General features: G+C 39.5%; 1 protein-coding gene across 1 annotated transcript; it reads right to left on the bottom strand.

Moving 5' to 3' along the window:
- Nucleotides 1–33,232: 33,232 nt before the first annotated feature.
- On the bottom strand, nt 33,233–33,847 carry LOC110882508. Its single transcript, XM_022130507.1, has one exon. The coding sequence runs from the start codon at nt 33,845–33,847 to the stop codon at nt 33,233–33,235; it is 615 nt and encodes a 204-aa protein (XP_021986199.1).
- Between the last annotated feature and the right edge of the window lie 38,242 nt (nt 33,848–72,089).

Below are 72,089 nucleotides of genomic sequence, written 5' to 3'. Positions count from 1 at the left end.
GTTCAGAGCTTATGACACGTGTTTATACTTTATTGGACAAAAATTTTCAAGGTGTTACATCCTCACCCCCTTAAAAGAAATCTCGTCCTCGAGATTTAAGGAAACAGATGAGGGTATTTCTCTTTCATTGAGGATTCTAGCTCCCATGTGTATTCAGGACCTCTGCGGGCGTCCCACTTCACCTTGACAATAGGCACAAGCTTTCTCCGAAGCTTCTTTACCTGTCGATCCTCGATCGACACAGGTTTTTCCACAAATTTTAAACTCTCGTCTATGTGCACATCTGTGTGTGGTATGACTAGCGACTCATCGGCCAGACATTTCTTCAGATTGCAGACGTGGAATACATTATGAATACCATCGAGCTCTTCAGGTAAGTTTAACTTGTAAGCCACTGATCCTACACATTCGATGATCTCGAATGGTCCTATATACCTTGGGCTCAACTTACCTTTCTTGCCAAATCGCATCACCCCTTTCCAAGGTGATACTTTGAGCAAAACCTTATCGCCTACCTCAAACTTGAGAGGTTTTCGCCTTTCATCCGCATAGCTCTTTTGCCTGTCTCGAGCAGCTTTCAGGTGGTCGCGAATTTGGACAATCTTGTCCGTTGTCTCGAAGACTAAGTCAGGACCTGACAATTGCGTATCTCCTACTTCTGCCCAGCAAATGGGCGTTCTGCACTTTCTACCATATAGTGCCTCAAAAGGCGCAGCCTTAATGCTAGTATGGTAGCTATTATTGTAGGAGAACTCAACCAACGGTAGATGCCTGTCCCAACTACCTCCTAGATCAATCACACATGCACGCAGCATGTCTTCCAACGTCTGAATGGTACGCTCACTCTGCCCATCCGTCTGAGGATGGTAGGCCGTACTGAAATTTAATTGAGTGCCCAGTGACTGTTGGAAACTCTTCCAGAAATGAGATGTGTATCTAGTATCTCGATCTGAGATAATAGATACTGGTACGCCATGCAAGGCCACAATCTTATCTACGTACAATTGGGCTAGCATGTCAGAGCTGAAGGTCTCTCTAATGGGCAGGAAATGTGCTGACTTGGTCAGCCTATCAACTATGACCCATATAGTATCATTTCCCTTCGGCGTCTTAGGCAATTTGGTGATGAAGTCCATTGTCACCATTTCCCATTTCCAGGTGGGAATCTCAGGCTGTTGCAACAAACCTGACAGTTTCTGATGTTCAGCTTTGACTTTAGCACACGTCAAGCATTTAGCTACATAAGCAGCTATAGACTTCTTCAAGCCTATCCACCAATAATTTGCCTTTAAATCCTGGTACATCTTATCAGCTCCAGGATGGACGGAATACTTGGAACTGTGGGCTTCCTTGAGGATAACATCTCGAAGTCCTCCATATACAGGAACCCATATTCGTCCGTTCAATCTCAACATTCCGTTCTTATCGTAGGACAACTGTTCTTCAGTTACTCCTAATTTTCCTCAGGATAGTTAGCTTCCAACACAGCTTCCTTCTGTGCAGCTAACAACCTTTCATTCAAACTGCTTTTAATTTCAATGCTCTTGGCATTGATCCTTATCGGCTTCACTCTTTCCTTCCTGCTTAAAGCATCTGCGACTACATTGGCCTTGCCTGGATGGTATCTTATTTCACAATCATAATCGTTCAAGGTTTCCATCCATCGTCGCTGCCTCATGTTCAAATCCTTCTGATTGAACAAGTGTTGAAGGCTCTTGTGGTCGGAATAGATCACACACTTCGTCCCATACAGATAATGCCTCCAAAGCTTTAGTGCAAATACAACGGCACCCAACTCCAAGTCATGGGTGGTGTAATTCTTTTCGTGCACCTTTAATTGACGTGAAGCGTAGGCTATGACCTTCCCTTTTTGCATTAACACACAACCCATTCCGGTGTGTGATGCATCACAATACACCACAAATTCCTCAATGCCTTCAGGTAGAGTCAGCACCGGTGCGTTACTCAACTTCTGCTTCAAGATATCAAAGGAGTCTTGCTGCTTAGGCCCCCAATTAAACTTAATGTTCTTTCGTGTTAACGACGTTAAGGGTGCATCAATCCTGGAGAAGTTTTCAATAAAACGCCTGTAGTATCCAGCCAAACCTAGGAAGCTACGAATCTCTGAAGGTGTCTTCGGCTCTTGCCAGTTCATAATAGCTTCTATCTTTGCAGGATCCACTTGAATTCCACGTTCGCTCACAACATGACCAAGAAACTGGACTTCGCGAAACCAAAACTCACACTTTGAAAACTTGGAATAGAGCTTCTCTTGATGAAGTAGCTTAAGAATGCACCGAAGATGCTTCTCATGGTCAGCTTGGTTCTTCGAGTAGATGAGGATGTCGTCGATGAAGACGATGACAAATTTATCCAGATAAGGCTTGCATACGTGATTCATGAGATCCATGAATGCGGCAGGTGCGTTAGTGAGCCCAAAAGGCATCACTAGGAACTCGTAATGACCATAACGAGTCCTAAACGCGGTCTTATGTACATCCTCCTCCTTGACTTTCAACTGGTGATAACCAGACCTGAGATCTATCTTGGAAAAGTAACTCGCTCCCTGTAGCTGGTCGAATAGATCATCGATTCTAGGCAAAGGATATCTGTTCTTGATAGTAACCTTGTTTAGCTCACGGTAATCAATGCACAGACGCATTGATCCATCCTTCTTTTTAACAAACAGAATTGGCGCTCCCCATGGAGATGAACTAGGTCTAATGAAACCTTTAGCTAGTAAATCATCTAGCTGTGTCCTTAATTCCTTCATCTCCGTTGGTGCTAATCTATATGGTGCTCTGGCTACTGGAGCAGCTCCGGGGATGATGTCAATCCTAAATTCCACCTGCCTATCTGGTGGCAACCCAGGTAGTTCCTCCGGAAAAACCTCAGGATAGTCAGAAATAACCGGTATGTCTTCGATCCTGGGCTTCTTCTCGTCAATGGTTATTTGTGCCATATAAATGATACAACCCCTATTCGTACATCCGGATGCCTTAAGTATGGCCACTTGCTCTGGCAATCCGTGTTGAGTATCTCCCTGGATAGTGAGTGGCTCACCAGATGGGGTCTTGATTACTACCTGCTTCTTGTTGCACATTATCTGAGCTTGGTTGCGTGATAACCAATCCATTCCTATTACTATATCAAAGCCGGCTAGCTTAAAGGGTAACAAGGACAAAGGAAAAGAGTGGTTCCTAATGGATAGGACACATCCATCTAATACAGTCGAAACTGTTTCTATTGATCCATCAGCTAATTCCACTTCATATTTCATACTTAGAATTTTAACAGGTAATTTCAACAGTTCACAGAACTTATTATCTACAAAGGACCTATCCGCCCCAGAGTCAAACAATACTCTTGCGTAGACATCGTTAATGAGAAAAGTACCTGTTATGACATTATCATCCTGTATAGCTTCCTTTGCATCCATGCGGAAGACCCTTGCATTAGTCTTCTTTCCCTCTTCTGCTTTCTTGGCAAGCTTCGGGCAGTTGGGCCTAATATGTCCCTTCTCATTACAATTGTAGCAGGTGGCATCCTTAAGTTTCTTGCAATCTAATGCCTTATGATCCGGGGACTTGCAAATCCCGCATAGTTTCTGCTGAGATTGGGATCTAGACTCCTGCCTGCATTTCCCAAAATGGTGCTTCCTACAAACTTTGCACCTGGGCTTTTCACCTGTCTGATGATCTCCCTTCTTGGATCCCGACCCTTTCTTGTGGTCGTCATTGCCCTTACGCTTCTTTTCTGAGCGTCGCGAACCATCATCTTCGCGCTTTCGCTTCTCGGCGTCTGCGGTTCTTAGTGATCTCTATCTAACTGCGTCCTTTGTAAGGGACAGAGATATGTCAGCCACTGATCGAAAAGTAGTGGGCCGAGAGGCCTTGACGCTTGCTTTAATTTCTGGGGCCAGACCCCCAATGAAACGGGCTATCCTCTTCGGTTCAGGTGTTACAAGGTAGGGAACTAGCCTAGACAAGGAATTGAAGGTTGTGAGGTAAGCCTGGCAGTCCAGGTTCTTCATCACCAGAGACAGAAAATCAGATTCTATTCCTTCGACCTCGTGCTGGGGACAGTAATTCTCCTTGATTAGGGCAACAAATTGTTCCCAAGACATGTTGTATAGCGGTATCTTCCCGGTGGCTTGAATCAGCGACTTCCACCATTGAAGTGCATCACCTTTGAAGGATTGTGTCACAAACTTCACAATATCCCTTTCAGCACAGCCACTTATATCCACTATTGTCTCCATCTCATCAAGCCAAATCATACAGTCCACTGCCCCCTTCTCCCCAGTAAAATCCCGGGGTTTACAAGACACAAAGTATTTATACGTGCAACCCTTGGCACGTGGGGCATCGTAAAGCACAATCTTCTTGGAATGATTATCATTTTCATTTGAAGAGTGTCTATCATCCTCCTTCTTGGATTCCTCCTTCTTGGATTCCTCCTTTTTGGACTTGGGATGGACAGAACGTGGCTTGCTGTGAGACTCCGAATGAGCCTTAGATTTATTATGCGGTGTAGACAGGGTTCTACTATGGGTCCCGCTGTACTCACTGTACTGTCTTTCTAATGCTTTAGTGACCGCATCATCTACCAGTGCTTTCAATTCCGCACCAGTTAACTGTATCTTTGTGTTATCGTGGTTTTCCACCGGACGGCTATTTACCTCGTCCGACCTAGCCATGTAGCTTCACTACTACATATAAACAATAATGGGAAAGGTTTTATTTAACAGCTAATACAGTATTTTATGTATTTTATTAACCATGGTTTTAAATAGCCATTGCAGGTTAATTTATTAATCAAATTTTAATTCAGGATTTGTATCATAATCCTATATTATAGTTAAGAATTAACATATACCTTAGTCACAAGGACAGTGTTAGTTTATAACTCGAATTCTTACAGAATCAAGGTATTAGGGTCTGAATCACAGTTCATTACCCTATTCTAGACAGTGAGTTGCAGACTCAAACTGTCTCTTGGTCCCTAGGACATTAATTACTACCCGTAGGTACTTCATTCCCAAGGAATGGTCATTTACTTACAGGGAATTTCAAATTAACCCAATTTTCAATGATGGCCTATGTGACTTTTACTGTGTCACATTTTGCCCATTATGTTAACATACTTACAGATGTTAACAGAATTTGGAATCTTATAGACAGGTTCTACCATTTTGGCCATGTCTGCAACGACACGTGGCTAGGTTTTACCCCTTAGATTCTCTTTATAACGCAGATCAATCCTAAGTTGAGACGTTAATTATGGACCTGAATCTAATTATGGAGATACCATCTTGGCCTTGTCTTAAAATGACATGTGGCTAGGTCTTGTCCCTTTTTAGATTTTGCCATTTTAAATTAATGGTAGGTCTTCTTTAATTTAGGAAATGTTATTTTCATTTTTACCTTTTTATTTTAAGTTTATTCATATACTTATTTATAGCAATAAAATCATAAAAATTTAAATGCAACATTTCACTAAATAAAGGTTCAACAGTACAGTACTTGCCCTAAACGGGACTTCTACAAACAACATGCCCACGCAGGGGCGAAATACAACAAACAATAAATTCACTAACAAACAACAAACAAACCCACGCAGGGGTCAACTGAAAGACATGCCCACGCAGGGGCAGAATACAAAAGACAAGCTCGCGCAGGAGCTGAATACAGAAACAACAAGTCCACGCAGGGACTGATTACAACTAAGCAACAAACAACAAGGTCTTTAGTGACCCCTCCTCTTGGACTTCCCTTTTAGCAAGTCTGATAGACCCTTGAAGAAGCCTTGCCGCTCTCTGCGGTCTTCTCGAACTTCACGTTCGACCTGGTTCAACCTATCAAGAACCTCCTGCTGACGCTCCGGCGGGATGAGCTGTGGCTGCGGTGGCTGGTACATAGGTGGAGGTGGTGGATGCTGGTACCCATAAGTCGGGTAACCAGTGGTCCATGGTCCTCCATATGGTCCTTCAGGGTGAAGAGCGTTGTAGTCCTGAGCTACTTGATATGGATCGACCTCCGCATAGCCGAAGTTGTAATGAGTATGCGATGGCTGCTCAAAGGGGTTATATGCTGCTGAATAAGCAGGAATTGGGTTGTCAAAACCCAACGGAGGCACCTCAGGCACTGAGTTAACATCTGGAATGGGGTTTGATGGAACCCCCATTTGTGGTTCTTCTTCCTCCTCCTGCAGTGGCGGATAATGGCTGCCACTTGATGGTTGGGGAGTGCTGATGCGGACACCCCCTCGCACGGACATCCGTGCATTAGACCTCCTCCGCCTCGGTGGCTCCGGAGGCGGCTGCTGTTTCACTGGTGGTGGTGGTGGCGGAGTAACTGCCATGAAACGAGAATCCTGAGAAGGATCCTGTTGCTGTTGTTGCTGCTGTTGCTGCTGCTGGTATGGAGAGGAGTGGTGTGAGGGAGTAAAATACCAGTCGATGTTCCGGAACCTTTCTTCGTAGCTGTCTGGACCGCGATAAGGCGATCCGTGAAAAGATGATCCGTCAGAGATCTCTATCGGGTGATTGGGTGTTCCTGTAGCGGGCTCCATTGGATCGGTATCCTTGTCCATGTCATCAGCGTGGTCACCTGAGAAGTGATCCTCAGGTCCTAGTGGGTTAGGACCCACGAGTTCTGGAAAGATATTAGCCGGGTTGAACCGGCTCTGGAAGGTTGGGGTTGGGTCACCAAAGGAATGGTGAGAGTTGGATCTCTGCAGAGGTATGAAAGAGGGTGGTTGCTCGTTGGGCTCGTTTTCCGATTGGGGCCTAAAGGAGTGCTGGTAAGAAGGTGAAGAGCTGAGGGAAACTGACCGTCTCCTGGGTTCAACATAGAGCCTCCACGGCTCTTGTGGACTAGTGCTCATGGTGATGGATGGGGTACGCCGGTGCGAAGGCCCGACTTCGTGGTCGTGACCCGTGACTGGTCCTTTGCCTCGTCCGTGAAGAAATCTTGGTGGCATTTTGACCTGCATACAAGTTTTAGATAACAACAATATATAATAAAATAAAGACCCAAATAAAACAAAACAGAGTTTGTCCTATGTCCTTTGTCTAGACTCGGAACTCGAAGAATGTGCAATTCGTGTACTGAGACTAAACACAAAAGGCTAGTGTTTAATTCGCTCAGTGTTGGCTCTGATACCAACCTGTCACACCCCTATTTTCCACGTGTCACCGGTGGGCCCGGTGGGGGATTGCCGTGACGTAGTTGATATCATCATAGTCAAACAACACAAATTATAATGCACAGCGGAAGCAAAGAAAGATTTATTTCAACTTAAAATTATTGTAATATCCAAGTATCACAAAATGTCGAAATAAAATCCACAGGCAGAATCAAATAAACAGGAAACTTCATTTCAAGAGACTTCATGCATCCTAAGCTTGCGAGACTTCTATGGATGCTTAAGGAGTGACCAGCCTATTACGCGTAGTACCTGCACTTAGTCTTGTTTGGAAAATACGTCAGTTTACACTGGTAAATACAATTTAACTGACTCATTTTGAAAACGTTTAAAATTGATTTAAATGCACGTGGCATAAAACTTTTTATAACTTGGGACAATTATTTGCTTAATAATCTTGTAAAAGAATTACATGTTCATTCTGCGTTCAGTAGCCCGGGTTCGTTCCGGGTTAAGGATTAATAGACACACCACTTAATATAATTCCGCCGCGAGACTTCTCTTGTACCGACGATTATACATGTTATACAACGCTACGGGTGTACGCCTACACCCGAGTGCTAAGGTCGTGGCCATTCTTTGAATGATGCCAAGGATATCCGGGACATGGTCATTAAGCCCCCAAAGGCGTTAAACAAACAAAACATCATTTTCAAACGGGTTCATTTGACTGCACATAACCAAGACCGGTTATGGTCAATTTCCCGACCAAGCGGTATTTTATATACCGTACCCCAAGCCCGTATAGGGAAAATAAGTTAAACGTATTTACCTGAGCAAGTATAAACCAAATATAACGAGTGCAAGTAGCTTTTACTGGGCTCCTAGATCTGGAAATTAAGGTTTTAATAACCTATTAGAATCCTAACGGGTCTTAAGCTTAGACCGGTTAGTTTTATATAAAGATTACGGTTTTAAACGCACAATAAGGCGAAGACCGTTTTAGAATGGGGTTTTGACCCATCAAGCTTGCACACTTGTTTTATATGGGTAACATAATCACATTCTGAATTTTGAGACTGAAAAGATATGGTTTGACCCGTTTCGGCTAAAATGGCCAAACTAGTCACTTAAGCCGATCCGAACGCGTAAAAAGCGTAACGAGTAACCATAAGAGTCAAATACAAGTTTCTGAAGTCAATATGCTCAAAATATGTTGTGATATCAGAATAATACCTTCCATTATGCCCCAAATGATTTTAAACCAAAACCATGCCTCATAAGGGCGTTTTGGTCATTTTATAAGGTGAAAAAGGGTTAAAATAATAACCTGAGTTACAGGTCTGATTAAATTAGTAAATATACTTAATTTACTAAGTTATAACAGTAGGGTATCAAATTTATGTGAAATTTATTATCTTTAACCTTACTATGCACCATAGGGGCATTTTGGAAATTTCACATGTGCCTAAAAGGTCAATTCTGGAATTCTGAGTTCAAAACATTTGCCTACTGTTTAAAATATAAAAATTTACTAAACATATCAGTAGGTATCAACCTTTGTGCTTAATAAGGTTCTAGTGCACACTTATGTGTTAAAAATGCCTAAAAAGGCGATTTGGAGCCATTTCCGGGTTTTCTGTAAAAAGCTGATATTTTTAATATTCCAGAAGGCTCAAAATAGTTTATTTATCATAACAAATCAATATAAATTGGTTTGAGGTCAAAAGGATTTGTAAAACTCAATTTATGGCTAAAAAGGGCAAAACCGGCATAAACCGAATTAATCTTAGAACACTAAGTTATGCTCAGCCTAAAAATAAATAAAAATTTTCAAAAATCCCAAAATATTATCTTATAACAGTAGGTATAAAGTTTGGTATAAAAATTTGGGTTTTGATGGGCTATACATAATTTACGCTAATTAATTATCAAAGAAGCCCTTAATTACGCTATTGAGCATAACTCTTAATCTAGACCTCAATCTGACTTCAAATTTTGGGTGCAAGTTTATAAATCAGTAGCTAAGGTGCTTACCCTTTTATATTTTCAAAAATCCCATTTTAAGGTCAAATGGGTATAATGGTCAACATATAAAGCGATTAACGGAAACATGCATGTGAATAGGATATCTAATGAACCAAGTTGTATAATCTCAGAGAGTTATACTAACATGTAAATAGGTTCAAAAGAAGCTCTAAGGCAATCCTAATCTTGGCTTAAACGGGTCAGAACTGAAAGTCAAAGCAGAAGTCAAACTTTGCGACTTTCGGTTCCAAACCGAGCCTAAACTGAAAATTGTCGAGTTGAACATGTTGGAACATGTTCTTACATTAATTACCAAGTTATTTTAATGATTAAACAGGTTGCATGGATCCTACATTGCTAATTATGTATTAATTCGCAATTAACCTTTCTGTTGACTTTTTATAATAAGCTTTGACACGACAATTAACATAGTTAGAGTGAGAAACTGGAAATACCCTTTTAAGGGTTTGTTACCCATATAATTACCTACTTAAAGGTACTTTTAATTCGTGATTTGACAGAGCACATTTTAATTAATCAGGAAGTCAAACCTTAATTACGACGGTTTGACTTTTAGCTAATTAACTAAGCTAAAACGAATTAGGAAGGGTTAAGGGCACTTACTAGAGTCCTAATTATGCTTAGGGACCACTAAGAGGCTTGCTTGCTGTCCAGAGAGCTCCAGGAAAAGAGTTGTGAACTTCTTGGAAGTGGGTGTTCAAATGGTTACAACATGAGGCCTTTATATAGCCTCTTTGATCTTACAAGATGATGCCACAAGACCCTATGCATGCTCCCTGATCATCACAACTGTCCCTAGTGCATGAAAAACAATTTGCACAGCCCCTGGTATCATTTCAAAGGCCACAAAGTCGGTTAAACAGGCTGGACAGACACCTGCAGGTGTTTTCTGTCGCTGGCACCCTGACGCGGCCCGCCTGAGGATATAGGGAATTCTAACGCGGGCCGCCTGACCTGTCTGATCAGTCAACAAATTTTCAAAGTTTGCACTTTTGGTCCCTGGTCCTTTGTAACGTGGTTTTGAGCTTCTAAATTGCCATTTCAGCCTCCAAACTTGATTTTTAAGGGCCTTGGGACATTTACTAACTTGGTTAAGTCCTTGACTAACCTTGTAACCACTCATAAGGCCATAGAATTCAATGTTGACGCTTTTAACCCCTCGAACACGAATTTGATCATAACTTTCTCATACGATAACGAAACTTTATGAAATTTTAACCACATATTCTAGTGAGTATATTTTATCATTACAAAGCTTCGGGTCTGCCAAAAGGTCACTCAGAGGTATACTTTGCACATGTTGACACTTTTAGCCCCTGTAGTTTGTAATTTCTCACTTTCCTTTATGTTTCGCTTCGTATGATCCATGATTTATTCGTTGGAAGGTATAAACATTATGTAGGGCTATTTTAGAATATATTTATCCATTGTTGACACTTTGGACCCTTATATTCACATAGTTTCCCTGTTTGTCAACTTTAGTCCCTTCAAAGTATTCTTTCTCACGTTCAGAGCTTATAACACGTGTTTATACTTTATTGGACACAAATTTTCAAGGTGTTACAGAATGACTACCCGTACTTTCATCACTACTAGACTACTTATCACCGTCCTCGATTTGGGAAGGACGCCGGTGCTAAAACCTACGTACCATTGTCCTCGGATTGGGAAGGACACCAGTGTTAGAACCTACGTAAAGCCTACGTACTACTGTCCTCGGTTTGGGAAGGACACCAGCGCTAAACCTACATACTCGCTACGTACTACCGTCCTCGGATAGGGAAGGGCATTTACGTAAAACCTACGTAAACTCATACTTGCCACTGTCCTCGGGTTGGGAAGGACACCTATAGTTACAACTAGTCTAGTACATACAACATGGGAAGCCCCCACTCACTATTGTAAAGGTTTGGGAAAACAAGGGTACTGGGTAATGCATGGTTATGAAACGAACTTACGATTCCTGAAACGAATTCTTTAACTGATCAATCACTGTGAACTCGCTCAACTTTTTTGTTGACTCGTTGTTACATGCCTTGCAGGTCGTTAGGTACTCATGGAGCTTGCACAGGGAGGCGCGGTCGTTGTGGAACATGGACAGTGATGCCATGCTAAAAACATTATGACATTTTAGAACTTGCTACCTATGTTTGGGTTTTCACATTTATGCTTCCGCTAAACACTTAACTATGTTTTGTTTGAAACACCTTTCGTATTGATGGGTTGAACTATATTTATTATTTACATTGTTCAATATGATTGGTGGCTTGATCCTGGTCAGTCACGCCTCCAAGCGGTGATACTCCGCGTGTGGATTTTGGGGGTGTGACACTAATGATCGACCAAACGGGTCATGTTCGAAAGTCGAAGCGGGTGTTTAGTCCGCTTGACTTACGACTCTACACAAGCACTAATCTAAAAAGTGACGAGCTAAACATGCTAAAACATGTTTAGTTAAGTTAGAAAACAGGTTTGGTATCAAAACAAACGGTTTTGATACCTAGAAGTAGTTTGGTTACAAAATACGCAAGAATACACATTTTGGCCGAAACTACGACTCGTCACTGAGCCTAGATAACGTGGTAATCAGTAGGTATAGTCACTAGGGACTATAACCATCGTGATTACGCTCACGTTATGAAGTTCAAACGAACTTCGCATTGACCATAAACTGGTTAATGTAGAAAGTCAAAGCAGTTTGACTTTTAAGCTAAAAACAAAAGAAAAGAACGAATGAATACTTACAAAGGGTCCCCGCAAGCAAATCTTGATCCAAGTAGCTCCGGTATGAAGCAAAGGCTTTAACTTAGAGCATCTTAGATCAGATTTGAATGAGGAAGAAGTGAAACTATGGTGGGTATTTATAGGAAAACAAGAACCGTTAGGATCGTTTCTTGAAAACTGAGCTTAAATCTAGACCGTACACATATGCCCATGGTTTTCTAAAACCATGGGAGCCCGTAATATGAGTCCATGGTATTATAAAAACCATTAAACATCAGCCCATAGTTTGCAAAACCATGGGCTAAAACCATCAAAACTTTAAAATTAGACTAGGTTCATTGAATCTGGTCAGAAATTTCAAAAATGGTCCATGCACTTGTAAAACTTGATTTTTGGCACTTTTAAGCCCTGTTAACCCCATTTCAAGGCTCTAAAATGATGTTAAAGTATAGGGAACTCACAACATGCTCAAAAATATCTCGGATGTCGGTTCGTTTGGTCGTATGATCGCGTTATTCGCTTAATTACGACGGAAGTCGTAACGAACGCAAAAACGATCCAAATTAAGCGACGAATGAAATTTTATCATGTCAAACACTAAAATAAAATATTTTAATGCTTACATAAATTTTTGGATGTCCGGATATATTCAGAACGTAAGATATGCGCGAAAATGCAAACTTATGCACTTTTTGACGCTTTTAGTCCCTATTGATCAATAAAGTTTATTTTAGCATACCGAACCCCTCAAAGCCTATTTCTAAGCTATGTAAAAGGATATTTTGTCACAGCCCCCGATCCCTATCTCCCGGGAACGGGCGGCCGTGAGCCAGTTTCGGTGGTATCACATTTATTTATCCAAATTGGCAGCGGAAATTTTCATCAGGATCGTAGTTAGGAAATATTTTAATCAGAGTAAACCACCATGTTTTATGACATTAAACATATGGGTAAAAACCCAAGTTTTCAATACACACGTTTCATAGGAATACATCCTATTTATTTAATAAAAACATCCATTTTATTCTTAGGTAACTTTATTGCCACTTTTCCAAGCCTTCAGTGCTGTCCAGCTGGCTTCTATTTGGCTTTCACATATTGTTACCTGAAACGCGTTTTAAAAACATTTTGTCAGTGGGAAATACTGGTGAGTGAATCCCAGTTTAATCAAGTTTAATTAAAAACCAATTTGAAGTATTGAGGGCACATCCGCAATTACATTTGTATCCAAGACATCACAATTAACATCAGTGGTACGGTCATACTCAACATATGGGATGTTACCACGCCAGTAACCAATTTTGTATACAAAACCCCAACATACCCACTATAATTGTATTCTTCACAAATACTCAATAACTGTCATTTGCATGGAAAGGTATTTAAGGTTTTGTAAAAACAGTTAATAAAAAGGAGATTACTCACATTGCTGTTTTAGGTTTTTCGTAAGGGTTTCCTGGAGATAATCTATAAATTACACAAATGCACGTGTGTTAGTATAATAACCCATTTTAACATTAGTAATACCCTCCCCGAGACGGCATTCCAACGACTACGTCGGGCAGAACCACGACAGCCGTTACGGAACCCTAGATCAATCGGGCAGCGTATCTAATACGTCTCCAGGGGTTATAATACTTACATCGTAGCAGAACCTCGCTATTTTAGGGGGTATAATGCCCGGGTATAGTGTATACTACTTCAGAAATTTAGAAAGAAAGAAAGTTGTGAGCGACGAAAACCGAAAGCCCGTTGCCTTCTTATATAGGGCTGTAATTGGACTTCCTCGCGGCCCGCGTGAAGTTTGGGCCGGGTCTACGCGGCCCGCGTCAATGCTAGTCAACGGACTAGCTTGTCCGGCTCATCTACTAGACTCGCCACGATGATGACACGTGGCCGCACCGGGTCACGCCACAAATTGGGTCGCTCGCGGCCCGCATCAACTAAACTGAATAGGTACGCGGCCCGCTTGGGCTTATGGTTTGGCGATATCTGGTTCTCCTACTTGCGCGGCCCGCATGGACTTGAGGTGAGGCCCTACGCGGCCCGCCTCAAATTAAATATTATTGTTTTTTATTTATTTTATATAGTATAATCTATTTTGGGGCTCGGTTTTCACATACGGGGTGCATATAAAGACACATCGAGATATTTTAAAATATATTAAGGCGTCGGAAATATTATGAGGATGTCTGTTTTACCGAGGGTTGTTATATTCTCCCCACCTTGTTTTAGAGCTCGTCCTCGAGATCTACTGGAACAAGTGTGGATATTTCTTTTTCATTTCCGATTCAAGTTCCCATGTGTACTCGGGTCCTCTTTTGGAATTCCATTTTACTTTGACCAGAACTAGTCTTTTATGTTTGAGATTCTTAACTTTCCTATCTTCAATTTGTAGAGGCTTCTCCATAAACTTGAGTTGCTCATTAACCTCTATATCCTTAAGAGGTACTACGAGTGATTCATTAGCTAAACACTTTTTAAGATTGGATACATGAAACACATCATGTATTCCTGCCATTTCCTCTGGCAGTTGTAGCTGATAAGCTACAGGTCCTATTCTTTTAAGAATTTTGAAAGGTCCAATATACCTGGGACTTAGCTTTCCTCTCTTGATGAATATTACCACTCCTTTCCAGGGAGAGACTTTCAATAACACTTTATCTCCCACTTGGAATTCTAATGGTTTGCGTCTGTTATCAGCATAGCTCTTTTGGCGATCACGTGCTGTTTTCAGTCGTTCCTTGACTTGAATGATTTTATCAGTTGTTTCTTGTACTATCTCAGGTCCAGATAATTGTTTTTCCCCAATTTCTGCCCAACAGACTGGGGTTCTGCACTTTCGTCCATAAAGTGCTTCGAATGGTGCAGCATTGATACTTGTGTGATAACTGTTATTATAAGAAAATTCTATTAAAGGTAAGTGTTCGTCCCAGTTACCTCCAAAATCAATTACACAAGCTCTAAGCATGTCTTCCATTGTCTGAATTGTCCTTTCGCTTTGTCCGTCCGTTTGAGGATGATAAGCTGTGCTTAGATTTAACCTGGTTCCCATTGCTTTTTGGAAACTTGACCAAAAATGAGAAGTAAAACGGCTATCTCTATCGGAAACAATTGATAAAGGAATGCCATGTAAAGAAACGATTTTATTTACATATAATTTGGCTAATTGTTCCATACTAAAGGTTTCCTTCATTGGTAAGAAATGAGCTGACTTGGTTAATCTATCTACAATCACCCAGATTGTATCATTTCCTTTCCTTGTTTTAGGCAATTTGGTAACAAAATCCATTGTTATCAATTCCCATTTCCAAACTGGTATTTCTAATTGTTGTAACAAACCTGAGGGTTTCTGATGTTCAGCTTTAACTTGTGAGCAAGTTAAACATTTAGAAACATAAGCTGCTACATCCTTTTTCATTCCTATCCACCAGAAATTTTTCTTTAAATCCTGGTACATTTTATCACTTCCTGGATGCATCGTATATTTAGACTTATGGGCTTCTTCTAATATACGGTGACGTAAATTTCCTAATTTAGGTATCCACATTCTCTTTTTATGGAACCTCCAAATTCCATCCGTTCCTTGTTCTAATTCCTTAATCATTCCCTTTAACTTTTCAGTATCTTCCTTGATTACTGATTCTTGTGCTTTTCTAATTTGATTGTTCAAATCTACTTGTAGATTTAATTTAAGAGAACGTACCCTTTTTGGTTTTTCGTGATATTTTCGTCTTAAAGCATCAGCCACCACATTGGCTTTTCCTGCATGATACTGGATATCACAATCATAGTCACTAAGTAATTCCATCCAGCGTCTCTGTCTCATATTCAATTCTTTTTGCCCGAAGACATATCTTAAACTCTTATGATCTGTGAATATGGTAAACTTACTACCATAAAGATAATGTCTCCAAATCTTAAGGGCAAAAATTATGGCTCCTAATTCCAAATCATGGGTCGAATAATTTCCTTCATGACTCTTAAGCTGTCTAGATGCATAAGCTATAACCTTTTGGCGTTGCATTAATACGCATCCATAACCTAATTTAGAAGCGTCACAAAAGACTACAAAGTCTTCAGTTCCTTCTGGTAATGCTAGTATGGGTGCATGGGTTAATCTTTGCTTAAGGATTCTAAAGGCTTCTTCTTGTTTTGGTCCCCATTCAAACTTAACAGATTTACAGGTTAGCTTAGTTAAAGGAATGGCTATTCTAGAAAAATCTCGAATAAATCTTCTATAATAACCGGCCAATCCTAAGAAACTTCTAACTTCAGTTGGTGACTCTGGGGTTTTCCATTTGGTAATTTCCTCGATTTTCATTGGATCTACATGAATTCCTTCATGATTCACCAAATGTCCGAGAAATTGCACTTGTTCTAACCAAAATTCACACTTTGAAAATTTAGCATAAAGCTTCTCTTTTCTTAATAAACTTAAAAGTAAATGCAAGTGCTTTGCATGCTCATCTTTACTTTTAGAGTAAATTAGAATATCATCTATGAAGACAATTATGAATTTATCCAAATATGGCTTACATATTCGGTTCATCATGTCCATAAATGCGGCTGGGGCATTGGTTAAACCAAATGGCATGACAGTAAATTCATAATGACCATACCTTGTTCTGAATGCGGTTTTAGGAATATCCTCTTCCTGTACTTTTAATTGATGATATCCTGATCTTAAATCGATTTTAGAGAAAAATCGAGCTCCTTGAAGTTGATCAAACAAATCATCGATCCTCGGTAATGGGTACCGATTCTTAATCGTGACTTTGTTCAATTCACGGTAGTCAATGCACATACGCATTGATCCGTCCTTCTTTTTAACAAATAAAATCGGCGCTCCCCATGGCGATGAGCTTGGCTGTATGAATCCCTTTTCCAACAACTCGTTTAGTTGTTTCTTCAGTTCTTGCATTTCCGCAGGTGCCAAACGGTAAGGTGCTTTGGCAATCGGTGCTGTTCCGGGTAACAGATGAATTCTGAATTCAACTTCCCTGTCTGGCGGTAGTCCTGGCAATTCTTCTGGAAAGATATCTGAAAATTGGGATACTACTGGGATATCTTTTACTTCTTTTCCTTTAGTGTTAGTGATTATTGAAATCAAATACACTATAGATCCTTTTCTTATACAACTTGCAGTTTTCATCACAGAGATGAATTTAGTGGATCTAAAAGGTTTATCTCCTTTAATTGAGATCTTTTCACCTCTTGGTGATTTTAATTGAATTGTCTTTTGATCACATAAAATACTGGCTTTATTGGCTATTAACCAATCCATTCCTAATACTACATCAAATCCAACCAGATTCATTGGGTAAAGGTTTGCCATAAATTTTTGATTAAAAATTTCTATTCTTGCTTCCTGCAAGATTTCAGAAATCTTAACAGTTTCTCCATTTGCGGTTTCCACTAGACATTCTTGTGGTAGTTTAGTTAATGATTGATTTAGGAGTTTGCAAAACGAAGTATTAATAAAACTTTGGTTGGCACCAGAGTCAAATAATACTTTAGCAAAAATATCATTAACTAAAAACGTACCAGCAATTACGTCTGGAATCATCCTGGCTTCCTCTGTAGTTAGCACGAATGCTCTGGCATTTTTAGGATTTTTGTTGGTTGCAGCTGGAGCCAATTTCGGACAGTTTGTCCTAATGTGACCTTTTTCCCCACAATTGAAACACATTCCATTACTGGATTTCTTCTTGCAATTCTCTTCCTTGTGTCCTGGGGCCTTGCAAAAATTACAGTAAGTAGAGCATCTTCCAGAATGCTTCTTTCTGCAGGCTTTACAGTAGGGTGCAGAGGTAGAACCTACATTCCTACGATTGGAATTCCCAGAACGGAATTCTTGAGTAAGCCTTTGGGTCAGGTTTCTCCTCTGATCTTCTTCTCTAGTACGGATTAACTCAACTGTCAAGGTATTAGCTAGTTCTACAGTTTCTTCTATGGTTTGGGGTCTAGCTGCCTTGACTACATGTCTAATTTCTCCAATTAATCCCCAAATGTAACGGGAGATTAACACTGGTTCAGGTGATGCAAGGGTAGGTACTATCCTAGCATATTCAAAGAATGTGGTAGTGTAACCCTTACTATCTACCCCGGTCATTCTTAGATTTAGGAACTTATTTGCTATCTGTTCTTTTTCATTAGGAGGGCAGAATTTCCTTTCTACCATGTTCTTGAATTCTTCCCATTCCATATTATAAATCCTATCACTTCCTCTGGATTGGAGGATAGTGTTCCACCATTCTAAGGCTGCATTTTTAAACAGATTTGAAGCAAACATTATTTTATCTTCTTCAGCACACTTGCTTATTTTCAGAACTGCCTCAGTTTTCTCTATCCAGCGTAAAGCTGCAATGGGTCCTTCATTGCCCGAGAATTCTATTGGTTTGCAGGACCAGAATTCTTTGTAAGAACAACCATGTGGCATGGTTCTTCTTCTTTTGGGAACGGGCGCTTGAAGTATGGGTCCATTGTTCACGCTGTTTTCTGGTTCAGTTGGTCGCTTACTGCTATGCTTACTTTTATTATTCGCTTCCTGAACTGTTTGAATAATAAATGGCATCGCATCTATAATTCCCTGTGCCACAATATGCTGAACGGCACTATTATCCATTTGGTTTCCGTTGTTATTATTGTCCGAATTCTCATTAACCACGTTAATGTTACTCTGGTTATCGTTATTCAGATTTTCTTGATTTCCCGCGTCGGCCATCTGAATTTTAGACATTTACCAAATATTAATATCACAAATAATATTTATATATAGCCAATCACATGACACGCACTTTTTAACCAAAAGCGTCGAGCATTACGACTTTTACTCTTTTTATATAGTATGCATCAATACACACCAGTACAGAAATAAAAATTACAGTACCGACTGAAATGTAAAACTACAATACTAATAGTATGCATCCGTAGTTTTTTTTTTAACACATACACACATATATTATTATATTATTATTACTACTATTTCTACCATCACCTTCACTGATATGGATTCATCCAAAAATCCATATTACGCTCATCGTATTTCCATACGAGGCGTTCTCCCACCTGTCGCATACGATCACTGCTTTCTAAAATTTCTTCCCCAAAAGTCCTAAGTTCCTGGACATTTTCTGCACTCATTGGGGGTGCAGGTTCTAGGACTGGGTTTGGAAACTGAGGTACGGGTTCCTGATACGGAGGCATAGGGGCTTGGTACGGGTATGGATTTTCTAAAATTTCCCTAACATATGCGTCACTAATGTTGTAGGGATCTTGAGGATCTAACCCTGGATAAGCTCCTAAGTTGGGTATTGGCACATTTTCCTGAATTGGGTTTTGTTGCACGTAGTCCCTAACATCGTCCCACCAGGGGTCGTAGTTGTTTGGGTCTAAAGGATCAGGTGCAGGTACCCTAGGTATCTCCTCCGGGTTGAAATCAGGCATTTCTATCTGGTTTTCTATTTCCATGAGTTGATCAGGATTTTGTGGTTGGGGTGCTAGCATTTGTTCCAGGTTTGGGTCGGCAGCAGTGGTTGCTAAAATATGGATATTAGCAATACCCCTATTGAGCATATCCTGATTATAAGCATCAGTTTCTCTTTTTGCTGCGGCTAACACTCGCTGTTCCTGCAACTTTTTCATTCTTTTCCTACGCTCGTGCGCTCCCCTACTGAACCATCCCCTCTTTTTCTGAGGAAATGGCTCTTCAGACTGAGCCTTAAACACAAAGATCCCTTCTTCTGTGTCAGCAGAATACCCTGAGAGGGCAGGCTGAGAAGAGGAGGTGCCTTCGCTCCTAGGCGAACCAGACAGTTGACGATAGGCGTCAGAAGGTCCTTGGTCACTCATACTGTAAACTAACAAATAGTCAGATAACACATAGCAAGAAATACAATTATACACGTATTTCCATAATTTATTTCCTAACACTTTGAATTTTGATGTCAGCAGAACACTTCTGTGGCTGAATCAGTGGCATAGCTCTGATACCACCTTCTGTCACAGCCCCCGATCCCTATCTCCCGGGAACGGGCGGCCGTGAGCCAGTTTCGGTGGTATCACATTTATTTATCCAAATTGGCAGCGGAAATTTTCATCAGGATCGTAGTTAGGAAATATTTTAATCAGAGTAAACCACCATGTTTTATGACATTAAACATATGGGTAAAAACCCAAGTTTTCAATACACACGTTTCATAGGAATACATCCTATTTATTTAATAAAAACATCCATTTTATTCTTAGGTAACTTTATTGCCACTTTTCCAAGCCTTCAGTGCTGTCCAGCTGGCTTCTATTTGGCTTTCACATATTGTTACCTGAAACGCGTTTTAAAAACATTTTGTCAGTGGGAAATACTGGTGAGTGAATCCCAGTTTAATCAAGTTTAATTAAAAACCAATTTGAAGTATTGAGGGCACATCCGCAATTACATTTGTATCCAAGACATCACAATTAACATCAGTGGTACGGTCATACTCAACATATGGGATGTTACCACGCCAGTAACCAATTTTGTATACAAAACCCCAACATACCCACTATAATTGTATTCTTCACAAATACTCAATAACTGTCATTTGCATGGAAAGGTATTTAAGGTTTTGTAAAAACAGTTAATAAAAAGGAGATTACTCACATTGCTGTTTTAGGTTTTTCGTAAGGGTTTCCTGGAGATAATCTATAAATTACACAAATGCACGTGTGTTAGTATAATAACCCATTTTAACATTAGTAATACCCTCCCCGAGACGGCATTCCAACGACTACGTCGGGCAGAACCACGACAGCCGTTACGGAACCCTAGATCAATCGGGCAGCGTATCTAATACGTCTCCAGGGGTTATAATACTTACATCGTAGCAGAACCTCACTATTTTAGGGGGTATAATGCCCGGGTATAGTGTATACTACTTCAGAAATTTAGAAAGAAAGAAAGTTGTGAGCGACGAAAACCGAAAGCCCGTTGCCTTCTTATATAGGGCTGTAATTGGACTTCCTCGCGGCCCGCGTGAAGTTTGGGCCGGGTCTACGCGGCCCGCGTCAATGCTAGTCAACGGACTAGCTTGTCCGGCTCATCTACTAGACTCGCCACGATGATGACACGTGGCCGCACCGGGTCACGCCACAAATTGGGTCGCTCGCGGCCCGCATCAACTAAACTGAATAGGTACGCGGCCCGCTTGGGCTTATGGTTTGGCGATATCTGGTTCTCCTACTTGCGCGGCCCGCATGGACTTGAGGTGAGGCCCTACGCGGCCCGCCTCAAATTAAATATTATTGTTTTTATTTATTTTATATAGTATAATCTATTTTGGGGCTCGGTTTTCACATACGGGGTGCATATAAAGACACATCGAGATATTTTAAAATATATTAAGGCGTCGGAAATATTATGAGGATGTCTGTTTTACCGAGGGTTGTTATATATTTAGGGTATGTTTAACTTATGATCAAGTTCCGGAATGTTCGTTACTATACAAATCGGTATAGTTTCGCAGTTTGACACAATTAGTCTCTACGATCGGACAAGCTTGATTTCAACACACCAAACCATCCAAAACTTATTTCTAAGTTATGTGAAGGTTATTTAAGGTATGTTAAGCCTATTTCACTATTCCGGAGTGTTCGTTGCATTAAACTGGTTATATTTACGCATCAGTGCGCGTTTAACCCTCCAGAAAGTGATTTAAAGCTTGAAATCGAACAAGAATTGATATGTGCAAATGATACACATATTTTTACAAATCCCAAGTATGAAATACAATATTTCATTGGTTTGGTATTTGTTTGATGGTTGAAGTGACACTGGTGTCACACTTAAATCATCATGTTCATCTTTACTTTGTTTTAGAACATCTTCAAGTCACCAACAAACTTACATGTTGAATGACTTGGGATAATGTTTAAGTCCAGAAACTTGAGTTCATGTACCTCCATTTTCTTATTCTTGTAAGACATTAAATAACCTACAAAACAATAAAGTGAGCGAAACTACACCAAGTGTCCAATCACGCAATGTTGGAAATACTCGTCTAGAATGTACCTCACTTGGTTACTTAGCAAAATAGGTAGTTTATTTATGTAATTCTTACTTATATTCATGACTGTAACACTCTATCCTGTTATTACCAATTCTCTTACAAATTCGGACGATTTGGTCCCAGATTTTTTTATAAACGAATAACTAACGAGCCTGGAGATGAACCGACGTAACGGATTAATACACTTAATTTACAGTTTGGAGATTTTAAAATTTTAAACTCAAAAATTTATCGTGCATAATCATGCTTCAACCTTCCCGTGAACATCTCCAAAGAGATAGCAGTTTAATAGTGTTCGGTTCTTCGCATGCTTAGCCGTCCGCCTGGTTCTCGCCTTTGTAAAAGCCTAACAAAAACACTAAAAACAATTAGTGTTTCAGTTAAATGGTCAAACACGATTAAAACAACAAAGAAAACATTTTCTTTCTTTAGAGGTTTATTCCTCTACAATCCAATTCACATCCAATTCGGTCCATTTTACTTTTAATTATTTAGAGGATTATTCCTGTACAATTTTAAACTATAACCCACTACCCAGGTTCATATTCCTTGAGTTTTTCACTCCTACTGTTCGGTTTGGGTTTATTACTTGTTTGACCCGTTGGGAGTCATTATGCACTTAATTCATGCCTCTTACTTTCTTATCAATGTTCTCATCGTTTCTTCCAACCACAACTCAAATTATGGTTGGTTACTATAGACAAAACCTTAACTTTTCATTATAATCTTCCAGTATGGTGCTTTACCCAAATCGACCCGTTGTGAGACTTTAAGCCTTTAGTTCAATTCTCCCATTTTTAGTTACTAGAAGGATCAACTTGATCTAAGGATTCATTATCAAATCTGTTAGGAAACTTTTATGTAAGTATTGAAGAAAAAGATGATCAACCTGATCATATGCTGAAGATACGGTCAAGGAAGATCAATAAAAAGGTGCTTACAAGATAACATGACAAGAAGAAAAGAAAGACACACCATCAACAAAGTATCAGGAAGTGATCAAGACAAAGAAGGTGATCAGAAAAGACCATTCTGATAAATTTGGTATTTATCATCAGAATCTGGTAACTCTGATCATCAGAATTTCTGATGATCAATCTCAACAGAATTTTGGGAAGCTAGTCATCAGAATTTCTGATAGACCAACTTGTCTTAAAGATAAGGCCCTGTCACAATTTGAAAAGTAGCAAGTTGACAACCATAGATTTAATGAATATGCCAAAAAGCTACTTTGTGCAGAGCAAATGCATGAATAAACAAATGTTTATTCATGATCCAGAATCTCTATAAATAGAGATGTCAACCCCAAAGGTTAAATGAGTTAAGCCAAGCATTTAATACACACACCGCAAACTCCATTACCCTTCAATACATAATTCTTTGAGCATTCATTTGTAACAGTCAATAACCTTGTTTTCCAAAGTGATTAATATACTTGAAAATTCTGTAAGTTGTTGTTTCTTGAAAGTTTGATTTCTAGTTCCACACAATATTTTCCTACTTGTTGAAATCTATTTGCCATACTTAATTAGTCATTGAGCATCTTATCTGGGATCAACAAAATCTACCTTTGGAGGTAGTTTACCCAATACCCATTATCCGATGGTGTGTTAGTCAAATTTAAGCTCTTTTTTCCAAACAAGAGAACTTTTAAAGGTTAGATGAAAACTAATGGCACTTTTAACTCGTTATCCCATCTAGATTTATTATGTCCCTAAGGACATAAAGGTTTCCAATGGTTTAGAAGTTTAAAACCCATTTAGCCATAAATTCACATCATAGACATGTTATTGGCTCTAAAGGTCGTTTTACTCAAGTACTAGATATATCTCATTTAAGTTAATATATTTGCCACATTTGACCCAACCATCTTTCGTCGGGCCATAAGTCCTTACCGAAGTATAGTCCTTTACACATACCTGGCGCAGGTCAAAGCGATGACCTGATATATACCCGGTTTTATACTTGGATACACGTCCTAAATGTTAGGATTTGCCCGTGCCCGTCGGGTTCGGGTTTGTTTAACCATCTATGATGAAACTTTAGACCATAAATCGTTGGATTAGTTGGATAAGTTTCTTTAAAAATTGAAAAAAATCGAAGAAGTCATGGGATTAGATAAAACTTTGTAAAAAACTACGAGATCAATTTTGAGAACGGGTGCAATTGTTGATCTAAAGGAGGATAGTATAGAAGGACTTATTTCTATATGAAGTATAGGAATGATTTTGTGTCATTAATCAAACCAATTCGATTATCAAAACTAACTGGTTGCAATATCGTATTTAATAGTTGTGTAAAATAAGGTCGGAAGGGCAAGCAACGAATTATCCTTATTAACTTTGTTCGGGGTTGATTTGATTCTATCAATTTTTTTGAGGGATAACTTATTATGCTTTATGGTCATTTTTTTAAAGTTATCCTATAAAATAGAAAATTATATTAATTTGGTTATAGTTTATCTTAATATTTTTTTTAATATGTAAGTCATAAGTAATTATTATGATGCGGGGTAGGATCAAATAAAAAGTTTATTTTGCTCAAGTATGATGAGAAAGAATCTTAACCTTTTATTTTTTAAATCAATGGTTAAGATGAAAATGTAGATATAAAAGGAGTGTAAGAGCATTCATCTTGGAGCGTTTGTATACATGCATTCTATACAATTTACAGAGGAAAAAAGAGGAAACAACAAAAACACCACTAATTGGAATTTCTAAAATAGAGAAAAATATATAGAAACTAAAGTACACCTCTATATTTAGAGGCTCACATATAACCTTTTATATGTTTATTGTGAATGTGTATGAAAGAGAAAAAACTAATAAAAAACGTGTTTGTGAGTAGGATGGATAAAAAGATAGAGAGTTGGATGTGAGAGGTTTTTGAGAAATATTTTATTTTTAGAGAAATGTGTGTTTTTTAGTGTTATTATATAGATAGAGATGAAGGGGGAGGTTCATTTGAGAACAAAATTTAGTTGAGAAGAAAAAGAACAAAGGGTACAATTGTAAAATATTAAGTAGTTATTCTATAATCTCATTTATTACAATCTTTAAGTAATTAATTACTCATAAAGACTATTATTCTCTATACTAATTTTCATGGCCTACACACATAAAAAGTTATCCTACACATTTCGAAAATTATCCAACACATGCTTAGATTTATCCTACACAACCCGTAATTTATCCTACACACCTAGTAATTTATCCTACACACTAAATTATTTTTTTTATTTTTGAAAAAATATATATTTTTTGAAAATAATTTACAAATTCAATATACTTAGCTATTAAAAAGGAAGACTAGATATTAATGATCTATGTAACTTTACAAATATACCCTTACATTAAAATTAAATACAAATATTAAATGAAGTAAAATGAAACATTCTTATTGGTTGAAACTTATTCTTTTTTCTTCTTACAAAAAAGTTCTTCTCATTTGAACCTTCCACTAGAGATGAATGGTCCAATGTGAATGCTCTAAAGGTATATTTGGAAAATTATATTTATTGATTTTCTCTCTACACATGCAAGACACATGCATATTCCACCCATATTTTTTAAATGTTCATAACTTTTGTATACCACATTATTTTTTCATAAAAATTTCACCATAAAATCGAGCGTTTTTTATCTTTAATTTGAGTACTATATTGCTATATAAAATATGACAACTAAAAAAACCAACAAAAATGTGTTGTATTTCTAAATTGTATAACATATTTTGTGTTGGATTTTTGTATTACATTTTTGTGCTGAATTTTTTTGTCTTATAATTTTTTTCGCTGGATTTTTTTGTACTATTTTTTTTTTGTGTTGGATTTTTTGTACTAGATTTTTTTGCTGGATTTTTTTGTGTTATATTTTTTGTAATAGATTTTTTATGCTATATTTTTTGTACTGGATTTTTTATGCTAAATTTTTTTCTACTCTTTTTTTTTATTTTTGTATTTTTGAGAAAACAAAAAGGATGCCATATGTCATCTTCACACTCCTACTTATAAGGACCAATTTTTTTAGTACCAAAATGCCCTTATTTCCTACTTATAAGGAGTGTCACATGTTATCATCACAATCTTTCTTAGGATACTTAAGCAAAACCCATTTTTAGTGGATCCTTCCCGTTATGATGCGTGTTTAATACAATTATAACAATGTGTAATTATACATACATAATACGTAATTATAAAACATATGATATATGATTATATAACATTAGGTTAAGTTATTCTACAAAGACTTCTAAAAATAAGAAGTGTACAAAGACACAATAGATCGCACAAGATGACACAATGTCGAGAAAAATATAACATAATGCCGAAAAATATAACATAATGTCGAGGAAAAAAGACACAATGAATCGCAAAAAAAAAAAAACACAATGATGTAAATATAAAAAGACACAATGATAAATGAAAAACACAATGATAATAAACAAAAATTCTAAAATCTACAACCTATAAATCCAAAAATAAAAAATTTAAACTCACATCGTAGAGTTCGATTAGACGGTTCCAATGCCGCTTGAATGAGGTTAATCGGGGTCCGTTTGATACCCTTTGTACGCCTTCTTATTTTTAGGAGACTTTGTATTTGATTTTAAGAACATATAACATAATAGTGGAGGGTTCAAATAAGAAGAATTTTTTTTTTTTTTGTAAGAAGAAATTTGAAGTAATAAGAATGTTTCATTTTACTTCATTTAATATTTGCGTTTAATTTTAATATAAGGGTATATTGGTAAACTTACAAAAATCATTAATTTGTATTCTTCCCCCTTTCATAACTAACTAAATTAAATTTGTAACTCCTTTTCAAAATATATACTTTTTCCAAATTAAAAAAAAAACAACTTAATTTAAATGTAGAATAAATTACTAGTTGTTTTGGATAAATTACGAGTTGTGTAAGATATATTTCGAGATGTGTAGGATAAAATTCTATAACGTGTAGGATATATGTAGGAAAAATTTGATATGTGTAGGTTTTGTAGATTATATGTAGGATAATTAATAATTAGTTGACTAATTAAATTAAAGAGTTAAAAATTAATGATATTAGTTATAAATGAAATAGTATTTTACTAATATGCCCTTTTTTCTAACATTAAATTTTTTCAAATGAACCTTCCGCTAACATAATAAGTGATTATGTATGCACATTTATATCTCTCGTCTATTTTTCTAAGAAAATAAGCCTTTATAAATATAGGAATCACACCCATATGGCCATATATGTGTGTATTAGGTGACTAAGATGATATCTTTGGTCAACACATTTGTTTATTCATTACACCAAGACGTTTTGATGTAGAAAGTATTGTGTGTGAATACCATGTGAGATTTTATTTTGTTAAGATGGGGATGTAATTGAATATGGGTGGAATCTCTTTGTTTTTGCTACAAGACATACTCCATAAGTTGGAACCCCACCGCCTATCTGCAAACATACCTAAAAGCCAAAATAACAGGGAGTAAATAAAGAATTGTTTATTTGAAAATATGTCCATAATTACACCAAAACTTGCAAACCACCCCTCAGAAAAGATATGAAGCATATAAGTCAGCCCAACAAAGATTACTTTCTCTAGAGAATAAAACTTTAATTGAATATAGCCACAACAACCAAAACTCACATTTCCAGAGTTGCTTTAATGTTTTTTTTTTACATTTTTACATAATTTTAGCTATATATAACTAGTAAATTTACCAGCTTGTTGCGGCGGATTCGAAGTGTAAAGTAACTCGAATTTGTACCATCTAATGAAAATGTATTATATTTGACCCGACTTGTTTATGAACAAACTTATGTCAAAATATAGACAAACTAAAAACATATATAAAAATAAACACGAAAATGTATTATACTTGATCCGACTTATTTGTGAAAGAAATTTACGTTTAAACGTTAACTACTTTTAACTTATACCGACACGTACATAAAAATAAGTACATAAGAAAATTAAGTTTTTTTACGTTAAATAATGGTACGCCGTGTTGCTGCTGCCAATCAATTCCCATCAATGATTAGTTCCTACTAATGATCATTTTCCACTCATGATCGGTTCCAATTGATGATAAAGTCCCACCAATGAGCAGTTCCTGTTGGTACCCAATTTCTATTAGGGTGTGCGTTGCCTTCTTGGAACCCCAATACTCGTCGGTGCAAAAGATTCAATTACTCTCGAACAAGTGTGTGCTCCACGCATTTTAACTCGTACCAATGTTTATTTTGATTTTTCTTTGATTTTAAATAACTCTCAATCAATTAAATAATTTGATATTTTAATTGTTATGCAATTTTAGTATCATTTCAATAACTTTTAAATTGCTTTTTGTAAAGTACGTAATGGTTGCATTAAAAGATGTGAATAAATAGTGTACTTCAAGCAATTTTCTAATCGTGATTTGTGGTCAATTACTCAATTTTATCATGTTATTATTCAACTAACTATAACATTTGTACACATGTATTATAATATGTATATATTTTTCGACAATTTGTCTTGTGGACTTAAGCATACAAACTAACATATGTCAACTTTGACCATATGTCTACTTTAACATATGCCAACTTTGACCAGTGTCTCAAATTTTATCAAATAAGTGAAGCGCTTGGAGGTTATTGAACATAATATACTACAGTTATTAATAGAAATAAAATGCTAATAATATAATAAGGTAACACCTGTTTAAAAAATATATATAAAACTAATAAATAAAACTTGTTGGTCAAGAGCCGACTACAAATCACCATGAATCTTGACCTAACCCCGACAACTAACATCCATTTCGCCTATAAACAGTCCACGACCCTTCCTCCTCCTACTCCTAGGGATGATAATGGGTTGGGTTTGGGTAATCTCAACCCCAAACCTGATTAAATAAATTTGTTCCAAACCCGTAAGGTTTCTAGCGGGTAAATACCCATCGAGTATCGGGTATACCCGTAGGTTTCGAGTAAACCCGTTAATTTAAAAAGCTTACACGTTGGGTATACTCAACCCAAAACACATCGGGTATCTAGCGGATAGCTACTAACCGTTTACATTTCTTGTTATCACTATAAAAATATATATCAAATATCTACAATGTATACGGAATAGAATACCTATATGTGTAAAAAATGGAGGTATCATATATATACATATTTAATAATATAAAAGAAATTATATCGGGTATACAATCGGGTAAACAGGTACATTTTATCGGGTAATTGGGTCGGGTAAACAGGTATATCACTAAATCCCAAACCCGCAAAAAAAACATAAACTATTCCCAAACCAGATTAACCGACCCCAATCCCGTCCCAAATGTGTCAGATTTCGGGTTTACCCATCGGGTTTGGGTTTGATTGCCATCCCTTGATACTCACTTGCAAAATGACAGGCGGTAGGGACTACATAAGGAGCTCGAGATTGGTGGTGAGAATGAGTTTCAGAGTTATTTTGTTACTCAGTATTGTTAAGGTAAGATATTGCTTTTTAAAAGGGTGTACATATTTGCACACCAAAATGCCTATTTGCAGGGTAAAATGATTTTTTATCAAACTTGTCACATATATACGCCACATACAGGGCTATACGCGGCGTATAGTAAAAAGATCATTTTACCCCTGGATTGGGGGCTATACGCAGCCCAAATAAGAAGTAAAATTGTCTTTTTGACTCTTTATATACATTGCGCGTATAGGCCTACACGAAATGTATATAAAGGGTAGTTTTTTTAATAAAACTATTAATAATGTATAAATGTTTCTAAAAAACACTTATATACGTCGTATATAGGCCTATACGCGGCGTATATAGGAGCAGCCAGACCAGAACTGACATTAGCCAGACACTAATTTTTATGCAACCCTATACGCTGCGTATAGGTCTATACACAACGTATATAAACCCTAAAATGTGCAAATAGACATCTTCGGTGTGCTATATTGAGCCTTTTAAAATTCTATATTTTAGAATACAATTTATGATGTTGCTTAATGTTCTTAACTAGGTGACGCCCCGCCCGCGTTGCGGGGCGATGACCGAATGATTCTCAATCAATTAAGAAAACACTACTATACTTTTGTCAGTAAATAAACTAAAACGATGATAAGACCGTTTGTTCGGCTTAGGGCAAAACTGCAATTTTTCAGGACTAATGAGTGAGTGTTAAGCAGCTCCTTGACACGGAAAAAAAATTAAATCGAGTCAACCAATTAAAAAAAAAGTTTTCTACTTTTGCGAAAAAAAATAAAACAATGGGAAAACGTAATTTTGAACTGAGAGCGAAATCATAATTTTTATTCAGGGATAAAATCGTAAATTAAATGGACCAATGGGGGAGTGTAAGTCAGCTGCCGGCATGACTGTAATTTTACACTGGGGGAAAATTGTAATTTAACCTTAATTTGAGGGCAAAATCGTAACGTGGCTATGAGGGAAAAAAACTAATGGGAAAACTATAAATTTAAACGGGGCAAAATCGTAATTTTGAACCGAGGGCAAAAGTGAAATTTTTTGGTGGGAGCAAAAGCGTAAATTTATTTTTAAGTCGGGGTAGAAACATAACTTTGAACTGATGGCAAAGTCGTAATTATAAGGGGGGAAATTAATGGCAAAACTGTAAATCTAAACGGGGCGAGGTTGTAATTTTGAACCTAGGGCAAAATTGAAATTTTTAGCTGTGAGCAAAAGCGTAATTTTATTTTTAAGTGGGGAAAAAATAATTTTACACTGATGGCAAAATCGTAATTTTAAAGCGGGGGTAAAATCGTAATTTTGTTGAGCCAATAGGAGAGCGCCAGGCAGCTGCCTGACACTATTCTTTTGCCGCCCATTTAGCCCAATAAAGGGCCAGAACTATTGCCGTGTCGGCGCCGACACTTGTGATTGTAGTAGTTGAAAATGTAAGAGGGCTATGGTTCATGCAAGTACAAGAGTGGTGATATATACTAGTTTTTTATATCGCGCATTGCGGCGAAACCGAATAAATGATAATGTAAAGCAAACGTGATTTGAAAATAAAGCATGTTGTTTAGAAAGTCAAACCATTAGAAAGATTTAGTTTATAATCATACCGTTTTATGATATCAAATAAATATTTTATTTTGAGTATAACCTCATTTTAACAAAACTTATAACGTAATGTCAGAGAAAGAAATCAAGCACAACTACGTATTTAAGTTTTTAGAAAAGAGTTATAAACGTAACTTATTAAAGAAGTATCAAATTAATCGATAAATTAATATATGTTAAAAAAGAAAAAAAACAATTATTAAAAAAAGTAAATTAGAAATAGATGTTTAAAAAAAGAGAAATATATTATTAAAGGTAAATATAATAATAAACTATTATAATAATTAAATAATAAAATAATTACATATTATAAAAATAAAATTACTATTTATCGTACCTCGAAATCAATATATATAATATATAATGTTGGCAAATGCATTGGGCAATATGATTTTTATATTTCTAGTATGATACATGAAAAGATTTAGATGGCACTTGAGCCTCAACCGTGAACTATTATGTGACCCTTAAATATTAAGAAAACAGACTTAAGCAGGATAAAAAAAAAAAAAATACTAATAAAGAGTGCTGAATGAACCTTACGATAGATCCATCCCAACATAAAAATATGGTGTGCAGTGATGTAAGTGATGCTAAATTCATGATTGCATGAGAACACAAGGATTGTATCGTGGCAATTAGGATTGAAGACATGCAGAATGAACGACACACGTTAAGTAGATCCAATGCCAACCAACGACAATGGACTCCTTGTGTGTTGCTTCACTTAGTCGGTTGTAGTGTGTTATTCTTCCAAATGATCTACTTGGTGAACATGGATTGTCACGTGGAGTTTAAAAGACCTAAGGGCTATCAACCTTGTAGTTTATGATGATTCAAAGATAAAGAATAATACCATATGAAATAGATAACAAAATAGAGATAATGAAAGGAAAAGGAAAACAAATGTCAATATAAGTATATTGCTTAATATAAGTATATTGCTTAACATGATAAGCTTGACCATAGTTGACTTGCCTTTTTTACTTACTAATCACAAAAGATGAACAAAAGAGAAGTTTTCCTCTGTGAGGTTTACCCTAAATAACAAGTTTTGTACACCTTGATTTGTTAACACCATCAGTCATTAGTCCTAACGTTCGTTAAATTTTCTATTAGTTTTTGTGTGAAATTACTGATATCCAATCCATTTCTTCTTCAACCAGCCCCACTTGCCACCACCAGCTACTACCACCACCTGCAACTGTTGGCCCCAATGGATCTTTGATCTCTAGACAATCGAATAACTTGAATATATAAACTGAGAATTTGTATACAATACAATACAATTGTTGAGAGTGATTTACAAATGAGAAATCTATCCCTATTTATAGTTTCTAAAGGGTGCGAGTGAATGGACGCGTCTCTAAATGAACGGGTGTGTCTCTAGGATCTTGTGGATGAGAATGAATCTTGAAGAGGTGTGTCATTTGATTGAAAAGTCGTGTCTACTCCTTTGTGTATGGCTGCCGAAATCTGGAGTTGTGTCTCCAAAGGATCGCACCCCTTGAGGGTGGCGGTTTCAATCTTCCGTTTAGTCACAAATAGCCCCTCAGCTTTGTAACCGCCAATCTTTATACTAATTACCATATAACCCATGTATTTTAAGTATGGGAATGATTAGTATTTCATTCACCCCTAACCATGAACATCCTTGGGTTGTTGTAGATCTGGAACTCCAAGCAGCTTTAGCTTCTCGAATCTCCTCGGTATTCAACACTTCACATGGAATCTTCTTATTCACCAACCTTGCTCCTCACGAACCTTGTTTCACTCGAACTCGCTTCACACGAACTTGCTCCACACGGATATTTTGTTTCACACTTGTCTTGACCGTGCTTGATTTGTATCACACGAACCTTTTCTTGTGTAGTTATTGAACACGAACTCCACCGGTCTTGATTAACTTGCCCACCATCATATCATATGATTTGAATCCATCTCACATGGATTTTAGAAAAACCGACTCACCCAGACTTCTCTTGTGGTTGTATCACACAACAATTTCTTCTTCTCACCCAATTACAGGATTATTTGTATGTTTCGCACGCATGTCTTTTCCTTGATCTGATCCAATCACTAGATTGTTTTGTTGTACCTTTCATAGGTTATCTCTCTCCGCATCACACGGTTATTCCCTTTGATCGTTTCACACGACCAAATTCCATGTTTCTACTGCTCTTCATCGTCTAGGCACAACAGAAGTGCCGGTTCTCATCTTCCATTTCGACCAAGAGTGTCTCGTTTTCTTTGGTTTTCTTGGGTGGGCATTCGTAGGCATAGTGCCCAAGTTTCTCACATCTGTAGCAAGTGATTTTCGACTTATCTCTCATAACCGATGTTTCTTGCTTACTATCATCCTTTAATGGTTCGTCGGTTCCTTCCGATTCGTAAGAGGTGTGTCCTTCACCCCTATGTTGATAATTGCCTATCCCTCGGCCTTGTGATGGACGGAATCTCCCTCGTCCACGATTTCCAACATGTTGTCCACGACCCGCATACAAGAGTTCTTCTAGATTGTTCACGAGGCTTTCCTTTTTCTTCAACTTTAACCTTTCTTCATACGTTTTTAATCTACCAATAGCTTCGTCTAGCGTCATTGTGTCTAGATCGGAGTATTGCTCGATTGATGCAACCATTTGAGTAAATCTATCTGGGACGGCGTTTAGAAGTTTTTGTACCAGAATCAACTGACTCAGTGTTGTCCCTAATTCACTTGCCCGTGTAACAACACTGCTTATCTTTGCGGTGAAAGAGTCTATCGTGTCGTCTTCTTTCATTTGCATTAATTCGAACTCTGACATTAGTGTATGCCAACGAGCCTTTTGTACCCGATCAACACCAATGTGTCTTGTCTTTAAGTTTTCCCAAATTTCCTTTGCAGTCTTGCAACTTGCAATACAACGTCTTCTGGTATTGCTTGGAACAGATAAGCAATTGCCGTCTTATCTTTCTTAACATCCGTCTGTGTATTTTCTGCCGGTTCAATCGTTTCCCAAAGTCCATTCGCTTCTAAAATCGTTTTGATGCGAATTGCCCAAACCGTGTAGTTTGTCGGTTTCAGGATTGGACACTGAAATTGAAAAAGAGAACTTCCTTCCTTTTGAATTACTGTTTGTTGATTTGGTCCGGTTACTCCTGACATATCTTCCGACCGAACAATCTTCACTTTCAAAAAAACTTTATCTTTCTTGGTTTCAACAAACCTCTAATCCTTAACCCCGCGTATAACCCGATACGTAACAATCAAATAATCTAATTCGCACTAAACCCCGGAATCAAAACCCTCGATTCCTAATCCCTGGTTCGACCCTGAACCGAAAATAAAACTAACTTGCGAATTGAGAAAGAATAATAAAACCTGATCGTGAATTCCCTTCGATGCCTAAAGCCTGATGCTCTGATACCAATTGTTGGCCCCAATGGATCTTTGATCTATAGACAATCGAATAACTTGAATATATAAACTGAGAATTTGTATACAATACAATACAATTGTTGAGAGTGATTTACAAATGAGAAATCTATCCCTATTTATAGTGTGCGAGTGAATGGACACGTCTCTTCATGAACGGGTGTGTCTCTAGGATCTTGTGAATGAGAATGAATCTTGAAGAGGTGTGTCCTTTGATTTTAAGTCGTGTCTCCTCCTTTGTGTATGGCTGCCGAAATCTGGAGTTATGTCTCCAAGGGATTGCACCCCTTGAGGGTGGCGGTTTCAATCTTTCGTTTAGTCACAAATAGCCCCAACTTTGTAACCGCCAATCTTTATACTAATTACCATATAACCCATGTATTTTAAGGATGGGAATGATTAGTATTTCAGCAACCACCCACCATCAGCTATCTCCTCTTCATTTGTGACCAACGACTCCATGGCAGTGGTGTGAAACCTCTCCGTCTCCCCTTCGCTGGATATTAGATCTTCTCACGGTGTGAAACCTGTTCGCCTCACCTTCGTCACGGTGTGAAACTCCTTTGCCGGAAAATCGATCTTATCGACCGTTTGTGTTGAAACCCCTTTGTTAGTATTCGCTAGATCTGGTTTGAGATGATTCTAAACCTTAACCCGATCTTGTTCTAAACCTTTAACCCTGTCCAGATCGTCGTATGATTGAGGTGGTAGTTTCATGGCATCGGGTTAGGTGTGGTAATAGTAGGTGGTGGTGATGGCAGATGTGGTAGTTGGGGGTGGTAGTTGTCGAAGTTTGGGTAGGGTGGGGTGGTGGCCGTTAGGTGGTGACAGCTACTAACGGTGGTAGGTGGGGGATAGGCACAGATGGTGGGGCTCGTTGAAGAAGAAGATGGAGGGTATATCTGTAAATTTACACAAAAACTAACATAAATGTTAACCAACGTCAGGACCAAGCACTCATAGTGTTAACAAAACAAACATCGAGGAGTAAAGGTGTTAATGATGGCGAAACCTAATTAGGACAAACCTTATCTTAGTCAGTTTTGTAGTTGACATCTTTGGCAAGGACCACGTAGGTGAACTATAACAAGATTTGATAAATTTAAATTACTTGTTATAGAACACCTTGTTTTATAATGTAATAACTTTTACTATTATTTTGTAATTACAGTTGTAATAAAAAGAGAGTAAGAACCTACTTTATAATCATTTTTAATTATTTTTTGTGTTAATAATGCATAACTAACAACTTCTGCTAGTATATTTTATTCAATTTGTTTAAATACATTATTTCTGCAAAACGTGGATGTTTCAATAACGTCATGGCAACTAAGAAATATTAATTGTGTTTTCTTATGTTGTATCAAATGCTTATGTGTATTGACCTATGTTTCAAACCATTTTCTTACTGAAACAACTGATTTTGATAATGTCTACATTCACTTGTTTCTTTATGTAATTCACATATAGTATTTGCACATGTTTTTTTCATTAAATATTTAACAGATGTCAAAAGTTTTAATATACAACCGTGGGAAAGCATGAACATGTTACGATACGCCTTTCCTATATATTTTCTTTTAGTTACTCCACATGACAACATAATTTATGATGTGAATGTGATGGATTTGTCTATATATTTAAAGTCTAATTCTTAGTCATAAAGTATAACGATCATACAATTATAATACAGGTTAACTTAATATTATTCTATATTTCTATGTATATGAAGCGATTTTTTACGAATACATATATAATGTAACTTAAGTTGTTATAAGAGGATTTAACAGTGAGTCTTAAAGAGGGTGAGTATGTTGTTTTTAGAGTTAACGTTAACCCACACGTTACGACAGGATGTTGATACCTTGTTTTTTAATTGTATGTGTCCATCATTTGTAAGTAACCACAAACAAACGAATAGAAATATAGAAAACAAAATTTATAGTTACATATACCTTTGATGTTGAACGTGAATGAAGGATTGGTTACGATTAATGAATGGAGTTTGTAGAAGAGAACGAGATTTGGATATAGTAAAGGGATGTCGACAACAAAGTTGTTAGTAATTTCTGGTACAAAAGAGAAAGTTTAAAGAGTATTTGAATGAGATTGTTGTGTGTAAATTGGATTATCTAAATGAATAGGAGGGGTTTCATTTCATAGTGTTCAAAAACCTTTTCACGAAGCATCACAACTGTTCGTGAATTCAACACACTCATTTCTACATTTGAACCAACATGTTTCCTTTCAAACGGTTGATAATTGAAGCGGTAATGCCATTCATTCAACACATTACACAAATCGGCATTTCAGTTTTAAATAATATGCATGCGAAGCATTTAAAATAAAAGATACATCAGTTCAGAAAAAAGAAGGAAACATTATGAGCCGCTTTAATTCTTGTCTTATAATCCTTTTTAAAGTTAAAATATAACAAAAGGTGAATGACCGGGTGCATAATTAAAAGGCGACGATGTAGGGGGAGTGAAGGGGTATGGTTCCAAAAACCTTGCGCAAGCGCATAGGTCCATACCATAACTTCATTCCAAAATCATCCTAGACAAGACCATGCGCAGTCGCGCAGCGGTTCTAAACAAGATTTGGAAGATCAGTCTTCGATAACCATACGCCGGAGAAAAGAAAGACAAACATTCAACTAACACCCTTGCGCGGGATCGCGCAAGAATACAGTTAGCCTTGAAGATGAAATCCTAAACATTTCTGCGCGCATGAAATCGGGACTTAAACAAAAGGAGTCTTTTCTGTTACAACAGAATGGACATGTGGCAAAGGTACAACGGTTTACAGCTGTAGATCTTCTAGAAGGCCCTAAGTGATCATCGTGCATGCCTTCATTCGGTTACAACCGATGTGACGTGGCATCATCCTAGACACTCATCTAAATCACGATGATGGCAACAACTTAAAGGAAGATCTACACGAAACCACTTTCCACGTGGCATCTCCCCAGCCGTTGATCAGATCCACGATCCGTGTGCATGGATGTGGAATTAACTATTAACGGGAAAAGGAATAACTGTTAACGAAAAGTAATTTCCGTCATTTACCTCCATCACCTTTTTGGCGCCAAAACCTGGGTTATAAATATGAGAATTCAGGTATGGTCTCACAAGCTACGTTACCTCCGTCATTTACCACTGTACTTATTCTCACGCCGGAGGGTGATCACGGAGAGAACCCCCATTCTCCCTGTGGTGAGTCTAACGGCTTTCTGTTTTGCAGTGCTCTCCGGTGAAGTAGCCCCCAAACCGGCAATCGACGAGAAGATTAACCTTTTATGCAGAAACTAAACCCCAGATCTGATTGACTCCGGTCAATTTAGATCCACTGTTTCTTCAGGGATCACAAAGAAAAACTGAATAAATTGGAATCTTTAGAAGTCGCGCCTGAAACGAGAACTCTCTCGGATAGTGAACTTGCAATTCTGGGAGATTGTAAAAGTTTTCTTCAGGAGGCGGATAGGTTAAAATCTATGGACCTTAGGCAAAAGTCTAGGGTCCCTTGGGCGGATGAAGGGGACGAAAATATGACATATTTTCACGGGCTTGTAAATTCGAATACAAGCAATAATCGAATTAATGGATTATGGGTGGACGGGGTATGGGTGACATCTCCAATACTGATAAAAGACAATGTTTGTGCATTTTCTGCCATGAAATCCAAGAACCTTTACAAGCGAGATCGTTTCTCGTGTACCCGGATATGTAGTGTATTTCAGAATTTGAGGCAGAAGGATTGACGGTACCATTTACTATGGCGGAAATAAAGAATGCGGTATGGGAGTGTGGTAGGGATAAGGCCCCAGGACCCGACGGGGTTAACTTTTCTTTTCTGAAACGATTTTGGGGTATGTTTCAATCAGATTTTTTTCAGAATTTTTAAAGAGTTCTATAAGCGAGGATCTTTTAGCAACGGGTGCAATTCTTCGTTTCTCGCTTTGATACCCAAATGTAGTGATCTGGGGAATCTCTCGGATTAAAGACCAATTAGTCTAATCGGGTGCATAAATAAAGTAATATCTGAGGTTTTTGTGAATCATTTGAAGACTGTCATACACAAGCTAATATCGGAAATTATATCATGTTTGAAAAGGAGGAAAAGGTCGGGATGCTTTTTAGGGTTGATGTCGACAAAGCATATGACTCGCTAAGTTGAGAGTTTCTAAATTGGTTATGGGTCAGATGGGGTTTCCGAATAGGTGGAGAACATGGGCTATGGCTATGGTAACTTGTGCACAGGCTTCGGTTTTGGTGAATGGGTCCCTAACTCAAGAGTTCCCGTGCTTTAGGGGGTTGAGGCAAGGGGATCTATTGTCCCCGTTCCTATTCATAATCGCAATAGAGGCCTTGACATGTGCTGTTAAACGGGCATGCAGTATCGGCTTATTTGATGGTATTAAGTGTGAGACCCATGGGCCGGTTTTATCCCACTTCATGTATGCAGACGGTGTAATTTTTATCGGTGAGTGGTCCACACGAAATGCCTGGAACTTGAATAGGATGCTACAATGTTTCTATTTAGTTTCTTCCTATGGGGTCAGATCCGGAGCACAAGAAGATGTCATGGGTCGCGTGACAGAGGATTATGGCTCCAATAGAATTGGGGGGAGTGGGCATTGGTTCCTTAAAAGAAGCCAACACTGTCTTACTAGCCAAGTGGTGGTGGAGGTTTAAGGTTGACAGGCCGTGTCTATGGAGGAATCTAATCTGGAACTTACATAGTAGTTCGAGAAATTGGTGTCATATTCCAGTTAGGCTCTCGGCTCTGGGCATTTGGAAACAGGTGGCTGGAATTTTGAAGGATTTGCTAGAGGTGGGTGTGGATTTGCTAGGTTGGATCAGAGGGATTCCGGAGACGGCCTAAATATCCTTTTCTGAAAGGACCACTAGGTCATGGAAAATCCCCTGCAATTCATTTTCCTAATTTATTGGGGATGGAAAGGTTAAAAAAACTCTTTAGGATGGAAAGGTTAAAAAACTCTTTAGTGGCTAGTCGGGTGCGGGTGGTGGATGGGATTACAGTCCTTAATTTCGAGTGGGTCAGGGAGCCGGGGTCGGCGGAGAAACTATTGGAACTTAAGGGCTGATGGCGGTTATGGAGGACGTATATTTTGGAAGTGAAATGTGGGTTGAGAAGTGAAAATGTGAGTTGGAAGATGAAGTGAATTTAGAGCCACTGAAATATAGCTGTTGGAAACTTAATTAATCTATTATTTTTATGTAAGATGTGACAACTCGAACCCTTGATCCTGATCGTCGAGAGACGAGCTTATGATTATTATTATTATTATTATTATTATTATTATTATTATTATTATTATTATTATTATTATTATTATTATTATTATTATTATTATTAAATAATCAGCAACAATAAATACGAGTTGTTTATCGGATAACCCGAATCAGATGTAAAATAATTGTTTGTGATTTAAACCGAGCGTTGGGGCCTAGCTAGACACATTAGGTTATGCGGATCCTTATACACGGTCCCAAGCCCAAGCCCATTTTGAAAACCTAACTATAAAGCTAATTATCTTCACCGACCACTCCATTTCAAAAACCCTAAACACCTCTATACACAACCGACACCTTCTTCCTCACTCCCTCTCAACTCCGGTCGTCGGAGTAAAAAGCCGACCGGCTACCGGCGCCTCTCATCCGGCGAGACACCAGTAAACACCCCCCCAACCCTGTTTCTCCTTGAACATGCCACACAAACCCTCTCTATCCTTCTTCCTCATATTATCCGTTACATACATACATCCAGCAAGAGAGAGAGAGAGAGAGAGAGACCGTCGATGAGCTGGCGAAGAGTTTCCGGTGACATACGGAGTTCCGGCGACAAATGGGGTTGCCGGCTGCTGAGAAGCTGATGATATTGGCTAACTGTGGTAGCGACCGATGAAGATGATGGTGGTTCCGGCTAGCAGCACTGGTGACGGCAGATGGTCCGCCAACCCGTAAATCGACTGGTCAGTATATGTTAACCGTGTTAGATTGCGTTTCGTGACTCTTGGTCAGTAAAATATTATTACCTCTGTGATTCTTGATTTGGTGCCTACATTTAGTAGAAGCATGTGTTAGAAGGTTGAGCATGAGTTGCTTTGAATATGGATTAAAAAGGGAAATGATGTTGCTGTAATGAATGTGTTCTGTTTTGGTAAAAGCTTTGAGATAAAATGTTTAAAATTTGTGGTAAATGGACCAGATTTAGGTTTTAAAGAATTCATGGTTGTAATATGAAATATGCTAAATTAATAGTATGATAGTTTGAATCCTTTTTGATTTCCTTTGATTGGTGTAGTGAAACAGTACACTTATACATGTTCTTAGAAATGATGATATGATGATTGGTGATACTATGGTTGAAACGGATCTGCACACATGTTTGTTTATTGACTTATTTTGATTTGGAGTTTTATGTATATAACATGGTTGTGAAGGTTTAAATTATGATAATGTCTGTTTAAGAATTGGTAATATTATGATGTGTTCATTTGGATTGAGGAAACAACAATATTGTGATGCTTGGTTAAAATGTTAGAAAACCCTAAGGATGAACTGCTTGAAGATACTATGAATATTTGAAATATGTTAGTTTGATCTGATTTGATGATTGTACGGTATGGGAGGACATGTTAATGAAATGTAATTGGATAGTACATGCTTATGGAATTTGATTGGACAGTACTATTCTGAAAATTCTAGAAGCATCAGCATGGAATGAGTCGAGACCTTAGTGTTGCGACTCGAGACCATCAATCATCAACTCGAAACCAGACAAGGCACTTCAGGAGTCGAGACCAGCACGGTTGTGGCTCGAGATCACCTAATCTCGACTCGAGACCGGCCTCGAGACCCCTACGGTTGCGACTCAAATGTTCACAACTCGAGACGAGCTGTTGCGAGTTAGAATCCAGTGGTTGCGACTCGAGATCTCATAGTCTCGAGTCGAGACTATCCGGCTTCGACTGGGCTTCCTTGCTTATTTACTGGGCCACAATGTGCATTGACGTGCTTGGACTGTGCGCTTAACTTTACTGCATGCTGCTACTGGTTGACTGTTCATGTGATTAGGACAGGCCCAATAACATTGGTGGGCCTTATGTACTATGTGTTAACTGATGTCCTGGACTGTGTGCTAGTATTAATGTCTAGCTGTTACTGTTTAACTGTTTACATGCTAGAATAGGCCCAATACCGTGTATGCTTGTATGACATGCATGCTGTATGCTATGTGTTAGATACGTGTAGGATTTTACGTGACACTACTTGCATACGAACCTAACGAATATTAATAACCATAATAGGGTTTGGTTGGCCAACCAAACACAAGTAAATTGTCTGCCGAGCAAACCAAGGTGAGTTCACACACTAAAAGCATGCGTCCCAGGGAGGGACACGGACAAACTGCCATGTTTGGAAAATTACTTTCGAACTATTATTTCCGGGGGAAATACGAATGGGTACTTTTAAATTACTATCTCCGGGGGAGATACGTTTGGATATTATTTATAAATCACAACTAGCAAAGCTAAATGAAACGAAACTCTATCATATTAAGTCCCTGCTTACAATACTGATTAATCGCCGGGGGCGAACGGGTTATTAGTTGATAGCGCTATTAGGTTTGACAACCTCACACCGTGACCGGGGGGATCGGGCGTGAACTAGTAGACCTTGCATCTTGGTCAATGATGATAGACATTGACTCGGGGCACAACAACTTTTCGTCAACAGTTTCGGTATCAACAGTTTAGTGAGCTTACAGATGGGGTAGCTCCCCATAACGTGATTATAAATGGTATATCTAAACAACTTACGTTTTCGAAAAACTAAAACTGGACAACTCGTGAACTCGCCAACTTTATGTTGACACCCTACTGCATGCTTTGTAGGTTGCTCGAAACAGTTTTGGACGGACATTGCAATCGGCTGGAGTGTGTGGTTTGTAAGTTGCACAACTAATAAACTTGTGGTTTTAAATTACGATATGCTCTCCTTTCCTTTCCGCTGCAAACTTAAACTATGTTTTGAAAAATTTAAATTGGTCGCTAATTATACCCTTATTTGTGACAATAACAAACCCCTTCAAAATAATTAGTGGCTAAGATCCTGGTCGTCACACGCCTCGCGGTAATACTCCGCGGGTGGATTTTGAGGGTGTGACAGATTGGTATCAGAGCCATTGGTTATAGTGAACTAGGTTTAAGATATAAAATATTTTTAAGATGAAAAATGTTTTTATATGGAAACCAGACTATAACCGTTCCTTAATGAAAACCACAACGACACCACACTCCGGATTGCAAGATTCGTCAGATTCAGGTACTCACATGGTAATCATAGTCATCGGCATTTACTTATGCACACATATATGTATAAATGTGTATGTATATATGTAGCATATGTGCATAAATACGTAGCTATATAGTTGGTATTCAGTACTGTGAATCATACGAAAACTACGCAACCCTGATGTGCGCTAAGCGGGAGTGGAATCTCCTAACCTTGATTCAAAATCACAACACGTTGAGGGCAAGGAACCAGTTATCCATAACCCTCTCGCCCACGCATTTTCTTTCTGATTTCCATTCTGGGCTAGAACAAACCGACGCGATGAACCTCTAGGAACCCGCTGCGGATCCTAGAAAGAAGTTTCGAGGGCAAAACGACGCAGGAGAGCAAATCCTAAATCACGCGTTATTGGGGGAAACAAACTGCTATGGCGCAGTAGCACAACTATTTGGTTTCTTGTGTGGAACAACTAACCAAGATTAGTAGGATCGACAACTTCATTCACATCCCTTGTATTCACGTACTTCTTTTCCCAACTTGAGTGTTGAGACGCGTTCCCTCATCCGACCGATAACATGGATTCTTAAAGCACTTTAGTAAGCCTACACCTTTCGGATTTCTGTTTGAACGTCTTAAACACAAGAAGCATGCGCGATGTATGCTTCTCATTGTAGTGCCAACGATCGTATCGCGCTTCCATCGATCACGAAGCTAGTTCCCCAAATTCCTCGATTACGTGGTGAAACCTTATTCCAGTTCAACCTTATACCTCAGCACGCCCCAAAACCCCGCAAGTTGATATCTTTCTTACAAATCGGCATAGCTGGGGGCGTGACACGACGAAGACACAAACCAGACAACCCATCGACGAGCACGGTGGCCAAGATGCTTACCTTATCCTGCATTTTCCAAAGCCGTTATTCTTTACCGACTTTTCTGATCATGTGAATCCTTCCACTAGCTTTCGTACGAACCAGCGATTATTGTTTGGGGTGGTGTCCTTACTTCTGGCGTTTCTTTATCGCGACACCCGCGTTTCTTCATATAGAAGCTTTGACCAGATCTCTCTTCGGTTTAGTGAATTCAGCAAACTCGACTTATAGTTGGCAAACTTTCCAGCCCTTGAAATCCAGCAATATGTTACTTCAATTATACTTCCTCAAAAACCTATTTTCAGAAGTTTCGCATCGAAACCCCTCGACGACGCAAGCGCTACTTTGAACTCAATCACACGACTCAGAACAACACACTCAAGCTTGATTTCCTAGTGATTTGAGAAATCACATCCTGCCAGACGTCTTAGTAGCCCCTAAAACCCACAGACCCGCACGGTGACCATCCCTCTCTAGCTGCTTCTTACTATGCTAACCACATTGACGTAACACTCCATATCGGCAAGCGACGTTCTTTATTCTAACCACATGCAACATGTGTACGACCAACTACCTCATCAACATCAGATAAATCCTTATTGATCCCAAAGCCTTTATGTTTGCCCCAAATTGAACGCATTGATTGCGACTACCCTTCTTGCATAATTTCTTGCTTCCCGCGTGATGCTTCACAAATTCCATGAATTCTTATCCTACCCTATTCTGCACAAACCTCCGTTTGGACGAATTACCTTCTACGAACGTTACTCGTTGGAGCAACGAGCCAAGGATGCCCCGGAGGTAAAGATATATCAAGCACGGTCCTTCGAACTTGATACGATCAACACCCAGTCACAACTTCGAATTTGTCCCACTTTGTCAAAATTTGACGCCTGACTCCTTCGACGACATCTGAACCTACTCCGAGAACCAGTAGGGGATCTGAACGACTCTCACGCTTAACCCTAGAATCTCTACGACACAAACCGCTTTACGCTAAGTTTTCAACGCTCGACTTTTGGCGTCGCAAGGCCCGCTTTTCTCGATGGCTCGCGTTTCTCGTCAACTCAAAGTTCCCGAAAGGGGGCTACTCTACACACGGTTCAGGATTGGGAGCCGTAGTCCTTGCGCTCAAAATGAGGAGACATTACACGTACGGTACCAACTGCACGATTTACACCAATCACGAGAGTCTCCAGCACAGTCTTTGAACACGCGACAGCACCGACGGGGTCGAACTCCTAAACGATCATGAATGCGCGATCAGGCATCATCCGGACTAGGCCAACAAGAGACTAAACCTTATCAGGTAGGTGTGTTACAGTTTACCATTCCTTCGAACCTCCTAATCAAACCTGAAACGCTCTAGTAGAAACTCTGCAAGCAGAAAATTCTTTGGTTGAGTCCATGCGGGGCATGGAAAAGCCACTCGAACTCAAAGGCAATTACGCTCACTACTTTATGGAATGTATCTGGGTTCCATCTTACGGGAATCTCCGAGAGCTTGTGATGGGCGAAGCACACAAGTCCACATGATACATCCCGACGCGGACAAGATGCATCACGACTTCAAGGCCCAATTAGGGGATCAAAAATCGTTTGACTAAGATTGCGCACTTCCTTATGAACAAGGGGAATGGTAGGTTTTCGAAACTTGCAGCTGTCTACTTGTAAGAAGTAATTGCTAGGTACGGGGTGCCAAACTCTATTATCCTGGATCGAGACCCACGTTTTGCCTCCGAGTTGTGGCAGGCTATGCACAAATCTTTTGGCTCACAGTTAGGCATGAGCATCGCTGCTCACCCGAATATGAATGGATAAACAAACCATTATTCCTGGGGGGGAATACCTTTAAACTACTGTTCCTGGGAGGACTGCCTTTAAGACTGCTATTCCCGCGAGGAATACCTTTCCATGTTTTGGTTTAATATTCGATGTTAGTTAATAGACTCGACTCTACCACCTTATTAAGGAACCGATTGAGACAGTGACCCTCGAGCGTAACAAGATGTCAATCGACCGGGTTCGGTGGAACTCGCGCCATGGCCCAGAGTATAGCCGGGAACGAGGAAACCAGCTGATGCACACGTATCCTAAGTTGTCTTCAAACATTACTTCCAGCGCTGAAGCTACAACTGAAATTCGGGAAGAAATTTCAAGCCAACAAGGGGATGATGTGACACCCCACGAAAACGTTTAAACGCCCTAGCTTGTCAGTGGCTGCGTGCTAAATTTCGGGACAAAATTTCTTGAACTTGGGGATAATGTGACACTTCGGGTTTCCCTGTACGTCTCTTGAATGTTATAGTTAAGTTTGTGAAAATTCGTACTGTGTGAGATACGTACGACTTTGTGAATCTAATGCTATGTGAATTTACGTGCTACATGACTGTATTTGCTACTATGCTTGCATGTTCGTTCTGTGGACTTTCGTGAAACCGCTTGTATCTATGTATGGTAATGGAGTCTAGGTATACATATGGAGCGTAGTGTATGATGTTTGCTGAAATTTCGAGGACGAAATTCCTGTAACATGGGGAGAATGTGACAACTCGAACCCTTGATCCTGATCGTCGAGAGACGAGCTTATGATTATTATTATTATTATTATACTTATTAATAATCCGCAACAATAAATACGAGTTATTTACCGGATAACCCGAATCAGATGTAAAATAATTGTTTGTGATTTAAACCGAGCGTTGGGGCCTAGCTAGACACATTAGGTTATGCGGATCCTTATACACGGTCCCAAGCCCAAGCCCATTTTGAAAACCTAACTATAAAGCTAATCATCTTCACCCCCACTCCATTTCAAAAACCCTAAACACCTCTATACACAGCCGACACCTTCTTCCTCACTCCCTCTCTACTCCGGTCGTCGGAGTAAAAAGCCGACCGACTGCCGGTGCCTCTCATCCGACGAGACACAAGTAAACACCCCCCCAACCCTGTTTCTCCTTGAACATGCCACACAAACCCCCTCTATCCTTCTTCCTCATATTATCCGTTACATACATACATCCAGCAAGAGAGAGAGAGAGAGAGAGAGAGAGAGAGAGAGAGAGAGAGAGAGAGAGAGAGAGAGACCGTCGATGAGCTGGCGAAGAGTTTCCGGCGACGTACGGAGTTCCGGTGACAAATGGGGTTGCCGGCTGCTGAGAAGCTGATGATATTGGCTGACTGTGGTAGTGACCGATGAAGATGATGGTGGTTCCGGCTAGCAGCACTGGTGACGGCAGATGGTCCGCCAACCCGTAAATCGACCTGTAAGTATATGTTAACCGTGTTAGATTGCGTTTCGTGACTCTTGGTCAGTAAAATATTATTACCTCTGTGATTCTTGATTTGGTGCCTACATTTAGTAGAAGCATGTGTTAGAAGGTTGAGCATGAGTTGCTTTGAATATGGATTAAAAAGGGAAATGATGTTGCTGTAATGAATGTGTTCTGCTTTGGTAAAAGCTTTGAGATAAAATGTTTAAAATTTGTGGTAAATGGACCAGATTTAGGTTTTAAAGAATTCATGGTTGTAATATGAAATATGCTAAATTAATAGTATGATAGTTTGAATCCTTTGTGATTTCCTTTGACTGGTGTAGTGAAACAGTACACTTATACATGTTCTTAGAAATGATGATATGATGATTGGTGATACTATGGTTGAAACGGATCTGTACACATGTTTGTTTATTGACTTATTTTGATTTGGATTTATATATATATATAACATGGTTGTGAAGGTTTAAGTGATGATAATGTCTGTTTAAGAATTGGTAATATTATGATGTGTTCATTTGGATTGAGGAAACAACAATATTGTGATGCTTGGTTAAAATGTTAGAAAACCCTAAGGATGAACTGCTTGAAGATACTATGAATATTTGAAATATGTTAGTTTGATCTGATTTGATGATTGTACGGTTTGGTAGGACATGTTAATGAAATGTAATTGGATAGTACATGCTTATGGAATTTAATTGGACAGTACTATTCTGAAAATTCTAGAAGCATCAGCATGGAACGAGTCGAGACCTTAGTGTTGCGACTCGAGACCATCAATCATCAACTCGAAACCAGACAAGGCACTTCAGGAGTCGAGACCAGCACGGTTGTGACTCGAGATCACCTAATCTCGACTCGAGACCGGCCTCGAGACCCCTACGGTTGCGACTCAAATGTTCACAACTCGAGACGAGCTGTTGCGACTTAGAATCCAGTGGTTGCGACTCGAGACCTCATAGTCTCGAGTCGAGACTATCCGGCTTCGACTGGGCTTCCTTGCTTATTTACTGGGCCACAATGTGCATTGAGGTGCTTGGACTGTGTGCTTAACTTTACTACATGCTGCTACTGGTTGACTGTTCATGTGATTAGGACAGGCCCAATAACATTGGTGGGCCTTATGTACTATGTGTTAACTGATGTCCTGGACTGTGTGCTAGTATTAATGTCTAGCTGTTACTATTTAACTGTTTACATGCTAGAATAGGCCCAATACCGTGTATGCTTGTATGACATGCATGTTGTATGCTATGTGTTAGATACGTGTAGGATTTTACATGACACTACTTGCATACGAACCTAACGAATATTAATAACCATAATAGGGTATGGTTGGCCAACCAAACACAAGTAAATTGTCTGCCGAGCAAACCAAGGTGAGTTCACACACTAAAAGCATGCGTCCCAGGGAGGGACACGGACAAACTGCCATGTTTGGAAAATTACTTTCGAACTATTATTTCCGGGGGAAATACGAATGGGTACTTTTAAATTACTATCTCCGGGGGAGATACATTTGGATATTATTTATAAATCACAACTAGCAAAGCTAAACGAAACTCTATCATATTAAGTCCCTGCTTACAATACCGATTAATCGCCGGGGGTGAACGGGTTATTAGTTGATAGCGCTATTAGGTTTGACAACCTCACACCGTGACCGGGGGGATCGGGCGTGAACTAGTAGACCTTGCATCTTGGTCAATGATGATAGACATTGACTCGGGGCACAACAACTTTTCGTCAACAGTTTCAGTATCAACAGTTTAGTGAGCTTACAAATGGGGTAGCTCCCCATAACGTGATTATAAATGGTATATCTAAACAACTTACGTTTTCGAAAAACTAAAACTGGACAACTCGTGAACTCGCCAACTTTATGTTAACACCCTACTACATGCTTTGCAGGTTGCTCGAAACAGTTTTGGACGGACATTGCAATCGGCTGGAGTGCGTGGTTTGTAAGTTGCACAACTAATAAACTTGTGGTTTTAAATTACGATATGCTCTCCTTTCCTTTCCGCTGCAAACTTAAACTATGTTTTGAAAAATTTAAATTGGTCGCTAATTATACCCTTATTTATAATTAGTGGCTAAGATCCTGGTCATCACACGCCTCGTGGTAATACTCCGCGGGTGGATTTTGAGGGTGTGACATAAGACCCTAATCATGATTTGACCCAAAACGACGCAGCGGAAAATGAACCGTAAAATTTCTTTCTTTTAACTACTCTAACATACTTGAATACCGTTTAGGTCAACCCTTTTAACATAAATACATCATTCATCATTTATTTAATGTAACTATGTTAACAAATAATTACAAACAATGTGACCACTTTCCCGTATAATCCATGATCTTTAACTCGACGCTCGTTCACTTGTCCATCATGAATATCTGACTAACCTGCGATCACCATATATAACCAACACGTTAGTACATGGTGACATCATATATAATTTAATACATATACTTGAAAGGCTATATCACATTCTAACTACGTAAGGTATTCCATTGAAACAGAGTCCGACATCAATTCCTCGAGAGTCTGGCGTTCCCATACCTGCACTCCATTTCATTCTCAATAGTAACATGGTTAGGGATACGTAATCTCAAACATATTGAAAACCCACATCTTCACATATACGTATACTAGTGATCTACAATCATTAGATTACAACACGTGTATACACTTTCATATATCTAAGTACATTCATACGTATCACATTCATATGTACGTACATACAAGTTCACAGTACTTACACACGCTACAGTCCCATATGTACATACATACATACAAGTCACATTCACTTATTTGTAAATGGAGCCTTACCTAACAAACATATCAACATAAATCAATGCAATAGCAATTAAACATAACCGACTAACTTCCAACAAACATGATGAACATTCCATTAACATGATGAACATTTCTGTAACATGATAAGCATTCCATTAACATGATGAACATTCCAGTAACATGATGAACATTCCATTAACATGATGAACATTCCAGTAACATGATGAACATTACATTAACATGATGAACATTTCAGTAAAATGATGAACATTTTAGTAACATGATGAATGTTAGGGATAGATTTTCTAATATATGGATCACGGATCCTCAAGTGCAGCCAGGATCACGGATCCTCAGTTCGTTTTGAATTAACGATCCTCAGAAGACGTTGCAGGTTTAAGGATCCAGGATCCTCATTATTATCCTTACACTAACGGTTGTTTCCACTATGTTTGAACTTGTTTTACAGGAATATTCTAATGGGACTTAGTCTTGCCGAGATTCTAGGGGAATATGCTCCATTATTCTGCACGTGCATGGCTTGTATGACCATTATGGAAGTCGTGGGAAGCTAGCATGATTTGCGGATTGTTTGTTATTTAGATTATTTCCATTTTTATAAGGGGATAACAAGCTTGATAGTGAGAACAATTAGCAACACACACAATCTCGAAAACCCTCTGCAACTCATTGGCGATTACATACATTTTTCACACTAGTGATCCTTGCAACAAGCTTGTTATCATCCCGATTTGTAACTTTTACTTGTTTAATATAGTTGGTGATCGGTAGTTTCTATCACCCGAGGTTTTTGTGCCAGAGATCATATCTTAATGAAGGACTTTTTCCTCATATAAATCCTTGTGTCACACATTCATTTCATTCATATTTTGTTCATACATTTGTCCATTAATTCAAGCATCACACCTCACAAAATCGGATTCGGTTGTATTATTCTTGTGTGATTTTTGACCAAAACAGTTTGGCGCCCACCGTGGGGCAATTGGTGCTTCATTTCTGAGAAATTTTGTTCATTTCGATCATTCCAGTTCATCACCTTCAACTACATGGCTTCTCAAGCGAAGAACACTTCAAGCTCCATGCCGGCGGTCACTTCTTCACAGGGCATTCCCCCTTTGCCTCCAGCACCTTTTGGATCCCAGAAGAATGCTGAGAATGCTGCGAAGAAACAAAGCCCCGTTTTCTCAAAACCACCAACTTCTGCTGTTACTTCTGGCCCTACTAACAATGATCTTTATTCTTTGATTTTGTAGATGAGGGATTACATGCAAAAGCAGGACAAAACCAATGACAGGATCCTTCGAGAGATTGATGACATCAAGAAATTGAAGAGATCAGCGGAGGATCACTCTCCATTGGTGCCTAGATCACTGAATTTCGACACTCCAGCTATAACTGCCCAGCAATCTGCAGCTCTAGATGTCCAATACCATGGTGGATCATTAGGAACGCATTCTGGATCATCGGCAATGACTCAGGCTCAAGGGTCCTACTTTCAGCCTTAAGGATCCTCTCTTCAGCCTCAAGGATCCTCCTTCCAGCATCAAGGATCCTTCACTAGTTCAGGAGGATACATGGGGACGCAGACAGTACAAGGATCCCACTCTCAGTATCCATGATCCTCGTTTCAGGTTCAGGGATCCTCATCTCAGGGTCAAGGATCCTCATCTCAGGCTCATGGATCCATGGATTATCCTCCAAGACCCCTAACTTCGGTGTATCAAGGATCCAACATCTTCCAGGGTCAAGGATCCTTAAGAAGTGCAGAACCCAGAAGTTCAGAGATTCATTTGGGAGACTTCATACCAATGCAGACCATTGCTTCTTCTGGTCCCTCAGTTATACCAGAATCCCGTCAATATGGATTCACATCTGGAATTCCAAACCTGAATCCTCCAGGAGGTAACACTTTGAATAATTCTTATACTACTAACCATGGCTTTATGCAGGATACAGGTATTAACCAAGCTATGGCCAGAGAATTACAAAAGCTAAAGGATATGATATCTAGCGTTCCACGAGTGGTTAAGCCCATTCCTGAAATTCTAGATGGAAGCCACAAAATATCTCGTTTTGCACCACCTATTTGTGATGCAGAGATACCAAAGAGGTTGAAGCTATATGATGGCTCAACGGATCCTGAAGAACATGTAGCTCAGTACAGAGAAAGGATGGAGATCAATCCCATCCCGGAGAGGTTAAAAGAAGCATGTCTATGCAAGGGTTTCGGATCCACACTGATAGGATCAGCTCTTAAATGGCTGCTAAGTCTTCCCCCTTACTCTATTACTTCATTCGCTAATCTAGTTAATCTGTTTAATAGCCAATTCTCATGTAGTAGAAAATTTGAACGTTTAACTAGTGATCTATATAGAGTAACACAAGGTCAAAATGAATCACTTAGAGATTATATCACTAAGTTCAGTAAAGAATCCTTAGATATTCCTAATTTGGATATTGCTACGGCTGTAGAAGCCTTCAAAATGGGTTTACTTAGGGATTCATTGTTCTATGATAATCTTGTCATGACCCCTTGCAGGAATCTTGATGAAGTGAGAACTAGGGCCCTTAGATTCATCCGACTAGAGGATGATAAAAGAATCCAAGAAAGACTGGCAGGATACTCGAAGCAGGAGAAGCAAGGATCCTACTTCAGGAACAACAAGTCTAAGTTATACAACAAGTCTGATAATCAGAACGTGCATGCAGTAGAACAGGAAGAGGATGATGAGGATTATCCTCCCATTTCTGAATATTGTTTTTCTGTTGATAACAATGAACTAATCCTTGCAATGCAGAACCTAGGTGAAAAAGCAAGATGGCACAGAAGGAGTGATAAGCCAGCTGCAACAAAAGACAAATCCAAATGGTGTGCATATCACGAAGATTTCGGTCATCTCACTGAAGAATGTATTGCACTCAGAAAAGAGATTGGTTACTTATTAAGCAAAGGGCACTTGAACGAGCTGTTGGGAAGAAAAAAAGTCAAGGATCCAGGATCTTGAAAAAGTTCCAGAAAGAGCTCCTACACCTCCTGCTGTTGCACAAATTATCAATTTCATATCTGGTGGATCAGACATATGTGGCACTTCCTTTTCAGCATCCAAGAGGCATGCCAAAGAGACCAAGATGGATAATAGGGATAGACCCATCTGAACCTTTACTGTTACACAGGAAAAAGTTATAACTTTTGATGAGGATGATCGTGTGGATGTTCAGGATCCTCATCATGATGGTCTTGTTATTACTTTGTTTATATCTAATCATTTTGTTCGCAGGATCTTGATAGATGGAGGAAGCTAGTAAACATCATTCAGCTTGATGTCCTCAAGAAGATGAATATCCCTGAATCAGATATTGTCCCAAGATCATCAGTTCTTGTGGGATTCAGTGGAGAAACCAAGAACACATTGGGGGACATTAAACTTCCCATTTACATAGAGGGACTTAATTCTTTTCAGAAATTTTGTGTTATAGATTGCTTATCCTGTTGCATGTTATCCTTGGCAGGCCATGGATACATGACATGAAAGCGGTTCCTTCTACATATCATCAATGTGTAAAGCTTCCCAGTCCATGGGGTGTGGTGAAGATTGAGAGTGACCAACAAGAAGCCAAGAATTGCTACACTTCATCGATGAAACCAGCCTCAAGACCCAGGGAGCAATAGCAATTAAAGCATCCTCCAAGAGATGTCCTGGAGGCAAGAGAACAAGATGTGAAAGATATCCTGATGGATCCTCAGGATCCTGAATCCAAAGTCTTCATAGGATTCGGGATCCTCAATGAAATTGAACAGGATCTAGTATCCTTCATCAAGAAGAGAAAACCCACCTTTGTCTGGAAGCATGAAGACATGACAGGTATCTCTAAAGATATAATTACTCATAAGCTTGGCATTGACAGGTCATTCAAACCCATACATCAAAAAAGGAGAAAGTTTGCACCTGAGAGGAATGCCATTATCCAGGAGGAGGTAGACAAGCTGCTTAGAGCAGGTATGATAAGAGAGGTTAAATATCCAAGGTGGCTAGCCAATGTGGTTGTTGTTCAAAAGAAAAACAGAAAGTGGAGGATATGTGTCGATTTTACTGATTTAAATAAGGCATGTCCCAAGGATCCTTTCCCATTTCCCCACATTGACTCCATGGTGGATGCTACCGCGGGTCATGAGTTGTTGACTTTTATGGATGATTTATCTGGATTTCAACAAATTCAGATGGAACCATCTGATCAAGAGGATACAGCCTTTATGACCCCAACTGGTATCTATTGTTATATTGCTATGCCATTTGGACTAAGAAATGCAGGTGCTACCTATCAAAGGCTAGTCAATATGATTTTCAAACAACAAATTGGGCACACTATGGAAGTCTATATAGATGACATGGTGGTTAAATCCAAGAGAGCTGAGGATCACCTTAGAGATCTGGAGGAAGCATTTGATATCCTTGATAAATTCAATATGAAATTAAATCCTTCAAAGTGTCACTTTGGTGTTAAAGCAGGTAAGTTCCTAGGCTACACGGTAACAAAAAGAGGCATAGAGGCAAGTCCAGAGCAAATTAAGGCGATTGTTGTTAGGGCAGGATTTTAATGACCTATGATCCTTACATGATATCCTAACGAGTGATCCTTGTTTCTTTAGCAGATGGTGATCCTCAGAAGAGCTTCAGGATCAGGATCATGAATCATCTTAAGGATCCTCATACTAACGATTGTTCTCTTTGAATTTAATGTTGTTTTGCAGGAATTACGAGTTGGACCTGGTCTTAGCAACGTTATCAAGGAATCTGTCACGCTAATTTCGCACATGCATAACCAAAAATGGACGTTATGGAGAATATGGAAACTTAGCACAAATTACGGGCAATTAGTTAGGCTAAATTTACTTCTATTTCTAAAGGGGAAACGAGCTAGTAGTTAGGTGACTTGCCTAAAATTCAACCACACATGCTTATATAAATGGCACTCTACAGCATTCGGAAGACACGACACATTTCTCACACGCTCTAGCATACGATACTATAGTGATCCTTGTACCTAGCTCGTTGCCATCCAAAGTTGTAAACATTGTTTGTTATATTGAAGTTTGGTGATCGGTAGTTTCCATCACCTGAGGTTTTTTATGCCGGAGATCATTCATTGATCAAGGGCTTTTTCCTCGTATAAATCCTTGTGTCACTTGTGCAATTTTCATTTAAGTGATCCTTATCTTTGTTCATCATACCAAGCATCATTCCCCGTTTACAAAGAGTTTGGTTACATTATCCTTGTGTGATTTTTGACCAAAACAGTTTGGCGCCCACCGTGGGGCAATTGGTGCTTCATTCATAAGAAAGTTTTTCTATTGGTGATCATTCCGGAGCGTTGCATGGCTTCATCGTTGAAGAATACCTCCACAGCGATGTCTGCAGTCAACTCATCTCAGGGCACTCCACCTTTGCCACCACCACCAGCTGGATCTCAGAAAAATGATGAGAAGAGACCAACTCCTATTTTCTCTAAACCTTCATCTTCTTCTGCTCTAACTTCTTCTGCTCCCAGTACTAGTGATATTTTTACTTTGATTTTGCAGATGAGGGATCGTATGCAGCAGCAGGATGAAACTAATGAAAGGATCCTCAAGGAAATCGGAGATCTCAAAAGACAAAAGAAAACGGCAGAGGATCATTCCCCACTGATGCCAAAATCTTTGAATTTTGATACTCCGATGATTACTTCTCAGCCATCAGAGATCCCAGACATTCAACATGTGGGTGGATCAAGAGGAGTACATTTCGGCTCATCAACAGTGACTCAGGCATCAGGATCATATTTCCAGCCGGCAGGATCCTATACTCAGCATTTGGGATCCTTCATGAATTCAGGAGCCTACTCAGGAGCTCAGCAATTTCAAGGATCCTCCTTTATTCCAGGATCATCCCAGTTTCAAGGATCCCTCCAGATACCGGGATCCTCGAAGAATTTGCAAACAGGAAGTTCAGATGTCCATCAAGGAGATTTTATTCCGATGCAGACCATTGCTTCCACTGGTCCCTCCATTATCCCAGAATCCCAGCAATACGGATTCACATCCAATGTTCCTAACTTGAACCCGATGGGAGGTAACACTTTTAATAATTCACTTACCACTAACCATGGATTCATGCAGGATACAGGTATCAACCATGCTATGGCCAGAGAACTGCAGAAACTGAAGGATATGATATCAAGTGTTCCAAGGGTAGTCAAACCTATCCCGGAGATTGCAAATGGAAGCCATAAGGTATCTCGTTTTGCACCACCAATTTGTGATGCTGAGATACCCAAAAGATTCCATATTCCAACTATGAAGCTGTATGATGGTACAACGGATCCTGAGGAACACATAGCACAATACAGGGAGAGGATGGAGATCAATCCAATTCTGGAAAGGTTAAAGGAAGCATGCCTATGCAAGGGATTTGGATCCACTCTTACCGGATCAGCTCTTAAATGGCTGCTAAGTCTTCCCCCTTACTCTATTACTTCGTTTGCTAATTTAGTTAACTTATTCAATAATCAATTTTCTTGTAGCAGAAAATTTGAACGATTGACTAGTGATTTATATAGGATAACTCAGGGTCATAATGAATCATTAAGGGATTATATAACCAAATTTAGTAAAGAATCCTTGGACATTCCCAACTTGGATGTGGCCATAGCTGTTGAGGCTTTCAAAATGGGATTGCTTAAGGATTCATTGTTCTATGATGATCTTGTTATGACACCATGCAGGAACCTAGACGAAGTAAGGACTCGGGCACTCAGATTCATCCGGCTAGAGGATGACAAGAGGATCCAGGAGAGGCAAGTAGGATCCTCAAAACAAGAAAAGCAAGGATCCTCTTTCAAAAGCAACAAATTCAAATCCTACAATAGAACTGACAAGCAGAACGTGCATGCTGTTGACCAAGAAGAGGATGATGAGGATTATCCTCCGATTTCTGAATACTGTTTTTCCGTTGATAACCATGAACTAATCCTTGCAATGCAGAATCTAGGAGAAAAAGCCAGATGGCCCAGAAAAAATGACAAACCAGCCGCAGCTAAAGACAAATCAAAATGGTGTGCATACCACGAGGATTTTGGGCATCTAACAGAAGAATGCATCGCATTAAGAAAGGAAATTGGATATCTGTTGAGCAAGGGGCATTTAAAAGAGTTGTTGGGAAGAAAAAAGCAAAGGACTCAGGATCCTGAAAGGATCCCTGAAAAAGCTCCAGCCCCTCCGGCAGATGCACAAGTGATAAACTTTATTTCCGGAGGATCAGACATTTGTGGTACATCCTTTTCAGCAGCCAAAAGGCATGCAAAGGAAGCTAAAATGGATAATGGAGAAAGACCTATTCGAACATCAAGTGTCTCGGAAGGAAAAATCATAACCTTTGATGAGGATGATAGAATTAACATCCAGGATCCTCATCATGATAGTTTAGTTATTACTCTCTTTATTTCTAACCATTTTGTCCGCAGGATCCTTATTGACGGAGGAAGTTCGGTAAACATTATCCAACTTGATGTTCTGAAGAAAATGGGTATTCCTGAATCAGACATCACACCAAGATCCTCCGTGCTTGTGGGATTTAGTGGTGAAACTAAGAAAACCCTGGGGGACATCAAACTCCCAATTTACGTGGAAGGATTACATAATTATCAGAAATTTTGTGTTATTGACTGTTTATCTTGTTGTAATGTTATCCTTGGCAGGCCCTGGATACACGATATGAAGGCAGTCCCATCCACCTACCATCAATGTGTGAAGCTCCCTAGCCCTTGGGGAATAATCAAGATCGATAGTGATCAGCAGGAGGCTAAGGATTGTTACACCTCATCAATGAAACCAGCCTCGAAATCAAGGGAGCAATAGCAATTAAAGTATCCTCCAAGGGGTGTCTTGGAGGCAAGAGAGCAGGATGTGGGCGAAATCCTCCTGGATCCTGATGATCCTGAATCTAAAGTCTATATCGGATCAGGGATCCTTGGACAAATGAAAGAAGACATCGTATCCTTCCTCAAAAGAAGAAAATCTACCTTTGCATGGAAACATGAGGACATGACAGGTATATATAAAGATATTATCACTCATAAACTTGGCATTGACAGGTCAGTTAAGCCAATCCATCAAAAAAGGAGGAAATTTGCACCAGAAAGAAATGCCATTATCCAGGAAGAGGTAGAAAGATTACTACGAGCAGGTATGATTAGAGAAGTGAAGTATCCAAAATGGCTGGCCAATGTGGTTGTTGTTCAAAAGAAAAATGGAAAGTGGAGGGTATGTGTTGATTTCACTGATTTGAATAAGGCATGTCCCAAGGATCCTTTCCCATTACCCCACATTGACTCCATGGTGGATGCAACGGCGGGTCATGAACTGTTAACCTTTATGGATGCATCATCTGGATTCCAACAAATTCAGATGGAACCATCTGACCAAGAGGATACGGCTTTTATGACCCCAACCGGTTTATATTGTTATATTGCTATGTCGTTTGGATTAAGGAATGCAGGTGCAACATATCAAAGGCTGGTGAACATGATGTTCAAAGATCAGATTGTACAAACTATGGAAGTATACATAGACGATATGGTAGTAAAATCCAAGAAAGCTGAGGATTACCTAAGGGACTTGGAGGAAGCATTTGATATCCTTGATAGTTATAACATGAAGCTTAATTCTTCAAAATGTCACTTTGGTGTTAAAGCAGGAAAATTCTTAGGATATATGGTAACCCAGAGGGGCATTGAAGCAAGTCCATAACAAATCAAAGCATTGGTGAATATCAAATCCCCTGCCAACGCTAAGGATGTGCAAAGGCTAACAGGCAGGATAGCAGCTCTAAACAGATTTATATCCAAATCCTCAGAAAGGTGTAAAGAGTTCTATGATATCCTAAGAAAGAACAAAAAATTCGAATGGACTGAAAAGCACGAGAATGCTTTACAAGCCCTCAAAGAATACATGTCCTCAGCTCCAGCATTGATGAAACCAGAAAAAGGAGACGTGTTATCCTTATATCTTGCGGTATCCTCAAAAGCAGTAAGTGCAGTCCTTGTCAAGGATCATAAAGGTACACAATATCCTGTCTGTTATGTAAGTAAGAGTTTACTTGATGCTGAATCCAGGTACTCACACCTTGAAAAACTTATTCTTGCACTAATTATGGCATCTACTAAACTAAGACATTATTTTGAAACCCATGTTATTGTTGTTAGAACTAATTTTCCAATTAAGAATGTCCTCAGGAAACCAGAGATGTCCGGAAGGATGGCTAAGTGGGCAGTAAAGCTTAGTGCCCATGATATAAGATATGAGCCTAGAACAGCCATCAAATCTCAAGCATTAGCAGACTTTGTGGCTGATTTCAGTAGTGATTTACAAAAGGAAGCCGAATTGGAAGTCCATCAGCTGGATGAAACCAAGGATCCTTGGATACTACATACTGATGGATCCTCAAATGTTTAAGGCACGGGGCTTGGTATACTACTAAAATCACCACAGGGGGACATAATACCCCACTCCATAGCTTGTGAGTTCCAAGCCACTAATAATGAGGCTGAATATGAAGCCTTAATTGCTGGTTTGCAAATTGCTAAGCATATGGGGATCAGGTATCTTGAGGTATACGTGGATTCATTGTTAATCACTAATCACTTTAATGGATCCTATGCTGTTAAAGGTGAAAAACTAACCAAATATTTAGAGATAGTCAAAGAATTGGCACTCTCCTTTGCTTTCTTCAGTTTGACACAGGTACCAAGGGAAGAAAATACAGAAGCTGATGCACTGGCCAATCTAGGATCATCTTTGAAGATCCCAGAGGATATAAGTATCCCCATCATCCATATCCTGGCTCCTGCTATTGAAAATCAGGTGGCCATGGAAATAGAAGAGGATTCTGCAATGATCCCTAGTGAGGATACTCAATCATGTTCAGGATCATGGATCTCACCAATCATGAGATACTTACAACACGGAGAGATTCCTATGGGAGAAAACCCTAGGGCTTTCAGAATTAAGGTATCTCAATTCACAATCTTAAATAATATGCTGTATAAGCGATCTCTTGCAGGACCATATTTAAGATGTATCGAGGATCCTGAAGTTCAAGAAGTTTTAAAAGATTTCCATGAAGGAGATTGTGGAAACCACACTGGGGGCAGGGCATTGTTCTCAAGGATCTTAAGGACAGGATACTACTGGCCAACTATGAAAAGGGATGCTGTGGAGTATGCTAAGAAGTGTGATCCTTGTCAAAGACACAGCAATATCCTTCATCAGCCGGCTGAATTTCTACATCCTATACCATCCTCTTGGCCATTTATGAGATGGGGGATGGATATAGTCGGCAAGCTCCCTAAGGCACCTGGTGGAAAAGTGTTCATGCTTGCTATGACTGACTACTTCTCCAAGTGAATAGAGGCTGAAGCTTTTGCCCAAGTCAGAGAAAAGGAAGTTATATCCTTTATTAAGAGAAATATTATAACTAGATTTGGCATTCCTTCTGAAATTGTATGTGATAATGGTTCCCAATTTATTGGGAGCAGAACTACTAACTTTTGTGACAGCTGGGGGATTAAGATGATAACATCAACACCAGTCCACCCACAAGCTAATGGTCAAGCAGAATCATCCAACAAGATCATCATCAACAATCTGAAGAAGAAACTTGGATCCAAGAAGGGGAAATGGGCAGAGGAATTGCCTTATGTGCTTTGGGCTGATAGGACAACTCCCAAGAATGCTACTGGTCAAACACCCTTCTCTTTGGTGTTTGGGGCAGAATCAGTGATCCCAACAGAAATGGTGGTTCCAACTGCTAGAACAAGTACCCGTGATCCTGAGGAAAATGATCAGAACTTGGTTCAAGACTTGGATACTATTGAGGAAATTAGAGACTTGGCTAGGATAAGGATGGCTAGCTACCAACAAAGAATGGCTGGTGCTTATAACAAAAATGTCAGGATAAGGAAATTCCAAGTTGGGGATATGGTATTGAGAAAAGCATTCCAGAATACCACCAATCCTGCTGATGGGAAATTGGCACCAAAATGGGAAGGCCCTTATTTGATCGAAGCCGAAGCAGGAAAGGGGGCATATAGACTGCTGACCATGGAGGGTAATTTGTTACCAAGAGCCTGGAATGCTGTCCACTTGAAGAAATATTTCATGTGAGCAGGATCCTTCTGGCACATATGATCCTTACATTAGAAGTATCCTTCAAGGATCCCTGAAGTACCGACGATCCTTACTCTGGTAATGTCCTAAGCTTGAACTCTTATTTACATACTTTCTTATTTAAGGATAAGGATCATGTATCCTTCATCCTTCTCTCACGAGATTTTGAGTTCTGATAGTCCAGGTATCCTTAGCATATTGTCGACAATCTTCAGAAACAACTCAGATCCTTGGGTTCAACCCCAGTTTACACACGATCCTTGGGCTTGTCCCCAGTTTTCGCCTGTAGCGCACGATGATCCTGGTATAGTTCACGTCTTTGGGACCAGTACTCGCTTTAGGGGCTGATAATTCCATCGTACTGGCTATACCTAGGATCCTACGTATAATGGTAGACGTACCATACATCCGTTCCTAAGGTTTCTAACGTTTTCACGTTAGCTAAGGTTTTGGCATTTTCATGTCACTAAGTTTGGATAGTCGCCAGTGAAGGCCATACTCCAGTTTACATACGATCCTTGGGCTTGTCCCCAGTTATCCTTCGGGCTTGTCCCCAGTGATCCTTTGGGCTTGTCCCCAGTTATCCTTTGGGCATGTCCCCAGTTACTAACTTATCTATGATATTGGCTTAGTCCCAAGTTATATTCTATTTTCAGGTTTTCAAAGATAAACAATTAAGGATCCTCAATCCTTATTATCCATTAAAGTTCTTCCTCTGGTTATCCTGATTAAAGGTTAGGATCCTAACTTGGATTCTCAGGTATGATCCTTAACTGTTTTAATTACATTCATTATTTTGAATAACCCTTACACTTTGACAACTGAACCTATGATCCTTAAAATTAAACTACTTTGAAAATTTTCAATTATAGGATATTTGATCCAGGATCATATCCTAAATTTCTTAAACATAATTTGCTTAACCTTTCTTACTTAGACAAGTATAAATCAAAACAATTGAAAGTTCAAAAGATATACAAGGATAACATCACAGGATAAGTCAAAAGTTAAAAGTTTTATTCATTAAATAACCCCTTTTTAAGTTGTCAAAATTGCCAACCCACATTTCTACCAGCAAAACGTGGCCCGTCCACATGGGTTGGCAAAGGGTGTCCATTGTTTATGCGGTTATAGCAAGTGCAGGAAATTAAAAGCGGCAGGATCACAATGGCTTCATCCCCCAAACAGAGGATCCCTCCACCATTTGTAATCCTACCTATTGTTCACAGGATCCTAGATCCTCAACCCTAAACCTATTATTCAAATACAGACCATAATTGTTTTAAAACATCACAACCACCAAACAAAAAAATTGGGCTCCGGCTAAGTCTCGAAATTTCCATCATTGCCCAATCCTGCAGCTCAATCCTTCGCTGCACCATCACCACCGGCTCCACTTGCCTCTCCACCCTGATCCTTGCCAATGTCTCCACCCTCAAGCATCGGGATCTCCTCAGCCTCCTCGTCATCCTCCAGTTCAGCCAGCCTAGCCTTCCAGCCTTCGACATCCCAGGTGCTCTTGTCAAAAGCAGGATCCTGAGCTTCCATGGCCATTTGCAGCTGGATCTTGTACATAGTTATCGCGGCAGAGACCTTGGCATCCTGGGTGATCTCGTGCTTCTCATAGTCAAAGTTGATCAGCATCTTGGCAGCATCATTCTTGGTGGCCTGGAGCTCCTTCTGAAGATCGGCTATCTTGAGATCCTTCAACACCCCAACCTGTTGAAGGTCAGCAATCTGGCGATCCTGATCCTCAACATGGCCAACATATGTCTCTACTTCAGCAAATTTCTACAAGGAAGACAAGGAATGATGTCAGAAACCAAGTGATCCTTAGACCAGCAGGATACACAAGCAGGACAGTGATCCTTACCTCGTTGATGTAATCCAGACACTGTTGGCGGAGCAGGGGCAGACCTTGCAAATCCTCAGAGGCCTTTCTCTTCTTGCTTCCTTTTCCCCTGATAGGTGCTTTAGGGGCTGAAGCAGTTGGGCTAGCAGCAGGAGTCTTCTTCCTTGCGGATTTGACATTAGTAAGATCATCAATGCCGAACTTCGAAGCAGACTTAGAGGATTTTCCAGCGCCTGCACAACCAAAACAAGATAAGTATCTTAATTTTATTTGACTCTCATTATATAAATACTCCTTAAAAGAGGATACTTACTTGACATTGTGACAGAAGCAGAGGATACTTCCTGAGAATCTTGGGTGGTGACCTGGAAAGTTCTTATTTCAGGATCAAGCTTCCTAAAGGCCAAGAGTCTCTCTTTTGCAGCAGGAGTCAACTTAAGATGAGAAACGGATATAGCTGCACAATAAGGAAACAAAAGAATGTCAGTGATCCTTATGCTAAAGGATAAGTTCTGCGGTGATCCTTCCAGGATCCTCTATCCTACAATGTGTAGCCCACTTCTTGGGCAGATCCCTCCCATCAGGGATGGTATCTCTCCTCACAAAAAAGAACCGCCGCTTCCAGTTCATGTCATTTTTGGTAACTTTGAGAACAGGGTGCTCTTCTCCAGCCTTTCGTTTGAACAAGTATCGGTGGGATCCAAAAGTTGTGAGATCATACATCTCAGCCAGCTCCGCCATACCCAGATCAATTCCTTCTTGTTCGATGATTCTTTCAAGGGAAAGGATACGAGTATCCTATCATGAAAGGAGTGACCAGGAAAGCAACCCAAGTCTCAGAGATGTAATCGCTCAGAGCGGTAGGGCTAAAAGATTTAAAGAGGGTGTTCGCCGGAAAACAATGACGGATCTTGTCAATTTGAGAATCAGTAAAACAACACCTCTCGGTGGGGGAATCCTTGATGATCCCTTGACCCTTCAAGGGGCTGTTATTCTTAGGATCCTTGTTGGGAGAGTTCCGGAGCAACATATTGAACGAAATAAGAAAAACAGAGCAAGCAAGAGAGAAGGTGAAGGGGAATACCTGTTCAATCCTCTGGTCGCGGTTATAAAGGGAAGAGTCCTTGAATTTAAATGCAAACGATCCTATCCCTATTTCTATTTATAATGATGATTTGTGCAGGGCTGTCACCTCCATGACGTCAGATCGCAACGGATAGTTCATTCTTAACGGCTATATATCCGTTGAGTTAGTTATAGATAAGATCCGGCAAAATATAACTCGTTAATATTATATAATTACTCCTTATATTTTGGGGGCAATTGTTAGGGCAGGATTTTAATGACCTATGATCCTTACATGATATCCTAACGAGTGATCCTTGTTTCTTTGGCAGATGGTGATCCTCAGAAGAGCTTCAGGATCAGGATCATGAATCATCCTAAGGATCCTCATACTAACGATTGTTCTCTTTGAATTTAATGTTGTTTTGCAGGAATTACGAGTTGGACCTGGTCTTAGCAACGTTATCAAGGAATCTGTCTCGCTAATTTCGCACATGTATAACCATAAATGGACGTTATGGAGAATATGGAAACTTAGCACAAATTACGGGCAATTAGTTAGGCTAAATTTACTTCTATTTCTAAAGGGGTAACGAGCTAGTAGTTAGGTGACTTGCCTAAAAGTCAACCACACACGCTTATATAAATGGCACTCTACAGCATTCGGAAGACACGACACATTTCTCACACGCTCTAGCATACGATACTATAGTGATCCTTGTACCTAGCTCGTTGCCATCCAAAGTTGTAAACATTGTTTGTTATATTGAAGTTTGGTGATCGGTAGTTTCCATCACCCGAGGTTTTCTATGCCGGAGATCATTCATTGATAAAGGGCTTTTTCCTCGTATAAATCCTTGTGTCACTTGTGCAATTTTCATTTAAGTGATCCTTATCTTTGTTCATCATACCAAGCATCATTCCCCGTTTACAAAGAGTTTGGTTGCATTATCCTTGTGTGATTTTTGACCAAAACAATTGTGAATATCAAATCTCCTACCAATGCCAAGGATGTGCAAAGGTTGACAGGGAGGATCGCAGCCTTGAACAGGTTCATATCAAAGTCATCAGAGAAGTGCAAGGAATTCTATGACATTCTGAGAAAGAACAAGAAATTTGAGTGGACTGAAAAGCATGAGAATGCTCTCAAAGCCCTTAAGGATCACCTATCCTCAGCCCCTGCCTTAATGAAACCAGACAAAGGGGATATATTCTCCTTATATTTGGCAGTCTCTTCTAAAGCAGTAAGTGCAGGCCTTGTTAAGGATCACGAACGTACACAGCATCTTGTATATTATGTAAGTAAAAGTTTGCTTGATGCTGAATCCAGGTATTCACATTTAGAAAAACTTATCCTTGCTTTGATTATGGCATCTACTGAATTACGCCATTATTTTGAAACTTATGCTATCATCGTTAAGACTAATTTTCCAATTAAGAATGTCCTCAGGAAACCCGAGATGTCAGGAAGGATGGCCAAATGGGCAGTGAAGCTTAGTGCTTATGATATAAGATATGAACCAAGAACTGCCATTAAATCCCAAGCCTTAGCTGACTTTGTGGCAGATTTCAGTAGTGATCTACAAAGGGAAGCTGAGTTAGAAGTTCAACAGCTTGAAGAAACCAAGGATCCTTGGGTACTCTTTACAGATGGAGCCTCTAATATCAAGGGAACTGGACTTGGAGTACTACTAAAATCGCCACAGGGGGACATAATACCCCACTCAATAGCTTGTGAGTTTCAAACTACTAATAATGAGGCTAAATATGAGGCCTTGATAGCTGGTTTGCAAATTTCCAAGCATCTGAGGATCAGGTATCTTGAGGTACACGTGGATTCATTGTTAATTACTAATCACTTTAATGGATCTTATGCTGTTAAAGGTGAACGACTGATCAAATATCTAGAGATAGTCAAGGAATTGGCATACTCTTTTGCTTCTTTTAGTTTGACACAGGTACCCAGAGAAGAAAATGTAGAAGCTGATGCATTGGCCAACCTTGAATCATCCTTGAAGATTCCATAGGATATTAAAATTCCCATTATCCATATCTTGGCTCTTGCTATTGAGGATCACGCAGCTATGGAGATAGGAGAGGATTCTGCAATCAACCTAGTGATGATGCACAATCTCATTCAGGATCATGGATCCTTCCAATCATGAGATATATACAACATGGAGAGATCCCTACATGAGAAAATCCTAGAGCTTTCAAAGTCAAGGTATCTCAATTTACAATATTAAATAACATGTTATATAAACGATCTCTTACAAGTCCATATTTAAGGTGCATTGAGGATCCTAAAATTCAAGAAGTTCTAAAGGAGTTTCATGAAAGAGATTGTGGAAACCACACTGGGGGCAGGGCATTGTTCTCAAGGATCCTTATGACAGGATACTATTGGCCTACTATGAAGAAGGATGTTGTGAATTATGCCAAGAAATGTGATGCTTGTCAGAGACATAGCAATATCCTTCATCAGCCAGCAGAGCTCCTGCATCCTATATCCTCTTCTTGGCCATTCATGAGATGGGGAATGTACATAGTTGGAAAACTTCCCAAAGCACCAGGAGGAAAAGTGTTCATGCTTGCTGTTGGGGCTGGATTTTACTATAAATGATCCTTATACGTGATCCTGACCAGTGATCCTTGTTTCTTTGGCAGATAGTGATCCTCAGCCAGACTTCAGGATCAGGATCATGGGACGATATGGTGATCCTTACACTAACGGTCACTTCCACTTGTTACAAAATTGTTTTGCAGGAACACCTAGCAGGATATGCCCTACACATCATGATCCAGGGACGCGTTTTCACAAATATGGCAAGAGCTAAATTGGAGATAGACGTTGTACCGGATATGGAAACTTAGCTTGATTAATGGGCAGCAATTTAGGCTAGATTATCTTAATTTCTAAAGGGGTAATGAGCTGATATTTAGTCATTTTACCTAAAATAAGTCACCCACACATGTATAAGTACCCGTCTTCCTCATTCGGAAGAAAAACACACAACATACGACACAACTCTCAAACACTTAGACACTCAGTGATCCTTGTACTCAGCTCATTACTATCCGAAGTTGTAACTACATTTTTATTATATTGAAGTTGGTGATCGGTAGTTGCCATCACCCGAGGTTTTTTATGCCGGAGATCATACATTGATCAAGGGCTTTTTCCTCGTATAAATCATTGTGTCTTTGCATCTTTATCACAGAAGTGATCCTTTACTTTCATAGCTAACCAAGCATCATACCCCGTTTACATAAAGTTTGGTTACATTATCCTTGTGTGATTTTTGACCAAAACAGTTTGGCGCCCACCGTGGGGCAATTGGTGCTTCATTCATAAAGAAAATCTTTTGTTCGAAATCATTTCAAAGAGTTACATGGCTTCATCATTGAAGAACACCTCCACGGCGATGTCTGCAGTCACCTCAGCACAAACCACTCTACCTCCTCCACCGGCAGGATCCCAGAAAAATGCTGAGAAGAGACCAACCCCTTCTTTCTCTAAACCTCCATCTTCTTCTGCTATGAATTCTTCTATTCCCAGTACTAGTGATGTGTTTGCTTTAATTTTGCAGATGAAGGATCGTATGCAGCGGCAGGATGAAACTAATGACAGGATCCTCAGGGAGATTGGAGATCTCAAAAGACAAAAGAAAGCGGCAGAGGATCATTCCCCACTGATGCCAAAATCCTTGAGTTTTGAGACTCCAATGGTCACCTCTCAGCCATCAGGGATCCCAGACGTACAGATCACAGGGGAGACGAGAGGATTACATCTCAAGTCAGCAGCAATGACTCAGACATCGGGCTCGTATTTTCAGCCAGCAGGATCCTATCCTCAGTATATGGGATCCTTCATGAATCCGGGAGCCTATCCGGGGTCACAGCAGTTTCAAGGATCCTACTTTATCCCAGGATCATTCCAGGGCCAAGGATCCTCCTTTATTCCAGGATCATCCCAGGTTCAAGGATCCTCCTTCGTTCCAGGATCATCCCAGATACCAGGATCCTTACAGATGCCAGGATCCCTAAAAAGTTTGCAAACAGGGAGTCTAGATGTCCATCAAGGGGACTTCATTCCAATGCAGACCATTGCTTCCACTGGTCCCTCCGTTGTTCCAGAATCCCAGCAATATGGATTCCCTAACTTGAACCCAATGGGAGGTAACACTTTAAATAATTATCCTACTACTAACCTTGGGTTCATGCAGGATACAGGTACCAATCACGTTATGGCCAGGGAACTACAGAAACTAAAGGACATGATCTCAAGTGTTCCAGGGGTAGTCAAGCCTATCCCAGAGATTGCAGATGGGAGCCACAAGGTATCTCGCTTTGCACCACCAATCTGTGATGCAGAGGTACCCAAAAGGTTCCATATCCCTACCATGAAGTTGTATGACGGCACAACGGATCCAGAGGAGCATATAGCACAATACAGGGAAAGGATGGAGATCAATCCTATCCCAGAAAAATTGAAGGAAGCATGCCTATGTAAAGGATTTGGATCTACTCTTACTGGATCAGCCCTTAAATGGCTGCTAAGTCTTCCCCCTTACTCTATTACTTCATTTGCTAATTTAGTTAATTTATTCAATAACCAATTCTCTTGTAGTAGAAAGTTCGAAAAATTAACTAGTGATTTGTACAGGATAACTCAAAATCATAACGAATCATTAAGAGATTATATAACCAAATTTAGTAAAGAATCCTTGGATATTCCCAACTTGGATATGGCTACGGCTGTTGAAGCCTTCAAAATGGGACTTCTTAAGGATTCATTATTCTATGATGATCTTGTTATGACACCTTGCAGGAACTTAGATGAAGTAAGAACTCGAGCACTCAGGTTTATCCGGCTAGAGGATGACAAGAGGATCCAGGAGAGACAAGTAGGATCCTCAAAACAAGATAAGCAAGGATCCTCCTTCAAAAACAACAAGTTCAAATCCTACCATAGAAACGAGAACAAGAATGTGCATGCTGTCGACCAAGAAGAGGATGATGAAGAATATCCTCCAATCTCGGAATATTGTTTTTCCGTTGATAATCATGAACTAATCCTTGCAATGCAGAATCTAGGTGAAAAGGCTAGGTGGCCCAGGAAGAATGATAAACCATCCGGGACTAAAGACAAGTCCAAATGGTGTGCATACCATGAGGATTTCGGCCATCTGACTGAAGATTGCATAGCCTTAAGAAAAGAAATTGGATACCTGCTAAGCAAGGGGCATCTAAAAGAATTATTGGGGAGAAAAAAGCAAAGGACCCAGGATCCTGAAAGGATCCCTGAAAAGGCTCCAGCACCTCCGGCAAACGCACAAGTGATTAACTTCATATCCGGAGGATCAGACATTTGTGGAACATCCTTCTCAGCGGCCAAAAGACATGCAAAAGAATCAAAAATGGATAATGGAGATAGGCCTATTAGAACCTCAAGCGTCTCAGAAGGAAAGATGATAACATTTGATGAGGATGATCGCATTAATGTTCAGGATCCTCACCATGATAGCTTAGTTATCACTCTCTTTATCTCTAACCATTTTGTCCGCAGGATCCTTATTGACGGAGGGAGCTCAGTGAACATTATCCAGCTTGATGTCTTGAAGAAGATGGGAATCCCAGAATCAGACATCACCCCAAGATCCTCCGTGCTTGTGGGATTCAGTGGAGAAACGAAGAAAACTCTGGGGGACATCAAACTCCCAATCTACGTGGAAGGATTACATAATTACCAAAAATTTTGTGTTATTGACTGTTTATCTTGTTGCAACGTTATCCTTGGCAGGCCTTGGATACATGACATGAAAGCAGTTCCATCTACCTACCATCAATGTGTGAAGCTCCCTAGCCCATGGGGGATAATCAAGATCGACAGTGACCAGCAAGAAGCTAAGGATTGCTATACCTCATCCATGAAGCCAACCTCGAGGCCAAGGGAGCAATAGCAATTACAGTATCCTCCGAGGAACGTCTTGGAGGCAAGGGAACAAGATGTAGATGAAATCCTCTTGGATCCTAGTGATCCTGAATCGAAAATCTATATCGGATCAGGGATCCTTGGCAAGATGAAAGAAGACATGATATCCTTCCTCAAAAGAAGAAAATCTACCTTTGCTTGGAAACATGAAGATATGACAGGTATATCTAAGGATATTATTACTCATAAACTTGGCATTGACAGGTCTATCAAGCCAATCCATCAAAAAAGGAGGAAGTTTGCACCAGAAAGGAATGCCATTATCCAAGAAGAAGTAGAGAGACTACTCCGAGCAGGTATGATCAGAGAGGTAAAGTATCCTAAATGGTTAGCCAATGTGGTTGTTGTCCAAAAGAAAAACGGAAAGTGGAGGGTATGTGTCGATTTCACTGATTTGAATAAGGCATGTCCCAAGGATCCTTTCCCATTACCCCACATTGACTCCATGGTGGATGCAACAGCGGGGCATGAACTGTTAACTTTTATGGATGCATCATCTGGATTCCAACAAATCCAGATGGAACCATCTGACCAAGAGGATACAGCCTTTATGACCCCAACCGGTTTATATTGTTATATTGCCATGCCTTTTGGACTAAGAAATGCAGGTGCAACATATCAAAGGCTGGTAAATATGATGTTCAAAGATCAAATTGGAAAAACTATGGAGGTGTACATAGATGATATGGTGGTCAAGTCAAAGAAAGCTGAGGATCACCTAAGGGACTTGGAAGAAGCATTCGATATCCTTGATAGTTACAACATGAAACTTAATCCTTCAAAATGCCATTTTGGTGTTAAGGCAGGAAAGTTCTTAGGATACATGGTAACCCAGAGGGGCATTGAAGCAAGCCCGGAACAAATCAAAGCATTAATAAATATCAAATCTCCTGCCAATGCCAAGGATGTTCAAAGACTAACAGGCAGGATAGCAGCTTTGAACAGGTTCATATCGAAATCCTCAGAAAAGTGCAAAGAATTCTACGATATCCTAAGGAAGAATAAGAAGTTCGAATGGACTGAGAAGCATGAGAATGCTTTACAAGCCCTAAAAGAATATATGTCCTCAGCACCAGCATTAGCAAAACCGGAAAAAGGAGATGTGTTATCCTTATATCTGGCGGTATCCTCAACCGCTGTAAGTGCTGTCCTTGTTAAGGATCACGAAGGTACACAATATCCTATCTACTATGTAAGTAAAAGTCTACTTGATGCCGAATCCAGGTACTCACACCTCGAAAAACTCATCCTTGCATTAATCATGGCATCCACGAAGTTAAGGCATTATTTTGAAACCCATACTATTATTGTTAAAACTAATTTTCCAATTAAGAATGTCCTCAGGAAACCGGATATGTCAGGGAGAATGGCTAAGTGGGCAGTGAAGCTTAGTGCCCATGATATAAGATACGAACCAAGAACAGCCATTAAATCTCAAGCACTAGCTGACTTTGTGGCTGATTTCAGTAGTGATCTACAAAAGGAAGCAGAATTGGAGGTCCAGCAGCTGGATGAGACCAAGGATCCTTGGATCCTACACACTGACGGATCCTCAAACATCAAAGGCACAGGGCTAGGGATCCTCCTAAAATCGCCACAGGGGGACATAATACCCCACTCCATAGCCTGTGAGTTCCAAGCAACTAACAATGAGGCTGAGTATGAAGCCCTAATTGCTGGCTTACAAATCGCTAAGGATATGGGGGTAAAGTATCTTAACGTATATGTAGATTCATTATTGATCACTAATCACTTTAACGGATCCTATGCTGTTAAAGGTGAAAAACTAACCAAATATTTAGAGATAGTCAAAGAATTGGCACTCTCTTTTGTTTCTTTTAGCTTAACACAGGTACCAAGGGAGGATAACACGGAAGCTGATGCATTGGCCAACCTAGGATCATCCTTAAAAATTCCAGAAGATATAAGTATCCCTATCATCCATATCCTGGCTCCTGCTATTGAAAATCAAGTAGCCATGGAAATAGAAGAGGATACTGCAGTAATCCCTAGTGAAGAAGCTCGATCTTATTCAGGATCATGGATCCCACCAATCATGAAATACTTGCAAAACGGAGAGATTCCAACGGGAGAAAATCCTAGAGCCTTCAGGATTAAGGTATCTCAATTTGCAATCTTAAATAATGTGCTATATAAACGATCCCTTGCAGGACCATATTTAAGATGTATTGAAGATCCTGAAATAGAAGAAGTATTGAG

This window comes from Helianthus annuus, chromosome 10 (assembly GCF_002127325.2).
Source record: "Helianthus annuus cultivar XRQ/B chromosome 10, HanXRQr2.0-SUNRISE, whole genome shotgun sequence".
In the NCBI taxonomy this organism is placed as follows: domain Eukaryota; kingdom Viridiplantae; phylum Streptophyta; class Magnoliopsida; order Asterales; family Asteraceae; genus Helianthus; species Helianthus annuus.
The sequence above is the reverse complement of the archived record's forward strand: the minus strand, read 5'-3'. Positions and strand labels throughout refer to the sequence as shown.

Bases quoted from the DNA above. Each gene is read 5' to 3' on its own strand.
- LOC110882508 (XM_022130507.1), bottom strand. From the start codon at position 33,847: ATGTCAGAGTTCGAATTAATGCAAATGAAAGAAGACGACACGATAGAC.